Genomic DNA, 72,089 nt, shown 5'->3' with positions numbered 1-72,089 from the left:
GCCTACCTTGAAGGGGGAAACCAGATGGCGCTATGGTTCACCCGCTAGATGGCGCTGCCACAGGTCAAACGGATATCAACTGCGTTTTTTTTTAAATAAGAACCCCCATTTTTTATTACATATTCGTGTAGTACGTAAGGAAAAATGAATGTTTTAGTTGGACCACTTTTTTCTCTTTGTAATAGATGGCGCTGTAATGGTCACAAACGTATAAGTACGTCGTATCACGTAAAGTTCCGCCAGTGCGGACGGTATTTGCTTCGTGATACATTACCCGTGTTAAAATGGACCGTTTACCAATTGCGGAAAACTAGATATCGTGTTGATGTATGGCTATTGTGATCAAAATGCCCAACGGGCATGTATGCTGCTCGGTATCCTGGACGACATCATCCAAGTGTCCGGACCGTTCGCCGCATAGTTAGGTTATTTAAGGAAACAGGAAGTGTTCAGACACATATGAAATGTCAACCACGACCTGCAACAAATGATGATGCCCAGGTAGGTGTTTTAGCTGCTGTCGCGGCTAATCCGCACATCAGTAGCAGACAAAGTGCCAGAGAATCGGGAATCTCAGAAACGTCGGGTTTAGAATGCTACATAAACATCGATTGCACCCGTACCATATTTCTATGCATCAGGAATGGCATGGCGACGACTCTGAACGTTGTGTACAAAAAAATGTTCAAATGTGTGTGAAATCTTATGGGACTTAAGTGCTAAGGTCATCAGTCCCTAAGCTTACACACTACTTAACCTAAATTATCCTAAGGACAATTTCACACACCCATGCCCGAGGGAGGACTCGAACCTCCGCTGAGACCAGCCGCACAGTCCATGACTGCAGCGCCTGAGACCGCTCGGCTAATCGCGCGCGGCCGTCGTGTACACTTCTGCCACTGGACACAAGAGAAATTACGGCACGATGACAGATTTTTTGCACGCGTTCTATTTAGCGACGAGGCATCATTCACCAACAGCGGTAACGTAAACCGCCATAATATGCACTATTGGGCAACGGAAAATCCACGATGGCTGCGACAAGTGGGACAGCAGCGACCTTGGCGGGTGCGGCATTATGGGAGGAAGAATAATTGGCCCCCATTTTATGGATGGCAATCTAAATGATGCAATGTATGCTGATTTTCTACGTAACATTCTACCGATGTTACTACCAGATCTTTCACTGCATGACAGAATGGCGATGTACTTCCAACATGATGGATGTCCGGCACATAGCTCGCGTGCGGTTGAAGCGGTATTAAATAGCATATTTCATGACAGGTGGATTGATCGTCGAAGTACCATACCATGACCCGCACGTTCAGCGGATCTGACGTCCCCAGATTTCTTTCTATGGGGAAAATTGAAGGATATTTGCTATCGTGATCCACCGACAACGCCTGACAACAAGCGTCAGCGCATTGTCAATGCATGTGCGAGCTATACGGAAGGCGAACTACTCACTTTTGAGAGCAATGTCCTTACACGTATTGCCAAATGCATTGAGGTTGACGGACATCATTTTGAGCATTTATTGCATTTATGTTTTATGTGCAGACAATCACGCTGTAACAGCATGCGTTCTCAGAAATGATAAGTTCATAAAGGTACATGTATTACATTAGAAGAACCGAAATAAAATGTTCAAATGTACCTACGTTCTGTATTTTAATTTAAAAAACCTACCTATTACCAGCTGTTCGTCTAGAATTGTGAGCCATACGTTTATGGCTATTACAGCGAAAAAAGTGGTCTAACTAAAACATTCATATTTCTTTACGTACTACACTAATATGTAATAAAAAATGTGAGTTCATATTTTTAAAAAAAATACGCAGTTGATATTCGTTTGACCTATGGCAGCGCCATATAGCGGGCCAACCATAGCGCCATCTGGTTTTCCCCTTCAAGCTAGACAATTTTCATTCTTTGTAGTTTTTTTCGTTTGATGCTTATTTCGTGAGATATTTGGCCCGGTCACGATCAATGGACCATCCTGTATTCCATCCATGATATCCCTCTACAGTTTTTATGGTCCTCTCTTTCTTCCATTACCACATTAAGTATTCCTTGATGCGACGCGACGCGACGCGTTAAGCCATAAATCTCTTTACTCCCCAGTTCGATCGAAACCTTCTATGTTGTATGGTCTTCCCATCTGAGCATCAGAATCTCTTGTAACATATCACTGCAAAAGCCTTTATTCTCTTCTATTCCTATTGCTTATCGTCCACGTTTCACTTGCAGCAAGTGCGATATTACAGATGGACACTTTCATAAAAGACTTTCCAACCTTTAAATTTATAATGTTAAAAAATAACCTCTTTTCTCGCTGTTGCCACTTTGTCATTTTAGAGGCCAGGTTAAAATACTCACATACTACTCTTACTTATAATATCTCGTTGCCTGATCTAACTCCCTTAATGTCTTCTTCTTTAATTCGACTATACCTAATTTCACTTTTGTTGGTATTCATCTTGTAATCTCATCTCAAGACATGTTCAGTGCGCTCACCTGATCTTCCAAGTCGTACACTGTTTGTAATGACACTGAATGCTGTCAGATGCTGTTTCTTTCCCTTGACATTAACACCCTTTCCTCAATTCCTCTTTAGTTTTCTTTATTTAACCTAGGTGCCGTATCTATTAAACGGGAACAGGCACTGAAAAAGACGGGTAACAATCTGTTATTGTCATGCGTAGAACGCGCAAGCGCTATGAGGTCGTCGCTTCCAAACCATGTTTCAGATCCGTGCGACATGTGTAAGCAGCCACGATACGGCAAACATGTACGGAAAGCGAAACAGCGGTCGTTGTCACCTGTACTTGATTGGTAAGACGCACAGAAATAATGAAGTGAGGAAGGGCTCGAGAGCCGGACTTCCTGGGAGATGGACAAACGAGACCATGAGAAAAAATGAATGAAAGTGGAAGCATTCGTGACAAGGCGTCGACTAACTACATGATTGTATGCTAAACTAATGAACACGTACAATATAGAGGCATAGGATTCACGAAATAGGCCTATGTCTTAATGAACAAGCCTATTACGAATGTGGAAAAGTCGTTGGCACAATCTCTAATCCAAGGAGTTAATACCCAGTGTTGACCGTATGAACATCTCACGTGTTTCTCCAGTGTGATGGACGCAAAAGCAATCTCACGTTACCTGGGGACCAGAGAAATATGTATCTTTACACTGAAGTGTAGAAACAAACGGACCATTTTCTGTATCATCTACCAAGAAGTACATATGGCTATGAGCAGGCTGTCGTCATACACTGTAGAAAAGAATTGAAAGCATTTCAGACACATATAGTAAGTGTTACGTCTTCTGCACCACTTGTTAGCAGCAGACACAGTGGCTGCGCCAAAGACTGAGACGGCGTGGAGTTTTACAATTATTTATTGAACTTTCTTTACAATTTCTCCCTCGTCATCGCTACCCAGCCCTGCAGATCCCTCCGCCTGGCTGCTGCTGTGTTGATTCTCTGACAATGCGCACAACACACGCTGCTGATCGCTCTCGGAAGCCTCAGGCCACCAGTGCTCTGCTGAAGCCAGGATGCCCTGTGGTTGAGATGAACTCGTCGCCGCTCGGCGCCCCAGTACGGGCACGCCCATGGAGCCACGTCGCCATGAGGTCCTCTGCCGACGCCTGCTACACCGTCGGCTGGGAAGCCATCAGTTGCGGTCATGGACGCACCACGCGCCATGGAGCCGGGTTACCGTGAAGTCCAGGCGTCAGTCCCTGGCGGCGCCTGTGACCCAGACCGCGCTGCGGCCGGTCCTGCTGGAAGTTCTCGCTGTAGTTAGTCAGTCACGGTGCCGACCGAACTCGGCCGACCTCCAGAGCTAAAGTTGACATCTGGCGGCGAACGGATGACTCCTGCGAGTTGGAACAGACTTCCGGAATCGTCACCTACGAAGATTCAACATGCAGACACTGTCCCATAATTCCATCCCTGTGGTTGCTGCCCAATTCCCACTGTCATAACACTTGGCTGATATCCTCTCCGTAGCGAATACTGAATACAACCAATGCCTCCCAACTTGCTAAAAATGTGGTGTAGGCTTCACTGTTATTCTCCGACACTCCAAAGCTTCTGCTTCTGCCCTAAATAACTGGATCTAACATGACCCCTTGCCTGTGAAAACAACCCTTGATGGACAAATGGAAACTGACTCCGTTAGACATCTACTCAACTCTAAACTTGACATAGTAGCATGAGTATCCCCCTCCTTAGAAATTAATAAAACCTCCTGTATCCTGAACTGTACACCCTTCCCCATGTGCTCCCATCTGACTGGATAAGGATGCCCTGTGTAACAGTGATGTCTCCCCACACTAGTTACTTGAAATCTAATCTCTATATACATCTTAACTAGATCCGTTGTTGCCTTAATCCTAGACATATGATAAAAAAGTGACATACTCGCTTCAATTATCAGCACTATGTGCTCTACCCCCTCTGGAAACTCTTCCTCTGCCTGCTTCAGACTCCATCTGAAATTTTGTGTTGACATCAACATCACACTCACCTGCCCGTGCAATGCGTGATGTACTGCCTCTTGCAGTTCATCCGTCCTCACTCCTGCATCACCCGTGCTGTTAACCAGTTCCGCAGCAACTTAGCCATTTCCAGCTTCCTTTCCACTGTATCCTATCGCATTTGTACCTGTTCCAGATCCATATTCAATTATTTCTGTGTTCATTCTATATATGCTCGCACCCTGTAGCCATCCAACGCACCACGTGTGTCACATTCAACAACTCTATACCTAATTCCCACATCTCTGTTGTATGTATATCCACTAACCTCCCTATGCCTTCCCTATGCTTTCCTCCCTGTCGCGAATAACTGTTAAAGAATTGTACAAACCCCTCGCCGGCCGGTGTGGCCGTGCGGTTAAAGGCGCTTCAGTCTGGAACCGCGTGACCGCTACGGTCGCAGGTTCGAATCCTGCCTCGGGCATGGATGTGTGTGATGTCCTTAGGTTAGTTCGGTTTAATTAGTTCTAAGTTCTAGGCGACTGATGACCTCAGAAGTTGAGTCGCATAGTGCTCAGAGCCATTTTTTCAAACCCCTCAATATCGTCTCTATCCGCTGTTCTAAAAATTGTTTTCAGCAACTTCCCATCTGCATTCAACCAACCCTTCTTTACTCTCTTTCTCCTCCCTGGAATCATGCTCACGACGTGGCGCAGTTGTTCCCTTACTTCCTCACATGATCTATCCAAAGCCTCGTACTCTCCTTGCACGTCCCGTAATATTCCATTCTTAGATGCATCCGTTTCCACACTCGATACCTCCTGTAGCTGCCGCATCTCGTTCCTTACTTGCAAGATGTTAAGTGCCAGCCAAAACGTCCACTCGTGACTCCTGAGGACCACATCCGGTTGTATCCCGAACAACACCCTGTAACCTGTCTTGTACTAGGAACTGTGGTTGCTTTCTGAACAATTGGCAATCACTATCCACGGCTTGTGCCCTTTTCCACTCATCTTCAGTCACCCCTGTTACTTGTAATACTGCCACTTTCCTGCTCAATGCGTCAGCATTGGCAAGTTTCACAACTCATAATCGAACTCACTGAGTTTCAGCGCCCATCTCACTAGCCTACTCGCTGGGTCTTTCAGACCTAATAACCATTTGAGAGCTGAATGCTCCGTCACAACCTTAAACCTTCTATCATACAGATAACATCGAAAGTACGAAATCCCGTATATTACCGCTATCAATTCCTTCTACGTCGTGGAGTAATTTTGTTCTGCCTTGTTAAGTTGACGAGACGCGAACGCAATCGTATGTTCTTTGCCATCAATTTCTTGCCCAAGTACAACCCCAAGAGCGTGATTAGACGCGTTGCATTGTACTATAAACTCCTTCGAAAAGTCTGGAAACTTCAAAACTGGATCTGATGTCAGTATCTGTTTCAACTCTTAAAATGCTTTGTCGCACTCTGACGTCCACTGGAAGGTAACACCTTTTCTTAGCAACTTAGTAAGTGGCCTTGCTATTTCTGCGAACCCCTGTACGAATTTTCGATAATAGCTCGCAAGACCAATATACGATTGCAGTTGTTTAACCATTTGCGGAACTGGAAAATCTCGTACTGCAGAAGTGAGACGAGGATCTGTCCGTACCCCGTCCTGACTGATAACATGCCTGAGATAATTTACTTGTCCTTGCGCAAAATGGCATTTGTCCAAACTTAAGCCATGCTGCCTCTAATCTTTTAAACACCTCCTCTAACCATTCCACATGTTGCTCTTTCTCTCTTGAAAAAACTATAATGTCATCTAGATACACCATGCATTTTTTCGGTTTCACTCCGTGAAGGACTCCATCCAACAACCTCTGAAATGATACTGGAGCGTTTTTTAGTCCAAACGGCATTCTTTTATACTCTATGTGACCATAATGCGTCGTAAATGCTGCTTTTGGCCTGTCCTCCAGACATACTTCAATCTCCATAGTGGAGAAAAATTTACACTGTCCTAGGTTGTCTAACGTTTCTGTGATGTTCGGAATCGGATGTACGTCCGCCACTGTCCGTTCATTCAAATAACTGTAATCGCAACAAAAGCGAAGTTTTTTCGACCCGTCCAGTGTCTTCTTCGAAACTAGGACCACGCTACTAGACCAAGGACTATTACTGTGCTGGATTATCCCATCTTCCAGTTTTTGCTCTATTAATTGCTCTACTAGTGGTTGTAATTGTTTCCGTAGTCTGTATGGCTTACGATCCACCAGAGCGTGATTCCATGTTGGAATACGATGCTGTGTTATCGGTGTAGCAGGTAACGTACCCTGTGCTTCAAAAAATCCTTTATACTTTAGTAATAATGCTTCCATACCCAAACGATCATTTCCTCTTAAGTGATTTACCTTGTCACGAAGTGAAGACATGCTGACGGTTTGCTTTACATCATAGTCTAGCCTCGAACTATCGATGTCCTCTTCATCCATTAACTGTACTGTGGCTATTACTATTCCCTTCCGCAGATCGACATCATCCCGCCCAAAGTTATCTAAACTCACCGGAACCATAAACTACCCATTTATGTCCGTTACCCGTGATACACTCCTTCGAATAAAGCAATGCTTTTCGTCTAAAACCTCATCACTCGGTAGTGGCTCTACCAAGAATAACCCCTGCTGTGGCACATCGACATTCACCGGTACCCAGATGAACTTCCCTGTACCTGTTCGTACTTTGTCACACGAAATCACCTTTAATGCACTTGTACACAGGTTAGTTGGTATCACCTTAGCTATCGGTGCACCTTGCGACTCTGAAACATTTGCAACGGCTGTGGCCGAAGTGGCCGTGCGGTTAAAGGCGCTGCAGTCTGGAACCGCAAGACCGCTACGGTCGCAGGTTCGAATCCTGCCTCGGGCATGGATGTTTGTGATGTCCTTAGGTTAGTTAGGTTTAACTAGTTCTAAGTTCTAGGGGACTAATGACCTCAGCAGTTGAGTCCCATAGTGCTCAGAGCCATTTGAACCATTTTTTGCAACGGCTGTACCCATTGAGAACAAGTTCCCACCGAGTTCCAGCGTATGTTGCGAAAGGTCAATTTTGGCATGATGTTTAATCAGAAAGTCCAACCCAAGTATCGCTGAAAATCCCTGTCCCACAGTTGACAACACCTCCATTTGCTCCCGGAACCACACGTTCCCTATCTTAAACTTGAGCTGTGCTGTCCCTAGTGCATCTAATTCTTTATCACCTACTGTGCGTAATCTGTATCTCGGAGCTTCCAATCCGTTCTTGCCCATGAGGTCCACACTGACAACTCATACAGGGTGTTTCAAAAATGACCGGTGTATTTGAAACGGCAATAAAAACTAAACGAGCAGCGATAGAAACACACCGTTTGTTGCAATATGCTTGGGACAACAGTACATTTTCAGGCGGACAAACTTTCGAAATTACAGTAGTTACAATTTTCAACAACAGATGGCGCTGCAAGTGATGTGAAAGATATAGAAGACAACGCAGTCTGTGGGTGCGCCATTCTGTACGTCGTCTTTCTGCTGTAAGCGTGTGCTGTTCACAACGTGCAAGTGTGCTGTGGACGACATGGTTTATTCATTAGAACAGAGGATTTTTCTGGTGTTGGAATTCCACCGCCTAGAACACAGTGTTGTTGCAACAAGACGAAGTTTTCAACGGAGGTTTAATGTAACCAAAGGACCGAAAAGCGATACAATAAAGGATCTGTTTGAAAAATTTCAACGGACTGGGAACGTGACGGATGAACGTGCTGGAAAGGTAGGGCGACCGCGTACGGCAACCACAGAGGGCAACCCGCAGCTAGTGCAGCAGGTGATCCAACAGCGGCCTCGGGTTTCCGTTCGCCGTGTTGCAGCTGCGGTCCAAATGACGCCAACGTCCACGTATCGTCTCATGCGCCAGAGTTTACACCTCTATCCATACAAAATTCAAACGCGGCAACCCCTCAGCGCCGCTACCATTGCTGCACGAGAGACATTCGCTAACGATATAGTGCACAGGATTGATGACGGCGATATGCATGTGGGCAGCATTTGGTTTACTGACGAAGCTTATTTTTACCTGGACGGCTTCGTCAATAAACAGAACTGGCGCATATGGGGAACCGAAAAGCCCCATGTTGCAGTTCCATCGTCCCTGCATCCTCAAAAAGTACTGGTCTGGGCCGCCATTTCTTCCAAAGGAATCATTGGCCCATTTTTCAGATCCGAAACGATTACTGCATCACGCTATCTGGACATTCTTCGTGAATTTGTGCCGGTACAAACTACCTTAGACGACACTGCGAACACCTCGTGGTTTATGCAAGATGGTGCCCGGCCACATCGCACGGCCGACGTCTTTAATTTCCTGAATGAATATTTCGATGATCGTGTGATTGCTTTGGGCTATCCGAAACATACAGGAGGTTGCGTGGATTGGCCTCCCTATTCGCCAGACATGAATCCCTGTGACTTCTTTCTGTGGGGACACTTGAAAGACCAGGTGTACCGCCAGAATCCAGAAACAATTGAACAGCTGAAGCAGTACATCTCATCTGCATGTGAAGCCATTCCGCCAGACACGTTGTCAAAGGTTTCGGGTAATTTCATTCAGAGACTACGCCATATTATTGCTACGCATGGTGGATATGTGGAAAATATCGTACTATAGAGTTTCCCAGACCGCAGCGCCATCTGTTGTTGAAAATTGTAACTACTGTAATTTCGAAAGTTTGTCTGCCTGAAAATGTACTGTTGTCCCAAGCATATTGCAAGAAACGGTGTATTTCTATCGCTGCTCGTTTAGTTTTTATTGCCGTTTCAAATATACCGGTCATTTTTGAAACACCCTGTACATGCGCTCCAGTATCCACTAAAACTCTTCGCCACTTATCTTTTATCCAAACCATCAAACTACAATCCGCCTCTTCGTGCACTCTCTGAGTACTTCTTTTTACTGGGAATGCCTCCCGACGGCAGGAACACTCTCTTTTTCGTTTAACAGTTTTTTACCTGATGCATCATTAACCCGTATTTCGGCTTTACACTGCCGTGCCTTATGCCCTATTTTCTGACAATTGAAACACTGCCGTTCCCGACATTGTCCCTTAAAATGACCTTGCTTCCCACAACGGTAACACTCTTTGGAAGACGAAACAATTTTCTTGTCATTTCGACTTCTAGTGGTGCTATCCACTTCTTGCAAATGTATAGCTACGCGCAATGCTGCTGCTGCTAAGATTTTCCATCCGTATCTGGAGTGAAAAATCCGGCGAGACCCCTCGCAAAAACGAGTCTAAAGCTCTATCTCTGCTTCTTTCAATAGAACTTCATTTGCACTCGCATCTTGGGTTAACTCATACGTGTGCGTATTCGTTCTCATAATTCTGTCTGCAAATTCTTCTACCGTTTTACCCGTTTTTCGCGTCATCCTCCCCAATTTTTCTCTAAAAAATGTGGCACTGTTTTGTTTCCTAAACCTTTGCAATAATCCCTCAGCCAACTCTGTGAACATAGTAGCATCATTTAACCCTTCGTGGTATGCCACATAAGTCATTGCGTCACCTACTAACTGTAACCTCGCCATTTGAAAACACATTTCATCCTACCAGCACCACAGTCTAGCCGTACTACATACGTCACCAATGAAAAAATTCACATCCTCTGATGTTTTACCCGAGAAGGAAGGTATCAAATTAGCCGCTGAACAATCTGCCACACCGGAAGAGACAGTACCCTTGCATTCTACACTGTCGCTTCCCGAGCCTGACTGAGTACTTTGCAACAACTGTTGTTCCACCCCTGCATGTGCTGCTTTTGCAACTTATTTTCTTCAATCAGTTTCTTAACTTGCTCTGTCAATGCGACTATGGCGTCACTAGTCCTAGTGGCACGTTTCTCTGGCATTTTCCGTGTGGTACACCTCACCTCACAAATATAAACTTGTATTACCCAGAAGCAAGTTAATTCCTAGCACGTCTAATGGCAAGCCATCTAGACTTAACACATTGCCCCGTTACATGACCATAGAAGCCACACACATCACAAGTGCTTGGTACAAATTTATTGCAAGGAGCGACGTGACCTGTTAATCCATACGCTACACATTTAGATGGTACTAAGTTAACGTGACTATCTTTCCCACGAAACTGCGATAAGTCTACAGGACTGCTAGGCCTTTCAAATGACACTCTCACATCCCTTAACGTTACCCTCAACATGTTTAGCTACACAGAAAACATAGCGAGAAGGCAGTTTCTGGACTCACCCTATTCGGTGTTTCTCGGTTGCTCCGCACGGTGCTAGTCAAAGTCGTGGCGTGGGTGCGACTGACACCAATTGATACGCCTTCTGCACCACGTGTTAGCAGCAGACACAGTGGCTGCGCCAAAGACTGAGACGGCGTGGAGTTTTACAATTATTTATTGAACTTTCTTTACAATTTCTCCCTCGTCGTCGCTGCCCAGCTCTGCAGATCCCTCCCCCTGGCTGCTGCTGTGTAGATTCTCCAACAATGTTGGCAACGTGTGCCACTGATCGCCCTCAGGAGCCTCAGGCCACCAGTGCTCCGCTAAAGCCAGGATGCCCTGTGGTTGAGGTGAACTCGTCGCCGCTCAACGCCCCAGTACGGGCACGCCCACGGAGTCGGGTCGCCGTGAGGTCAGCTGCCGACGCCTGCTACACCGGCGGCTGGGAAGCCATCGGTCGCGATGTCCGCGAGGTCCCGTCATGGACGGCCCACGCGCCGTGGGGCCGGTCTTGCCGTGAAGTCCGAGTGTCAGTCCCCCGCGGCGCCTGTGACCAAGACGGCGCTGCGACCAGTCCTGCTGGAAGTTCTCGCTGTAGTTAGTCAGCCATGGTGCCGACCGAACTCGGGTCGCCCTCCAGAGCTGAAGCTGACATCTGGCGGCGAACGGATGACTCCTGCGAGCTGGAACGGACTTACAGAATCGTCACCTACGAAGATTCAACATGCAGACACGGACCACGTCTGTCCTCAGATCCGAACTGCTTCCTAAAGGGTTCTGTCTCTTGCTGCTTACGCTCCACTATTTATATTGTTATTACTCCCGCAGTATATTGCAGCGTAACTTAGCGTGCTGGCCTCACTTCCCATTACTCAGCACTCTCCAGGCTTCACTCGACCCTCAGTCTGTGTTAGTCCATGTGTCAGTCTGTTGGTAGACTGCTGCTGTCAGCAAGGCTATTTGTGCTTGCCTACTTCGCAACGCTTCGGTTGCCAGCGCGCCTCTGCTTTGCCGTGAAGCAACGCTTACTACATGTGGCCGCAACATAAGGTTCGCAGATAACATTGGTCTTGTAACATTCAGAATAAACAAAGCACACACACAAGTGTACGTGAGAAAGAGAATACCGTCAGGAATATCACAACTGCAGTATACATTACGAGAAGTGAAAGAATTTTCCTTTGTAGGAAGTGAGATAACAAAAGATATGGAAATGAGAAATATTTATGCAGTGAACCCACTTTAAATCCAGAAAGAGCGAAATAAAGAGATGCTGGCAAAAACAGGTAGGAATCAATGAAAAACGCTTAGAACACGGAATATATTAACGGAACATCAAATGTGGGATTAATAAACTCCATAATGAAATCAGCAGTTGAGTGGATGAATCTTAGAGGCAGGCATAGTCGATTCTTTTAAAAATTGGGGGACATGGAACTGAGTAGGTAGTTAGAGAAGAAAATAAAGCTGTATAGCAAGAAGGGCAGCTTCGAACCAAGGAAACTTAAAGTAAAACCTGTATATCAGTTAGTAGCCTGCGGCAGAAAATTAATGTAGCTTTTGGTAAGCATTGCAGTGTACATATTTGGAAATGAAGAACAGAGTAAAAGGGCTACGAAAACCTGGATACCGATCCATTAAATCGACTGCTTTCCTGTGTGTTCGATATGAGTATAAATAAGTGATTGTATGTAGAGTCGCATTATAATCTTTGAAGACCATTAGGGAAACAAGTGACAGCGCCAAAAACAGCATACAAGTGTGTCTCAGTTGTATATTTCATGGGTACAATATTTTTCAGTCGATGCAGGAAGAGAAAACCTACTGCGTAGTACATATGGTAGGGCCAGTGCCTCTTCACAACGAGTGTGACAGGAAGAACGACATTTCGGTTACATGTCGGTAGAACATGTTACATCCTAACCCGTAATGCAAGCCCGCCTGTAAAATAACACAAATTCCATTGTTTCTCAGTCCCATTTTGATTTAACTGTACAGAAACACGACATATTTATTGTACAGCATATCAGAATAGTTGTATGTCATTTGCACTGAGCCGCAACTAATGTGTGTGTGTGTGTGTGTGTGTGTGTGTGTGTGTGTTTGATTCAGGCTGAATTAAAAAATAATAAACTGCGAACAGCAACGAAAAGCATTAGGGTATTCAACTGATTTAACTGACATCAAATGCTTGAAGGAACTCAGTAATACATGAACTACTACACAAACCGTTATTGACAGGTGATCAACAATTTTATATATTTAATTCTTACAATAAAGCTCATATGTGTACAGCTATGTATAAAATATCAGCTACGAATATTATCCTGATACCGATTTCACACTGCAACAAATGTCCCTCACAAACTGCTAGATGAATTCTCCACCGTCAAAGGATTATGTAGAATAGTTTCTTTTGTTGTGAAGTGCATAACACTCAGACCATCTTTTGGTTGTACCGCGTCTGAGGACTCGTTAGTGCTTTTGAATGTCTCGGCGGACGTCGAATTGAACTGAGAAGAAAGAAAGCGTAGATTTACACTCTTGTCCACAGTGAAGTCATTAAACTAAAATTTGAGGAGGCATCGACCGAGTCCCTGAATGCAACTTTCCTTCGATTTGTGGAGATTATCGGTAGCATAGACTACCATTTGAACCCTGATCGTGGATGCAAGAGGCTCGTAAGTGCCGAGCCAAATCATTCAGTTTTAACTTAGAAATAACCGGTGAAAGAACCACATCTTCAGCAAAATTTAAGCTCGGCATGGTGTCGTCGTCGCAAGTGTAGAGACCATAACACAAAGAGCTGCCTATGAAATAGAACAGAGCGTATTACATATATTAATAGGGAACATAGTAATGGATAAGATTACACAGTTTTATAAATGAGTTTTATCCTTTTAACTACAGTGATGCTGAGCAGTAATTTACAATTTTGTTTTTACTGTTGGTAGGCTGGTGCAACAACTTGATGGTGTCTGGTGATGTTCGTTTCGATATAAAAGTCTTAGTGCTGCATAAAACTTACTATTCACTGCTTGCACGAAAAGGAGCCTCCAAAGTGCTCCGTGTTACTTCTGTACCATGGCACTCAACGCATAGCTCGTTTTATATCAGTGATGAATACAAAGGAAAGTCTTTGCTCAGCCGTCAACAAAATGAGTATCACGTTACTTAGAACTCTCCAAAGCGAACATATCTTCTGCTGACGTTGCCTCCTATGGATCCTACGGTCGCAGGTTCGAATCCTGCCTCGGGCATGGATGTTTGTGATGTCCTTAGGTTAGTTAGGTTTAACTAGTTCTAAGTTCTAGGGGACTAATGACCTCAGCAGTTGAGTCCCATAGTGCTCAGAGCCATTTTGAACCTCCTATGGATCACAGTGGAGACCAAGAAATACCACGCACTAACATAGTAATTGCAAATATTGGCGACAGTTGGTGTTAGTTACAATATTTTTTCATCGAACGATGAATCTCTGCGTTGGAAACTAAAAATGGTAGGTTGCGATTATTCTGACATTTTTAAATGACATTATACTCGGTATCGACGTACTCTTTATTACGATTTCCACGATTTGCGATTTAGAGCGTAGGTCATTTTCAAGTGGTCTAAGTTGCTGTAAACGTAGTAGATGTCATCATTAATACAATGGGTAGAAAGGAAGGAACCTCTATAAATCACGTCAGCATTCGTCACATATACCATCGATATGTAACGGATGGGATTAAACATCTTGAGACTAGATTCGTGCTTACTAATTATAGCAGTAACAAACACTGTACAGCGTTTCAAGTGTTTCAATCCAATCCGTTACATATCGATAGTGAATGTGACGAATGCTGATATGAGACAAAGAATAATACATCCTTTTTAGCTAACAGCCTTGTCACGTTGGATTCAGGAGCCCCCCCCCCCCTCTCATCACGATCACCAAGATTAAGCAACGTCGGGCCCAGGAACACGCAAGTCGTTGATGTGGCGTCCATCTGCAAGACATATTACTCATTTTATTCACGTTAACAAGTGCTGTGCTTTCAGCTCCTTTAACCACCTGAAGCTGATCAATGTTGGAAATTGCAGTCGTAGACATTGCAATAAAAATTACAGTCGATGACGAATTTGTTGTCATTTAAAAAGTTCCACGAGGCTGTGATACCACTACAAATATAATTGTGATTATAACGTTAGTTCCCACCATTTCTAGAGATTAATTGTGGGACCATACGTAAGAATATTGATTTGAAAATTGTGGAGATTATTTCTTTTTTCATCTTCCTCAAATCTAAGTTAACGCTCTTAACCAGAAATAAATCTATTCTATAATATTTTCACTAGTTTGTGCCCCACTGATTGCAGTTGTCTATATAAAATATCTAGTGCGGACGTCAGTGTTAGTCTCCACTCTGCTGTCCAATTCGGTTACGTAAGCTGAGATGGAGTGCGATGTACTCGTATGTATCCGCACATATTCTCGCTGCAAAACGTCTTGTGCGTAGTGGCTATTGACAATAGTCGGATATTGTAGTAATAATAAAGGTTTTCACTAAAGCATGGTGGAACAACGTGGATTTTAGTAAATATACTTTTCTTTTATCATAGTTCCTCCAAGAACTCTTTATGCTGCTTGCTCTTATGATTTTAACACGGGTGCAGGAAGGCGTCTTCATAAATCTGCATTTAGCATTATGCGAATATTACGCAGAATAACGAGTTTCACTATTGATTCTGGCACGACTGGGGCGTAGCTTTAGAGACAAAGAGGGGGTTTATGGAAGGCCATAGTAAATTCTTTTTCATTCGCAGTAAATGTCCGCTTCTAGCGTCCGCTCCAATGGGAATTTACAGGTTGCGTGCTTTCATAGCGGCGGAAACGCGGCAAAATATTTTCACTTTTATGGACCTAGATGGGCGAGGTCTGCGCCTCGCATTTTGCACTTAGCCGTATTACTAGGAATCCGAATCTCGCGTCGGGGTGAAGTACGGGCTATGCGGAAGCACTAAAAACGCTCCACCAACGGTTCCCGTGTCCTAACTTTCAGCGAACTGCACAAGCTACGTGGTTTATTCGTAAATGAGATACTGCCTCTTTCATCACGCTCATACCTGTGCATAGCAGCAGTCACAGTGTGGACGCCTAATAAAACCAAACAAAGTTATGTCGCAGTATTTGACAACGAAGTGTGCTAACAGGGCGTAAATGTCCGCTTCTAGCGTCCGCTCCAATGGGAATTTACAGGTTGCGTGCTTTCATAGCGGCGGAAACGCGGCAGGGCGTCCTCAGTGAGAATAATTTTCACGAAATAACTGACAATCATCATTTAATAATAAATGCTGTAACGACACGCAAATTTATGGTTCAAATAGCTCTGAGCACTATGGGACTTAACATCTATGGTCATTAGTCCCCTAGAACTTAGAACTACTTAAACCTAATTAACCTAAGGTTACCACACCCAGTCATCACGAGGCAGAGAAAATCCCTGATCACGCCGGAAATCGAACCCGGGAACCCGGGCGCGGGAAGCGAGAACGCTACCGCACGACCACGAGCTGCGGACACGCAAATTATTGAGTGTGCCGTTACTACCGTTTCATAAACATGTCCAAAAATATAAAGCCTTTTTTAAGCCTTTTAGGTGCTAGTAGCGTCCGTTTGGAACTTTTTTTTTTTTTGTTCAGTGATCTGTGGTGTACGAATATTTCATGAAGTCCATCGAGTTCTTATGGCTGCAATTTCCCTTATGTCGAGATTCTTCTACTGTAAGTTAAGTGCATGCGTGGTTACTGAAATACATTCTTAACATGTGTGCGAAAGGCCTTTCTTGCGATATTTCCTTGTGGCTATTTCCATATCTGTTCGAAATGATTCGCAGTATGGTTCAAAAAAGCCAATTGAAATAAAAAACCAATCACGGATACAGTAAATATGGCAGAAAAACAGTATACTGTTACTGAAATTTATATATGTTTTATAAAAATTCAGTTTCGGCTTATAAGGCAAACGCCTGGTTACAACTTCATCCGACGAAGATTTGATGGGCCACAAACAGATGATGTGACAAATATTATTTACAGAATTTCAGCTTACGTTCTTTCCACCACGAAATATACAGGGTGATTCAAAAAGAATACCACAACTTTAGGAATTTAAAACTCTGCAACGACAAAAGGCAGAGCTAAGCACTATCTGGCGGCGAATTAAGGGAGCTATAAAGTTTCATTTAGTTGTACATTTGTTCGCCATTTCAACCAATAAAGTTTTCGGGTCCCTTTTTCTTCGAAGGTGCTACTGTAACTGGACTACAGTATCTGGAGATGTTAGAGAATTGGCTGTTCCCTCAGCTCGAACAAGAAGTACAACAATTCATATTTCAGCAGGATGGAGCGCCACCACATTGGCACTTATCTGTCCGTAACTACCTGAACGTCAACTACCCGAGGCGATGGATCGGCCGCCAGGCAGCCCGTGACAGAGCATGTCATCACTGGCCTCCAAGAAGCCCTGATCTTACCCCCTGCGATTTTTTCTTATGGGGGTATGTTAAGGATATGATTTGAAACGAGAAATAACAGCAGCTATCCAAACTGTTACGCCTGATATGCTACAGACAGTGTGGAACGAGTTGGAGTATCGGGTTGATATTGCTCGTGTGTCTGGAGGGGGCCATATTGAACATCTCTGAACTTGTTTTTGAGTGAAAAAAAACCTTTTTAAATACTCTTTGTAATGATGTATAACAGAAGGTTATGTTATGTTTCTTTCATTAAATACACATTTTTAAAGTTGTGACATTCTTTTTGAATCACCCTGTGTATTAACCTTTTGAGAACAGCCAAAATTCACGAATGAGCCTGTTTTTTCCTTATTTTTCTTCCTGATCTTATATCTATTTCAGGGTCTATAAATGACTGTTTTCTGATTGTCACTCCACAACGGTTTCTTCAACTTATTACGCTACATCGTCACCGTGTTGTCTTAATATGAATGTCCTGGCCCTCATAGGTGCATGAATTGGGTCAGTGGCCGGTTTTAACAGTGAGCGCACCTGTGTGTGTGTGTGTGTGTGTGCGTGTGTGTGTGTGTGTGTGTGTGTGTGTGTGTGTGTGTGTGTGTGTGTGTGTGTTTTGGATAGCGATCACACTAGACCGTCTGTGGACAATACTTTCAACAAGATTACGTTTACTGTCGTCAGCTCACAAGTTCCTATGCGCTCTTTTGCAGCTGTAGGAAACGCAGTATGTTTCTGAAGAAGTACTGTACCATTCGCAGGCTTTGGTACTTCTTAGTGTTACATCTCATTGCTATTGACGACTGAGTCTGCTGGAACGCCGAATACAACCACTTCTTGGAAGTCTCAGAGGATGTTGTCAAACTCATCACATTCAACATACCCTTGGTGGTTCGTTGCGCCATCACTGACCAATCATCTCATTGGCCATAAATAGATTTTCAGAACAGCAAAACCACTAATGCGCCAAAAACTTCGTTGTCTGGACATGAGCAGTCGCGACCTTTGTTGAAGACGCAACTGGGGGTTTGAGGTGATGACACCGACCACGTTCTACGAGACCTTTGGGGGCCAAACTGATCCATGACTGCTCAACCGGGATAAAATCTCACAGTAGCGAGCGAGGTGACGCAGTGGACTCACCCTGGCGGACGGCCTGAGGAAATTTTGGGAAGGGTGTGGCCGATTTCCTTCCCAAGTCGACTCTTGTCCGACGTCTCTGATGACGGCACTTTAAATCCTAAACTTAATTTTTCACAACTGGATGAGACTGGTAGGAGACGAGTCGAAGTACCACACGTCTCGCTCGATGGTATCGCAATGTGCACAGTAGATTTGAGGTCAAATGTCTTTGGGAGCCACACACGCTCAAAACGTTGTCAGAATTCGATCAGTGGGATAATGCATCGCCTTATGAAGGTACGACTTGGAGTGATGTAACAAACGGATCCATGAAATCGGTCTTTTTTTCAGTAAACTGTTCACTAATGACAGCGTCAAGCTGTGTCCCCGAGTCAATCCACGTAACACCTGGCTGAATGACGCCCTCTTGGATGACACCCTCTTGGCAAGTTGGATACACAATATATTATGGTTTACGACTTACTCTTTTTCTGTCGTCCAACGTAAAATTTGACTTACAGTATAGGCGACTTATTTTCCATGTTCCTTGCCATCTGAAGTGAGGCACCAGATTGGAGTGACCTGTACTAACAGTCTGTATGCTACACCTGGTCAGTGGTTATAGTATATTGCTTGCTATATTTTGGCCAGCCTATAATTTGTTGACGTAGATAAAACGTGATAGTGAAAGGGATGGCAGCAGACCATCACGGGTCGTAAAAACTGGACGGCTGCAGTTTCCACGAAATCTAGGTACTGGCAGTGCATCCAAGATACGGTATCACGTGAGAAGCATAGTACCTGCACCGCTCGAGAGATGGGATATCGCACGCGATGGATGCCGTTTGTTCACGAATAAATGCACTGTTCGCAGTTACGACATTTGGTACTTGGGTTAGTAGGCGCGGCGGCTTCAGGTGTTCGGCACCGCGTGCTTGGCCGTAGATTATGCTACCTTTTGGGCCCTGGGCATCAATCAGACGGCCGGATCCGCCAAAGAAATAGACGTCCAATGTACAGGGGTTCGACAAAAACATGGGAGATCCGCGAGAAATGTACACTTGGACATAAATGCAAATGCCATTGAAAACTGCAGGTCCCGCTGCTGTACGAGGGCTGTTCGGAAAGAAAAGTCCCATCGGTTGCGAAATGGAAATCTCTGTCAAAATCAAAACTGTTTCATTTGTAACAGTTACCTGCACCTGCCAGCTACTTCTCTACATGTCCTTCCGACTTAGACAATTGTCGTAGCGTTGTACCAACTTTCCAGTCCCTCGTCATAGGCGACAGCCACCCGTGATTCCGCAAAGTTTTTATGCTGGTCTACAGCTTGTTGTCTGTGCCAAAATGTTGTCTTCGTAGCCAGAGGTACATGTGAGCAGAGGTGAACTCAGGGGGAGCCAGTGGCGGGCTGTATTTCGGGTGATCAAACACTTCCCATGTTCATTGCCCTGCAGACTGCGGCCGAGAATTGTCATGAATGCATGACAGTTGTGTTTTGTGGGCTGCATGACATCAGGCGAAATCTCTCACGTACGTAGTGGGAGACACTACTGTCCAGGCATCTTAATGTGTTCACTGTGGGCTCAGAGATGAAAAAGCGATGTGACGCCATCGACGGGCATACTGGGGACACTGCGGAACACATTTGTGCAAAGCTTCATCGGATTTTCACTGTGGATTCCATTTCGCACCCGATCGGACCTTACTTTCCGAATAGCCCTCGTTTTTAATTACGAACGGCACCTGTGCAGTGCCCTCAATAGTTTCAAGTATCAGTCGTAGTCAAAATCGTTTTCTATATAGCCGTGAGAGCATTATGACGTGCTAAGTGAACTCGGAAGTGGGTAAATCGTTGGTGCTCGTATACTGGATGCTTCTGCACACAAGGGAGCTCAACTGATATTTCAAGAGGCACCGTACATTTCTGGCACAGAATCAGAAAGCGGGAAAATATCATCCGCTAACTCACATCGCGGACGAAAGTGAGTGTTGAGAGATCGTGACAGAGGATTGTAACCGAAAATGGAGGAAGACGGCTGAAAAAGTTACTCCGAATTCCAAAACCACAAATCACGAATGCAGACGCCCGTAACAGCAAAACGTGGTGCAGAAAGCATAAAACCTGGGGAGAAATGGATTTGATCGGATAAGTCTTGTTCCACATAGTCTCCAACTTCTGGCCGAGTTTTAGTTCCAACAGAAAAACATGACGGTGGTTTGGTGATAGTTGAGCAGCCATATAGTGGCATTCCATGGGTCCCAAGGTCAATCTGAAAGGTCCCATTACTGCCAATGATTATGCGAGCACCCTGGCCGATCGGGTCCGTCCTGTGCTACAGTGTTTGTTCCCCAAAGGTGATGCTGTGTTCCAAGATGACGCAATCGCTCTTCACACAGCTCGCTTCGATCAGGGCTGATGCAGTGAGCGCAGGGATGCGTTGTGGCGTCTCCCCTGTCCACCATAGTCACCCGATATCGGTATTATTGAACCTTTGTGGTCTAACTCGGACAGAAGGGTGCGTCACAGCTATTCGTTGTAAGAATATTAAACATATTATTAGTATTAGTTAGTTAATAATTAAAAATATTCTTTATTTATTTGTTATTATAAATAAATATCCTCTACGTGTGCTTTTATTTTAATTATTGGTTTAGTTACCGGTACTAGTTGGTTTAGCTTAGTCCATTATTTCCTTTTATCTTTACTCTCCTGAAAAACCTCGAAAATATAAATATTTCGTTTTAAATACAACCGCAGCGGCGATCTCGCGGAAATTTCTCCTCGTTATCTGTTGCATTTGAAATCTATAAAACGTTTACTCGATGCACAGATCGTTCGGCACAACTGTGTGTTGTGTTGTTTGATGAGTCTGGATTATAGGTCCAAAAATTTAGCAAGTTAAAGTTTATTAATTCGGAGATAATCTCTCGACGAATTATGGCAGTGGAAAAAGCAGGTTCGCACTATCGTTCCAAACTTCAGCTCCGAGCGATATGGGCCTCATAATACGAGGGTTGGAAATTGGATAGTGGCAACTATTTATTTATGGCTCGTACGAAATAGATACGTGTTTCAAAGTTTAACTGACCTTCAAAGTAGCCACCAGCATTGTGTATAACCCGTTTCCAGCGATGTGGAAGTCGTAGGATACTCTTAGCAGTGCCAGTTGTGTTGACAGTTCGAGCGGCGCGGTCTATTGCCCGACGAATTTGTAGCAGTTCTGAAGCGAATGTCGTGAAGTGTTTCCTTCAGTTTAGAAATCGAACTCACGAGGGCTTAAGTCAGGGCACTGCAGCAGGTGGTACAGCACTTAGCAGCCCTATCAGTCAAACAAATCAGTAACAGCTTGCACTGCACGTGCTTGAGCATTGTCCTGCAAAATGATGGTCAGGGCCTCCAGAAAGTGTCATCACTTGTGTCTTTACGCTGTTCATTTTTTGAACACAACCTACGACGAGCTTAGAAGTGATGACACTTTGTGCAGGACCTAACCACCATTTTTCAGGACAATGCTCAAGCAAGTACAGTGCAAGCTGTTACCATCAGCATTTTGTCGCTACACAGCCACTGCGTGACTAGGCGTTCCTTTGGACTTTTGTGCACCAGGAAGACAGACAGAGACATAGTTCGGGAAGAGTAACTACATTCAGAGAACAAGAGCCCTGTTCTGACTGAAGTTGTGAGAGCACGACAAAGGTGTGTCTCTACAAAAGATAAGAGGCCTCCACAAAAGGTAACAAGCTTCGCGATAAAATACTGCACCGGCGTGGTGCGCCGCTAAGCTGCCCAAACACCCCTCTACCTTGTGCTTCTACAACGGGGAGATAAACGAGTATGCGTATTTCACGACGGTGTCCTGCGACCCAACGACACGAACTAGGGCCACCGGTCTCAGCGAGGCGGTCATTTTCTCAGGACGGAGGACTTGCACCCTATTGTGAACAGACTGCAGAACGGACATCTTGAATGTGTCTATCTGGCTGCGTTTCTTTGATCGGGTGTTCGTCACGAAGAAAACTTATTTAGGTAAAACTGTGTGACCATTGCCTCACATCCACGGTGGAAGCATGCACGAGGTATTATTGACTGATTGTATATATCCATTTACGATAAACATTCTCGTCCTTTCTCTGTCAGGGTGGCGTAAGTAGCAAAATACGAAACCAGTCGGTCAGTTAAATGACATCCTCTAATTGACTGACTCGTTTAACTATGAACAGATGACGTCCACGCTTCACCGCAGAACGTGGAGGTCGGAGACTAGCCCAGCGATCTGGAGCAGATCTGACGACACACCACAGTGTCGCTGCAGGCGCAGGTGTCTCAGAGCACACCGTCCAGCGCACACTGTTGACCACGGGGCTCCGCAGCAGACAGTGCCTACGTGTTCCCGTGCTGAGCCAACAACACCGTCACTTGCGATTGCAGTTGGCTTGAGACTGCCAGGACTGGACACTGTGCGAACGGAAACATGTCGCTGGTAGGATGAATCACGTCTGTTGTTGTACAACGTCGATGGTTGTATGGATAAATCGTCTTCCAGGAGAACGGGGTAGCAAGAAACACGGGGCCGCACCAAAGAAGAAGACCGGTGGGGGCAGTATTATGCTGTGGGGAATATTTATTTGGGCTTCCATGGGACCTTGGTAGTTAATCGAAGGCTGAAAATCATTGCTCACGGCCTGTATCCCTTCATGCTTGGCCGGCCGATGTGGCCGAGCGGTTCTGGGCGCTTCAGCCCGGAACCACGCTGCTGCTACGGTCGCAGGTTCGAATCCTGCCTCGGGCATGGATGTGTGTGATGTCCTTAGGTTAGTTAGGTTTAAGTAATTCTAAGTCTAGGGGACTCATGACCTCAGGTGTTCAGTCCGATAGTGCTTCGAGCCATTTGAACCTTCATGCTTGATGCCTTCCTCCACGACGGTGGTGGAACTCTCTTTGATGACTCTGCCACTAAATTCGCCCGATCTGTATCCGAAGCAACAGATTTGGTACGTTACTGGGCGCCATCTCTGAGAACACAAACCACTGGTCCGTAATTGATCCGTGGACAGTCATCTGCTGCCACAAATCTGCTAAAACCTACCAAGCTCTTTTTGAATCCATGCCACGCAGAACCTCTGCAATAACCCGTTCCAAAAGTGGACCAAAACGCTGTTAATCAATTGGTCATAACACGCTGTGGATTTAATCTTGATTGTTTGAAACATTAATCACTTCCATCTGAATTCGTTGTACGTGCATCACTATACACTGACGGAAAATACCGCAACATCAAAGAATAATTCATGCAGAGTAAAAAAGTTTCGAGAATACATTTGCCTAGGTACATATTAAACTTATTAATAATAATGAATTAAGGATGAGTTCACCTTTTTGAAAGTACACAAGTTATTGCTTTGTTTTATCATTGAAAAAATGCTTCACCACAGATGTGGCATTCTCCGTCATTTTTTATTATTTTCCTGAGAGACATACATACAAGTTATTCTTAGGTTAAGGAATATGATACATCTGATTTTGTGTTATTTATATAACATGTGTACTGTACCTTGTATTTTACAGTGTGTGTATCCTGTGGCTACCAACTAAAATCTGTCAAAAGACTAAATTAGTACACCATGTCATGTGCAAATATGAAGGATGTTAGTCTCTGGATTGAAGTTTTTGTTTATCATCCAATTTTCAAAATGAATGTTATGATAAAATTTGTAGTATATGCCCGTTTTTGGACATACAAATTTAGTATTTTACTGCAACGGTAAGGTCAGAAATGGGCATTGTAGTATTTTACTATTGCAGTATTTTGCTACTGTGGTAATGCCACGAACGTTACCAGAAAATGCAATTTAAAAACTGGATAATAAACAAAAAACTCAATGCGATCGATTTTCTAACATCCTTCATGTTTGCAGATGGCATGGTGTACTAATTTAGATATGTGACTGATTTTGGTTGGCAGCCACAGGACACACACAATCTAAAATAGAAGGTAACCTGCACATACAATTTAAACGGCAACAAAATCTGATGTTTCATATTCCTTAAATTAAAAACAACCTTTACGTTTGTATTTCAGGAAAATGATGAAAAATATGGAGACTGCCATAACTGTGGTGAAATATGTATAGGTGATAAAACAAAACAAGAAACTGCGTACTTGCAAAAAGGTGGAACCGTCCTTAATTCATTATTATTTTCCTGCAGAACTTAGATCAAAACACGAATATAATACTTAGGTGGCTAACATTTCAAGATCACAATTTAATGTAACCGCAAATGAATAAGATTGTGGGATGTAGTTACATCCCTGTTGCAGTTGGTCGTTCAATACAGGAACAGTTAATGCCATTTGGAACGACGCTGAAGCTGTCTTCCGATGATGTCCCACATGTGCTCGATTGTAGACAGATCTGATGATCGAGCAGACCAAGGAAACATGTCAACACCCTGTAGAGCATGTTGGGCTACAACAGCGGTATGTGGGCGAGCGTTATCCTGTTGGAAAACACCCTCTGGAATGCCTTTCACGAATTGCAGTACAAGAGGACGAATAACCGGATTGGTGTACAAATTTGCATAACGGTGCGTGGGATCACTGTGAGTGGACTCCTGCTTTTATAAGAAACTGCACCTCTTAAGTGTAAGTCCAGTGGGTCTAGCACGGAGACTGTTTGGTTACGGGCCCTCAACTGGTCTCCTGCCGACCAACGTATGGCCACCACTGTCACCTAAACAAAACCAGCTTTCTTCAGAAAACACAACAGATCTTCACCCTGCCCTCCCATGAGCTCCCCCTTGATACCATTGAAGTCACAAGTGGCGTTACCGTGCTCTGGCTCGGAGATTTCCTTGAAGTAACCGATTTGTAACAGTTCGTTGAGCCACTGTGGTGCCACCTGCTGCTCAAATTGCTGCGTCAAATGCTGTACTGGGCGCCAGATCCATACGCCAAGCACAATGGTGTTCCCTCTCGGTAGTGTCACGTGCTGTCCGTAGCCCGGTATCTTGTAACCGTACATTCTTGTGACCACCACTGCCAAGTCTTTCTGCCGGATCGCGGAACGAGCATCCAGCTTCTCTTTGCCGTATTACAAGACCTAGTTCCAAGTCAGTAAGGTGTTAATAATAGCAGCTTTGTCGTCTTAATGGCATTCTTGACGAACACCGACTGACGACGTCCAATCCAAAAGATAACTAACGTTCACAACTGTTCACTGTGTATTTAGAGCAAACCCGATTTGCATCCTTATAGTAATACTGCTAGCGCCACTCTTGTGCGACTGGCGCTAAATTTGAATAGACGTTATCTTTCAACTTTCGTTTATGTCGCACAACTCCTCCTTGCGAATTTGTTTTCTCCGTCAGTGTATTTCTCGTTGTTTTTATCTCCACTAAGCTGTTATGTCTTCTTTTAATAATAAATTCTGCAATAACTGACACTTTTAAAGACACTAATAATTAATGAATCAATTGTAGCCGAAATTAAAATGGCTCTGAGCACTATGGGACTCAACTGCCGTGGTCATCAGTCCCCTTAGAACTACTTAAACCTAACTAACCTAAGGACATCACATACATCCATGCCCGAGGCAGGATTCGAACCTGCGACCGTAGCAGTCGCACGGTTCCGGACTGCGCTCCTAGAACCGCGAGACCACCGCGGCCGGCTAGCCGAAATTAACAAAACCGTTATTTCTCCAGAAGCCAGTAAATAATATTATTAAGACAGCAAGTTTTTCCTTACTAAAATAACTAATGGAAATACTTTTTGAGTAACTGATTCTGATTTTATATCATCCTGTGTTATTATCGGTACCACTGTCGATGGTTTGTACAGTTTGAGATATACATCTACTTTGCATGACTGTTTATTAAATGCAAACAGCTGAATAATTCCCTTTGTAAAGTAGCAACATGAACTGTTTCACAGCCATTTAGAGACGCTACTGCAATTCCGCTGCAGAAATGGTTATTTTTGGCGAAGGTACGTTAGTGGTCTTCATTCAATTCTATAAAAAAATTAAAGATCCGATGAAATATGACCCTTACTTAATATTTAACGCGCTATAGGACAGTCTGTTGAGATAACAGTCATCGCCATGAAAACTCACCAAGTTATATTATCCAACATAATCGATAGGAAAATTTAGGTCTTTTGGGGCAGATTCGTAATATTTGTAATATTATTTTATGCTGTGACTCACTAAATACGTGAGACAACCACAGTTCATGTGTGCTTTGCTATAATTACTAAATCTTTATATCCCCACAAATCCAGTTTCTACTTTCAGGAACTACAAGTACTGTCACTTGTTTTTTTGACCTTCTGAAACCCGTGTTATGCTTTTTGTGGATTTATATATAGTGTCAAAGTCGTATTCTACGATACTGTTGTGATTAGTACGTAATAAAAATTCCTTGTTATAAAATTTCGTTATTCGATACAGTCAGATAACAAACAAAGGGAATGTACAGTCTTTCTTTCTTTAATGTCCCAATTTTCGCTTGTGTAATACGGAGGGCACTGAAGATTGATAGCCCTGAAAGATTTTCTTGTGTTTTAATTCACGAATGTTGAAGCCTCAGTGTGCCACAGAAACCTTCAAGTTGTACTTTGCAGGATAAGAGAACTTGGCCTTCATAAAAATGAAATAATGAACTTGTAGTCTGTCAGAATACTTAAAAGTATTTTATGGAGCTTTCCTTCTGAAAGTTAAACATGGGCGACGAACAATTCACACGAGAAGAGAATAGAAGCTTCTGAAATGTGAAATGCTTTGCGGCAAAATGAAAATTAAACGTTACGTGGGTGGAACCGATAAGTAACGCTAGCTATCTGTATCCGTTCGAGAAAAAGGAGGAGGTGTGGGAACGGAATTAGGTCATACAGGATCCGCATGGGAGGTGAGGTGGATGCGATAGGCGAGGCAGAGCCCATGGCGTTCCAGGATTTGAAGGGATTTTTTCGTGGTTGTCTTCACTGACGGGTTTGATGCAGCCCGCAACGACTTCCACTCCTGTACTAACCTTATCATCGTAGAGAAGCACTCACACCCAGTGTTCTCATTTATTTGTCTGATATGCAGGGTGATTATAATTAAAAGTTAAACTTTCAAATCGCTGTATAAGTAACACCACTAGTCAGAATGATGTCAAATTGCAACGGAATGTCATCGGAGGAGGAGGAAAACGTATGGCAGATGAAAAATAAATAGCTACAAAATGTAGCAATAGATAGCGCTGTAAGCATCGTAATTTAATAGTGGTCCTCACCATTTCAGACGGTCGTCACCTCCGTCCTGATCATCGCATCGACCCTCCCTCAAAATATGTCCATGATTATTCCCGTGTCGACTAGAATGCCTGCCGGGATACCCTCACTACCCAGGTCGATAGCCACCCCCTCGCCTACCACCACCCTGATGACGTTACCCATGCCGCCTCCTTTCTCGAGCAGACCTTGTCTGAGGCCGTGGAGGCCCACATCCCTATTGTCACTATCCACCCACACTGCCCCTCCTTACCCCCACAGGCCGTCCTCCTCCTCCTCCGTGAATCCCGCCATCTCTATAGTGCCTACCTTCACACGCATGACCAGGACACCCTACGACGCCACCGGCAACTCCAACGACACGTCCGAAACTTGCTCGCAGCTAATAAATGCCGGGACTGGCGACAGACATGAACCCGTCTTAATGCTACCCTACCTATCAACTCTTCTAAGTATTGGTCAGCCTTCCGCCACCTTACCGGATCTAACCTCCCACCCCCCCCTCCCTACTACCCTCTCGTTCATGATGACCACCCCTTTCCTGATGACCTCAGTAAGGCCAATCATTTTGCTTCGTACCTCTCTGATGTCTTTACCCTCCCTGACGATCCCCATTTCAATTACTCACTCTTTCTGATGTCTGCAATCGCACACACAGAATTGAATGCCCCGATCTCTACTCAGGATATCATATCTACACTCCGTACAAGACGCAACATCGCTCCCGGTCACAACCTTGTTACCTATCATCAACTCCGTGAAGCTCCCGCCTCCTTCCTCTCCACCCTGGCCAGGCTCTATAATGTGGTCTTCTCCACCCGCTTCTACCCGACCTGTGAAAAACCTCCTGGATCCTGATGTTCCTCAAACCCGACAAACTGCCATCCACTGTCTCCTCCTACCATCTCATCAGCCTTACCTTGGTCTTCAGCAAGGTCCTAGAATCCATCCTCACCTGATGCATTCACCAGCATCTCCGCCAGCACCACTTCCTTCCCACTACCCAATGTGGCTTTCGATCATCCTTCTCTGCCTATGAGCTTCTCCTTCACCTTACCCACCTCCTCTCTCAACAACTCAACTCCCATCGCCCCACCATCTTCCTCTCCCTCGACCTTGAACGTGCTTACGACCGTGTACGGCATTCTGATCTCCTCTTCAAGCTCCAAACCTTCACCTTTCCTATTAACTACGTCTGTCTGATCAGATCCTTTCTTTCCCAATGACCTTCCTATGTCACCATTCATAACACAGATACCTACACCTTCTACCCCTCCGCCAGTATGCCCTAATGTTCCATCCTCTCCCCTCTTCTCTACCTTCTATATACGGCGGACATGCCGCCGCCTTCCCCCCCCCCCCCCCCATCCACCTTCTCCAGTATACGGATAACATCGCCTTCCTTGCCCTCACCCCACCCTGAAACGCTCCTAACACTTTCTCCAATCCCATCTTGACCAGTTCACCACTTGGTGCTTGCTCAAGGTCAATCTTTCAAAGACCCAGGCGATCATTGTAGACAAAACCAGCCCGTCCTTCTGTCTCCTTGATTTCTATCTCACCATCTACGGCCATCCTATCAACCTCACTCCCACCTTCAAGTACCTTGGCGTCACCCTTCACCGTCGCCTCTCCTGGACCTCCCCATCTCCAGACAATCGAAGCCAAGGCACGCTCCCAACTCCGCCTCCTCAAGCTCCTTTCCGGCCGCCCACGGGGTCTGGACCCCTCCACCATCCTCCACACCTATAAAACCGTCATCCACCCTATCCTCTGCTAAGCCCATCCTACCTGGATTTCTGTCCCTCCTACCTTCTACAAATCCCTTCAAATCCTGGAACACCATGGGCTCTGCCTCGCCTATCGCATCCACCTCACCTCCCCCCATGCGGATCCTGTATGACCTAATTCCGTTCCCACACCTCCTCCTTTTTCTCGAACGGATACAGATCCTCTATACCTCCAGCAAAATTCATCCCCCTCACCCGCTTGTCTCTCCCATCCTTTCCCACCCCTGTCCATTGCCGCACCTGTATTCCCACATCCCACCCGCTCTCCATGTCTCCACCCTCCATATCCTTGCCAAGGTGGCTTCCGCCAACTCCCCCTCCCTGATGATGCCCTCATCCCCTCCATCTACCCCTTCTACCAACTTTGATCCTCCCCTTCCTCTCCCTGTGTTTTTCCCCAGGGCACCCTCTCTCCCTTCTCTCTTCCTCCCTCCCTCCTCTCCCTCCAGGCTTCTCCTATCCCCCTACCTTCTTTCCTCCCCCTCCCCTCGCCTCTCCCACTGGCATCTACACCCTCTCCTTCCACCCCCACCTTTTCCCCTTTGGCGGGTCCCCGGATTTGTATGTGATCAGTGACTATTCATGCGCCGAAGATCGTCGCCAGTGTTTGTGTGTGCCTTCGTGTTAGTGCTTCAGTGTTTCACCGTTTGTGCTCCATCGTTCACGTGTGTCATTTCTGTCGTCTCTGTTTGTGTACAAGTGCTGAACGTTTTTTATTCAGACAATGCGCCTGTGAACGGTTCCATGTATTTTAATTTGTCTGTCTACTGTTTTTTATTCACCGTGTTTGTTTTGTTTTTCTGTTGCCTCTTTATGTACTGTTTGTATTATCTGTGGCCGAAGAGCAGCGTAGTTTTGCCGCTGCCGGCGTACCTTTCCTGTAAAGGTTTGAAAATGACAATAAAGAAAAAAACACACACAAATTGCCTCTGCCATTCTATATGGAATTTAAATAAAATAACGCGTAAATGACGAGACAGTCGAGTTTCTACGAGCACTATCACGATCGGTGCACACCAGTTCTATGTACACTCATCTTTGAGACAGCTACGAATTGCCAACAGATGTTAGCTCACGATTAACCTCCATTGTATGATCTTAATAACTGCCACAAGGACCCCGCAGCAGGCGCACCTCAGCAATATACTCTCGTTTCGGCATTCTGCATGGAAATTCTCCAACCCAGCAATGAAAAACCCTCGAAGGAACCGACGACTTTATATGTGGCCATCGATCACGCAGCTATTTCCAAACATGAAAACCCACAGTCTCCCCAAGTTAGCGCTCGCTGCTTCACGTTTTTGCGGCTGCTAGCAGACACTGTGTTTCCAATGTATTCTTTACGCCCCCCTCCATCGTACCGCGCTTGCGCATGGCCTCCAAGGGAGCCACATGTGATATGGACGAATAATTGTTTTTTATTTTGTCAATGCTTCTTGGATGTACAAAATGGGCAATAGGGGAGAATTTCTTCTTCTTGTTTTTCCATTCTTATTCTTCCCTTTCGATTCTTGTACGTGATTTTCTTACAATTTCAATCATCTTGCACCGTTAAAATTGTCGAACGCTTTTTGCGATCAGTCAGAGCTGTGAAACTGTCTTGATTTTTTAGCTCTAGCTTCCATTGACGAGCACAGTGTCAGAACTGCCACTCATCCTTTAATTCTCCTGGAGCTAAACTGATTGTACTCTTCCAGATCCTCGATTTTCTTTCCAATTCTTTCTTTCATTACTCTTGACAGCAGCTTGGTTAGGCTTTCCTTGGATAGATTTTCTTTTAAGGCGATTGTGCGATATTTCCGACGCTTACTGCCGTCGGAATTGTGTGGATCGTATGCCTGCACTATCTGAACAACACCGAACACTTTTAGAAATTCCGCTGTAATGTAATCTATCTTTGTGCTTGTTTGTTCTCAGGTCTTCCAAAGTTCTGTCAGACACAGACTTTAATAATGGATCTCTTATGTCTTCTGGCTCCGACCTGTATAACGTCAGCAGACAGTTCTTGTCCCTCGTCTTGGGTGTACTCTTTTCACTCCTAATGTTGAACGCTTTGCTTATAATTGCTTATATGCTGGATCATTCCTTGCGAAGAAGAAGTGCTTCCCTGACTTTCTTTTTATTGCAATGCTATTTGACTAATTACTATTTCTTCTGCTACCCAAGGTTTTTTCTCACTTACGTCCCTTGCACCAGTTCGTCTGTCGAACTTTTGGTACCGCTTTTTTTTAGAGACTCCAACTAAACTGCCTCTTCTGGTACTAATTATCGGATTATCTAGACCCTTAGGGAATTTAGGAAGCTCGTAGTCATTCCTTAATACTTCAATATCCCACATCTCTCCGCATTTGTTATGGCGATTCGCCTAAACTTTAACCTACTCCTCATGCTAACTGAACTGTGATCCTAGTCTGTATCAGCTGCTGAATACCTCTTACAATCCAACATCTGATTTTGGAATCTGTCTGACTACGAAGTAATCCAGCTGGTATCTTCCTATGTCACCAGGCCTTATGCAAGTACGTCATCTCGTCTTGTGATTTTTGAACAGAGCATCCGCTATTACCAGCTGACCGTTATTACAGAACTCTATCAAGCTTTCTGTTCTCCCATTCCTACTACTGAGCCAATGTACTGCCGTAACTCTTTCTTCTTTTCTTTCCACCTGTAAAGCGTCCAAGTCACCTATTATTATTGTGTTCCCATCTCTCTTTACGTGTTCAGTTGCCCTTTCAGTGTCCTCATGTACTCTCTGAGGAAGTACTAACTCGAATTGAGAAGAAAAGAAATGTAAGGCACAAATGGACTAAAAGAAGGTATAGGTTGATAGGACAGATCCCAAGGCATCAAGAAATCGTAAATTTGGTAACACAAATTGTTTCTTGGTATGTGTGTGCGGGGGGTGAGGGGGGGAGTTGGCCAGGGGGGGGGGGGGGAAGATCCAATACAGTGAGACTAAGGTTTGACTAAAGTAAGCAGATTTAGACGTATGTACGTTGCAGTAGCCATTCTGCCCGGTTACTGTGCTACTTTCAGGTTAGTCACCAAACTGAGAACACGATATGGTTGGAGAAACAAAAATGTCCTAATCGTATTGTGAATACTGTTTAGTACATAAACATATTTTTCTTTTACACTTATTAGATGCTTTGACGGAAACGATAGATTGACACTCGAATTACATCCAGATTTCAATGTCCTGAACATCACGATGCTGTTCAAAATTCCAAAAAGTCTCTTGTGGTAATTTTTCTAAGTGTTCGATCATAAGCAAAGATTTTTCAAGCACACTAAAGAACTAAACTCTGAACAGGCCTTGAAGGCTCAACGACACCAACCGATCGCCATGTCGTCCTCAGCCCATAGCTGATGGAAAGGTTTGTGATCAGCGCACCGCCCCTCTCGGCCATTGTCAGTCTGCAGATGGCGGATCCATCCTGCTGTTACTGTTTGTCCACCTACAACAGAATGATCCCCACCTCCTTTTATATCAGCGGGTCTGAGTCTCGTCACGTCTCCATCACACAGCGCACTTGTTAAGAATCAACGTTTAGCAGCTCAACTGTGAAAAATTTTTCTAATCCACGAACTCGAGCAGAATTTTTATAAATTCTGGTCGTGACAGTCACACAAGACATCCGCGTTGGTCTTGCCTCGACAAGCTTTTTCAGCCTACTACCTTGGACTGTAAACTGACATGGGTTTTTCCTCGGGTATTTTGGGAGTTACTTACATCCAGTTGCGATGAAGGGATCAGAATTTCCATTACTCGCCATTAACTATATAAACTGACTGCCGCGTTATCCATAGCTCTTTCATATTACTGACTGAATAGTCAGCGCATGTCGCTGCCATAGAGCATTACCGGGTTCGATTCCAGGCCGGGTCGAAGATTTTCTACGCGAGGGGAATGGGTGTTGTGTACTCTTTATCATCATTTCATCATCGTCTACACGCAAGTCGCCAAAAGTGGTGTCAGCTGAAAGGACTCGCAACTCGGCAGCCGAAGTTCCCCAGGTGGGGCTCCAGGCCATCAGTGCCACAGAATAATTTCATTTCATATGTAAATAAGTTTTTTAGTCATCAGATTCAACTTTAAGGCATGAGCAATGCTTGAATGAAACAAACCTGAGCCTTAGTTTCGATAGTGCTGTTCACTTGCTGTCAGTGGACACTTAGTTTGTTGTGAACGCTTACGCCTTTTTGAAGCTATTAACTTTTAGATACAAAAAGCACATCTATTTCTGACAGTGTCTGTACCTACCGCACCTTTTCAGCCACACGGCGAATTGTTAAACTTGCATCCTTGCCTCATTTCTCGGTCATGTTGCCAGATTGCATACTATGTAGCTTCATTAGTGCTGGTTTTACTCATGCGGCACCCGTGAAATGATTTGCAATCTTCGCGTTTCCACCATATTGGCTCCCACACTCACGCACAGTCTTACAACGACCACTCGCCAGAGGAAAACCTTTCGTAGTAGTTGACCTCTTGCTCTTCTGACTGCGTGATCAGAACACCCTTCCGGCAGTAGAAGCACAGGTGTCGTATGCTGTAATCTGACGGCAACACTCTATCTTCACCCTTCCGACAGTAGAAGCACAGGTGTCGTCTGATGTAATGTGACGGCAACAGTCTATCTTCTCGCAATGCCCGCCGCTGTCTGGATTCCACAATGAGTTATCTTTCAGATATACGCCTGCCTTCTTCCCATAAGCTCTGTAGATGTACTGCTAAATTAAAGCACCACCTGTTGCTTTACGCTCTCATTTGCATTTCAGTCGGAACGTTTCACGAGCTCTGAAAAGTTATTCACAAATTTCCGTTTCTTCCTGCAGCTAATTTAGTCCCTTCGCTGAGGCCGCGCGTCCGCCTCTTTCAGAGGCGACGTCTGCTCGTTATGGACCCTCACAGGACACGCTACAGTCAGCCTCAACTGCCGTCGGCAGCAGCGAGGCCAGGTTACGTGGAGTAATAAACAACAATTCTGTACGCCATTTTCAAACAAACACTTTTCTTGTATTTGCCAAACGGTCGTTATTTCCTGGACTGAACCCGTATTTAATTTTGAGCCTGGATGGCCTCCCTCTTGCTACATTTGTCAGCTACATCCACACAAATTATAGAATTGGATGTGTGTATGCATGTTTGTACGTATGTGTGTTCCACATCTCCTCATAAACCGCTGGACCGATTTTAACCAAACTTGGTCCTCATACCATTTACTGTCAATATGAGTAACTTATAAATAGATATCCTCAGAGTAGAGGAGCGACTTAAATCACTTAATAAAAGCAAGTCTTCCGGTGGAGACTGTATACCAATCACGCTACTTTCAGAATACGCTGATGCAATAGCTCCATACTTAATAATCCTATACAACCTCTCGCAGGACAAAAGATCAGTACCCAAACACTGGAAAGTTGCACAGCTCACACCGATACTCAGGAAAGGTAGTAGGATTAATCCACTAAATTACAGGCCCTTATCATTAACGTCGGTGTGCAGCAGGGTGTTGGAACATATATTCTGTTCGAACATTATGAATTACATCGAAGAGAACCATTTATTGACACATAGTCCACATGAATTTAGAAAACATCGTTTTTGTGAAACATAACTAGCTCTTAACTCACACGAAGTGTTGATTGCTGTTGACAAGGGATTTCAAACTGATTCCGTATTTCCAGATTTTCAGAAGGCTTTTGTCACCCTACGACAAAAGCTGTTTGTAGCGAATTTGCGTGCTTATGGAATACCGTCTGAGTTATGCGGCTGGATTCGTGATTTTTTGTCAGAGAGGTCACTGTTCGTAGTAACTGACGGAAAGTCATCGAGTAAAACAGAAGTGATTTCTGGCGTTCCTCAAGGTAGTGTTATAGGCCCTCTGTTGTTCGTTATCTACATAAACGATTTAGGAGACAATCTGAACAGCCGTCTTAGGTTTTTTGCAGGTGATGCTGTCGTTTATTATCTAGTAAATTCATCAGAAGATCAAAAAAAATTGCAAAATGATTTAGGAAAGATATCTGTATGGTGCAAATATTGGCAGTTGACTCTAAATGATGAAAATGTGATTTCATCCACATGAGTGCTAAAAGGAGTCCGTTAAACTTCCGTTACACTTCAAATCAGTCAAATCTAAAAGCCACAAATTTAACTAAATACCTAGGAATTATAATTACGAATAACTTAAATTGGAAAGAACACATACACAATGTTGTGGGGAAGGCAAATCAGAGACTGCATTTTATTGGCAGGACACTTAGGAAGTGTAACAGATTTACTAAAGAGACTGACTACACAACACTTGGAGTACTGCTGCACGGTCTGCGATCCTTCCCAAACAGGATTGACGGAGCACATCGAGATAATTCAGTGAAGAGCAGCACGTTTCGTGTTATAGCGAAACAGGGGAGAGGGTGTCACTGACGTGATACAGGATTTGGGGTGGACATCATTGAAACAAAGGCGTTTTTCGTTGTGGTAGAATCTTCTCACAAAATTTCAATCACCGTACGGAAAAATACTTTTTTGACGTCGACCAACAGAGGGAGAAACGATCATCGTAGTGAAATAAGGAAAATCATAGCTCGCACAGAAAGATACAGATGTTGGTTTTTTCATCGCGCTGTTCGAGTTTGGGATAATATAGATTCATTATGAAGGTGGTTGGATGAACCCTCTGCCATTCACTTAAGTGTAGAAAGGATCAGTGAGGGGATCGGAACTACCCACATGTCCAAGGGTTGAGGTTGGGGCTGAAAAAGCAGTGTAGACCATGACGCGAGTATAGCCGTACTTCAGTCATACAGTATTTGAGAAAGAGCGCACGTAAAGATTTGCAACAAACTTTACAAATAATTTCAAACATTTGTAAAAATCTATTCGCTGACTACTCCCACAAAATGATGAAAGAGGAGGAGTTTATCACTTACTGCATTTTCGCTGTTCATGCAGTTAAACTGCCATACTAAACATGACACTTTAATTTATCACTTCTTTAGTACGAACTGTATTCGTAACAGATTTTCCATACAGTATTCATATGTACCACTTTATGTAGATGAAAAATTGCTTCATTGTAGGATACTTAGTTCAGTAGACATGACGTCATACATGAAAAGCTACCGCACCATGCTGGACGTTTAAATTTATTACTTTGTTGCTACTAATTCTATTCGCAACAAGATTCGCAGATAGTATCCACTTAGGTCACAGACTGTACCTCTGACAATATATCATTGCGCGAAACATACTTTAGGGGAGATGACGTCATAAACACTGAGTTGCGTGTAAATGAAAATACAGGGCGAAATTCGCTAAACAGAAATATTAAATATGTGCACTAATACGCGTAAAGTATGTTATATATGTGTAAAATACATTTGATATGTGCGTATTGGGGCAAAACCACGGACAAAAAGCTCATACTAAACCCCTGGAGATATTTCAATCAAGTTTGGTACACTATTACTTTCTTTCTGGAAAGAAATACTGTAGGGGTAAGAACCACCAATCTCCTGTTGGGCCGAGTGTGATAACGTGAGAAACAAGGGAGGATTAGGAGATGGAGAGAGAGCGAGGGGAAAGGAGATAGGCAAAGGTAGGAGGGCGAGGAGGTGGACTGGGATAGGAAGGGGAAGGGGGGGGGGCGGAAAGAGAAGGACGAGGAGAAGATGGATAGAGAAAGAAAAGATGAGATGGACAGAGGTAGGAGGAGGAAGACAAAGAGAGAGGAGGAGGGAGAGATGAAAAGACAGTGGGGAAGGAGGAACTGGATAGGGAAAAGGAAGTGGACTAGATGGGCAGCGAGAAGAAAGTTGACACTGAAAGGAGATAAATGGGGAAATGTGGAGGAGGAGGTGGACAGAGATAGGGGGAGGAGGAGATGGATAGTGGGAGGGGGGAGAGGATGTTGACAGGGGGAGGAGGTAATAGAGGATAGAAAGAGCAGCATGGGGAAGCAGCAATGCACAGATGAACGGAAAGGGGACGAGGAAGTCTGCAGAAGGGGAGGAGAGATCAACACAGGGAAGGGCAGGAAGAGATGGACAGATGTGGGGTGGGGGAGGTGAAGAGAGGGATGGGATGGTGAAGACGGATAGAGAGAGGAGGCAGAAGGGCGTGGACTAAGAAAAGTTTGGAATAAATAATAAATACATACCCTGCCAACGACGGATACTCAGGAAGTCAGTTGATAAACGTGTTGTGCACCACTCTTCTGTGAATCACACACACTTTGTTGTCTGCGTATTACTAATTCAACTTTTCGCTCTTTGTGTTTCTGAGGCAGACATCGGGAACTAACCCGATGCTTACTTAAACGGCTGCGGAAAATTGTCTAAAAACGGTTGCCAGGCAGGTGGACCAAAGCGCACAATCATGGTAAGCTCTTATGTTATGCTATTCGAACAAGTCAAGAGGAAAGGTCGTAATTCGTAGGGAAGGAATTACTTCCACAAGATACCAAAGAGAATACAATATAATGTCCCATTAGCGACGAAAATGAACGACGAAGAAATAAACTCCTTCGGGATTCTTAGGGCGAATGAAGGGGTTGTTTCTCATCCTTGAAACCCATCTAAGCTTGTGATCTGTCACTAAGGACACGTTCTCATTCAAATGAGCAAAAAATAGGCAGAATTTAGATTTTTTTTCTGTTTTGAGACGATGCAAATACATAGAAAAGATCTGTTTGGGGATTACGATAGATCAAATTTTGAACTTTATTTTAGATTTTCATTACAAAAACAGTAAATGGCACTAGTCATTATGGTCCGATCAAGAACCAGTGAGTTTGAAGTAGGTAGATTGCTCGCGTTATAGCCCCTCAGAAGGTATCTGAAATGAAAAGAGGAAAACAGCAGTCGATACTACATTGTCTGAATCCCCTTCCCATTCCCACACTGTTTGTTCCTCCGCAGTTCAGTCGCATCATCACTCTTTGGTCCGTACAAATTCAGAATTAGACTTCGATCCTTCTAGTTAATTCCTGTTAATCGATTTTGTCAATCGTCTCCTCTGTCTCTATTTCGATATCTTACGGACAATGGCTCCTTATCGTAAGATTCCTTCCCGCATTCTTACCACATTTTCAGCACCTCCGCTTGTTCAGTAACCATTCTGTTCCGAACGTCCTTACTCCTTTGTTATCTCTATCTGCCAGTTCCTTCGTTTTTTTGGTACATTCCACTTCTTTGTAGTTCTTCTGTTTTGTCGTACATTTCTTCTATGTACTTTTCCTTCTCTTTGTCTCTCCTGAGAGCGTTCTTAAGTCTTCTGTATTCTTCTTCGTTAACGTTGTTACACTTCTTCGTTTCCTCCGTGCTCTCCAGCATCTCAATCGTGATCCAGGGCTCCCTCGCTCTCTTTGCTTTCCTCTCAACTTCACTCTTCAAAGATCATCATTCTGCCACTGCACTTCCACACTTGCATTTCCACTTCCAAAATCACTAAATTGTTGCTCCAAGTATCCTCTTACTGCCTCATTGGTCTCTCTTAGCTTTTCCAGATCCCATCTCAACTTCCTCTTCCCAAGTTGTCGGATCCTCTTCAACCTTCTACTGAACCGAGCCACTATAGGCATCCAGCAAAGTCTTGACGTCTTTCGCGCTGACCCTAAACCTCTGACTAGTATACGTCGTCTATCTGATATCTATTAAGGTCTCCTGGGCTCTTCTATAGTGTACAGTTTACTCATTCTTTTTTTGAACCAAATGTTAATCCCCACCAGGTTGTTTTCTTGATGGAATCCGACTGTCATTCCTCCTCTGTTGTTCCTTCTTCCTAATCCATATTGTTCCACAATGTTTGCTTCTCTATCTTGTCGAATTACACTGTACCAGATGCACATGATCGTGGTGTTTATTCTTCCTCTGCCCTCGTACTGGATGATGTCCTCTACTTCATTTTCTCCATTTCTTCGTCGTCATGATGTGATGTTGGCCTGTGCCCTTGAACTATCAGAATGCCACTAGTTCTGCACTTATTTTCACAAGCATTAAACGATCATTAAACTGAGGGGTGCAAGTATTCGACCTTCGCCACAGCCATAAACGTGTAGCTTTAAGTGATCTTGAAGGCCGATGCAGCATCTACCCTCGTTCTTCGTCCGACTAGGGCCTGCCCATTTAAGACGACAGGAGGTAACTTGCTGGACGGCTTGAAAGCCCTCGTGCAATACCGCGATGCCTATGTGGACGAATGTCTCCTTCATTTAAAGAAAAGTTCAGTTGGATATCTCCCGTGGGAACCTCAATACACGCCATCCGAGTGGCTGCTCCGGAACGTGGCTAGAAAGATGGTTAGTTTGGCCTCTGCTCCCGACCACAAAATAAACAAAAGGTCTTGCTGACACTGTGTTGAAATCTTGAAATTTCATTGACATCTCGGTAAATCTTGGACGACGCTCGGTATCATTATCGTCATAGGGGTTTGACTTGGGCACACTCTGCCTTCTGCCTCCGCAAATGATGGGCTTGCTGGCATTCTCACAGGTTGCACAAGCGAAGATGCAGCTAGTACGCTATTAACTGCCAGTCACAGTCTGCGCCCACTCAGGCGAGTACAAGTAGTTTATTTGACGAGGCTCGGAAAGCAATGCTTTTTCGTAGAAAAGCTCATGGGGCGCAGTATTTGTTAGCTTTGTGGATTTAGCCGTTTCGATAACTGATGGCTTAATTGATGACCATCGAGCTTAGTTTTTTTATTTGTAAGACACATATTGCTTGTGTGTAGGTGTTTTTTCTTCCAAGTTCACTTTTCATTAGCACTTTCTGATAGGCTCTTCACTTGACCATTGGCAATTTTCATTCGCAATCCTAAAATTTGCTCTTGGAGCAAAATTAGACATAAATGGTCTCTTTACATTCATTGCTATCTTGCTGAATGTTTTCCATACGTAAAAGCTCATCAAGGTATGTAAACAGCATCTTTTACAATAGTACAATTTTCATTCAGCAGTTAGATGCCTCCTTTAACTGAAATGTGCTGGCGTGTGGTAGTTGACCTGTGTATTTAATGCATGACATCAACTTTTGAAGGTAGCCCTACCCTGTTAAATTCAGACTCGTAACCAGTTGCGTGACCGTTTTATTACCTTTTAAAAGTAAATTCACATGATTACCTATGGACTTCAAATTTTGTATCTGAGGGGTGTACACTGTTACAACCACAACCACCTCATCTCACACTCTGTTACTGATCTACAATCCGATTTGTCAACTCGTCAGTGTGGGTTTATTTTAGAATCGCTCGTTGGACATTTTCAAATGGTTCAAATGGCTCTAAGCACTATAGGACTTAACATCTGAGGTCATCAGTCCCCTAGACTTAGAACTACACTACTGGCCATTAGAATTGCCACACCAAGATGAAATACAGATGATAAATGGGATTCATTGGATGAATATATTATACTATAACTGACTTGTGATTACATTTCCAAGCAATTAGGGTTCATAGATCCTGAGAAATCAGTACGCATAACAACCACCTCTGGCCGTAATAACGGCCTTGATACACCTGGACATTGAATCAAACAGAGCTTGGATGGCGTGTACATGTACAGCTGCCCATGCAGGTTCCACACGATACCACAGTTCATCAACAGTAGTGACTGGCGTATTGTGACGAGCCAGTTGCTCGCCCACCATTGACCAGACGTTTTCAATTGGTGAGAGATCTGGAGAATGTGCTGGCGAGGGCAGCAGTCGAATATTTTCTGTATCGAGGAAGGCACGTACAGGACCTGCAACATGCGGTCGTGCATTATCCTGCTGAAATGTAGGGTTTCGCAGGGATCGAATGAAGGGTAGAGTCACGGGTCGTAACACATCTGAAATGTAACGTCCATTGTTCAAAGTGCCGTCAATGCGAACAAGAGGTGACAGAGACGTGTAGCCAATGACACCCCATACCATCACACCGGGTGATACGCCAGTATGCCGATGACGAATACACGCTTCCAATGTGCGTTCACCGCGATGTCATCAAACACGGATGCGACCATCAAGATGCTGTAAACAGAACTTGAACTCATCCGAAAAATTGACGTTGTGCCATTCGTGCACCTAGGTTCGTCGTTGAGTACACCATCGCAGGCGCTCCTGTCTGTGATGCAGCGTCAAGGGTACCCGCAGCCATGATCTCCGGGCTAATAGTCCATGCTGCTGCAAACGTCGTCGAACTGTTCGTGTAGACGGTTGTTGTCTTGCAAACGTCCCCATCTGTTGACTCAGGGATCGAGACGTGGCTGCACAATCCATTACAGCCATACGGATAAGATGCCTGCCATCTCGACTGCTAGTGATACGAGACCGTTGGAATCCAGCACGGCGTTCCGTAGTACTCTCCTGAACCCACCAATTCCATATTCTGCTAACAGTCATTGGATCTCGACCAACGCGAGCAGCAATGTCGCGATACGATAAACCGCAATCGTGGTAGGCTACAATCCGACCTTTATCAAAGTCGGAAACGTGATGGTAGGCATTTCTCCTCCTTACACGAGGCATCACAACAACGTTTCGCCGGGCAACGCCGGTCAACTGCTGTTTGTGTATGAGAAATCGGTTGGAAACGTTCCTCATGTCAGCACGTTGTAGGTGTCGCCACCGGCGCCAACCTTGTGTGAATGCTCTGTAAAGCTAATCATTTGCATATCACAGCATCTTATTCCTTTCGGTAAAATTTCGCGTCTGTAGTACCCATCTTCGTGGTGTAGCAGTTTTAATGGCCAGTAGTACTTAAACCTAACTAACCTAAGGATATCACACACATCCATGCTCGAGGCAGGATTCGAACCTGCGACCGTAGCAGCAGCGCGGTTCCGGACTGAAGCGCCTACAACCGCTCGGCCACAGACGCCATACAGGCATAGAGGAACAACAGCAACAGCAGAACACACGGCGCCCCGCCGGCGAGCAGCTTCAGCGACAATGGCCCCACTGAGGACGCGAGGCAAAGCGTCGGCTTTGGCGGTGCCTTTGATGTGAAGCGACCGGGCGCCCACGCCCCTGCAGTCGCTCCTCTGCCGACGGAAAGCTCCAATCACCACACAGCGGCCTATCAGCCTGTGATACCATCGCCGCCCTCCGCAGGGGCCAGTTTCTCTCAGACGGCTATTGGCCAATTCTATCCCTGCTGGAATTCTTCACTCGTAACTCGCTGTTCGTGTGGCAAACGGTTACATCACTGCAGTGAGCGGACAACCAATTTTGATTATGTCAACAGAGAAATGAGATTCGAGTGAAGCGCCGCGGTCACAGTGGCACATAGTCACTCTCTGCCCTACAGGTCCAGATATACTCTTTATTTTGGAGAATGTTAGGCTATCGCCATTAGCAGTGCATGAACACAGTTCATGTCAGAGTTTGGCCATATATTACGGTACTGTTGTTACGTCTTCGTAATTAAAGTCAGCTACCTCCACCATTCAGCGAGGCAGATCATATGCTCAGGTTGGGGTAGAGTTGATAAACATGCTATGAGGCTTAACACCTAATAAAGCATACGAGGAGACGAAGAGCGATAAAACTGCGTCGATAATAAACGGAGAGACCAACACATATATCAAGGGTAATACCCGCAGGAGGATCATATTCATTCAAGGGTTACATTAAGACGTCTTTTCTGGTGCCTATCATGTCCTTGGAATTTGCAGGTTTCTTCTTTAACTAGACCACAGTTTTACTAGGGCAAAATGAACGCTCCAGCACTTCTGTACTAACTCATACACTACACTGTATTTCAGTTTCTCCGTATGCTTTTCTTCCTTATCCCGCATAACATTCCTGAACGATTTAAAACTACGACTTTCCAGTTAACAGAGAAATACCTGGCACATCAAACGTCGGCCGAAGAAATGAGATTTGTGTGGGAAGCTGGTAGACACTTGATAATGGTGTTGATGCGTGGTGCTAAAACTAGGCTATGGGAAGAAACATGTTCAGTTGCAATCCATCCCAAAAATTTCACTCCAGTAGCTAGTTCTCAAAGAAATAATTTCTTCATATGCAGAGAATGAAGTTTCACAAATGTGTCAATGACGGCATATAGTTTTAATAACTACGCCTGGTTTCTGGCTAATCAAAGCGATTTTCGAGTTGCCTTAAGAACATATTAAATCAAGTGAAAAAACTTCATCTCGATGACTACGTCATTGCACTTGAAAATGAACTACAAGATGGAAATCAGGTGTGGATTTGAAGAAAAAGTCTGTCTTCGGCACCTCTCGTTACTGCCACCAGTTGTACAGTTTAAGGTGACAACTTTCGAGAAACATGACACGAAATCTGAGTTCCAGTGTCCGCCTGACACAAACTCTCATGAATCACAAACTACTCAATACTCTGGGACTTCAGCCTTTTTGCAAGTCACTTCTTTCATATTTTTTCATGTCATTGAATGTGCGTTTTTATGTCAGTGAACTCGATATTCATATTCGGTACTCGGTATTTGTAGTTCGTCCTTGTCGTTCGTTATTAATTTACTTTCACTTTCAAAAAGCATTTCTCTTACTGTTGCAGACAGATATGTGCTGCTGATAGTCCTAGTACCGATAAAACAACCTCACTCTTTCCCAACAAATTCCAGACTACTATCATTTAAAAGAAGCTTTTTAAGTGTGACTTTTCCAATAAATATATATAACTTTGAAAAATGTTTTTTACATAGTTTGCACTGCCAAGTTTCTGTCTGATATGTCACTGTACAAGACTTCTTCAAGACATTTTGAATTACCTGAAATTATCATTAGATTCTAGATATTATAGAACTGAATCGTTATATTTATAACTACTTTTACTTTTCATATTCCCTCTCGTCCTCCGTACCTGTTTAAATACTATACAGTACAGGTATACGTGTTTAGTTATTGAGTTTTGCCCGGTTTCCGTTGGCCCTCCTTAATGATCTCCAAAGCAAATTTTTGTATACACATCAGTACGGGAGCTATTCCTGTGGGTGAAAGAGGGCAGAGGCGACGGGCCTGCCACTCCCCTGCTCTAAGTGCTGCGTCTCCAAGTTCAGCACAGTGCTCGTTCCACAGGACAAAAAGGACATTCAGTCCCGGGAAGTAGAGATAAGTTACGCAAGTGAGATCCAGGGTTGATGCTCCATGGCTGTTATTGTGAGCGAATATATTAGTTGTCTTCGTCACACCTGTGTTCGTTTCAGTAACATTTTATTTTGAGTGATACAGGCTTGCAACACAGATGAGGTGAGGATAAGAAACAAGAACTAATACTAATAGCATCCAGAAGACATAAAGGAAGTGCTTTGTGTTTTCCATCACGAAATAAATGTTTGAAATAATAGATGAAGCAAGAGACGTGTAATACAAATATACCACCAAAGATAACTAACTCAAAACATGCGAAACTATTTGACTTGAAAAGCTTCATAAATTTGTTTATGAAACACGTAAAAAAATCATTTCCATGCTCCAAATCACAGTTATCAAAATAACTTCGCGGGTGAAGAAACCAAGCAGTTCATTTTACTTCGTGACCTTTCTTAGTTCCAGCAAAAATTACATGCGCTGTGGGCCTTCATTTGCCGTGCAGGCACAGGTGGCAGCCAGCATTTTCGGATTTCGACAGCGCTGGCCGCGGCACAAGAGGACGCCTCCTTTATGTGCAGAGAATCGAGATTTGAAATTCAATTTCCTCTGCATCCATTCGGGGCTCTCTTCAAGCCACGTACCACAGTGAAGCATGCGACGTTGCTTTTCTTGCCTGTAGATGAAATTTTCAGGAACAAAAGCGGGAAGATTGCATTAAAATAGGCAGCAGCGGATCCAATAACAACCCCTTCCGCTGGGGATGTTTTGAATACGTCCCCAACACCACCTTTTGAATCAAGGCTTTTGTGAGCAGCTCGTATCTCTAAGTTCACCACAGTTGCACAAGACAAAAAGGACAATCAATGCCTGGGAGTAGAGATAAGGTACGCAAGTGAGATGCACTGTTGACGCTCCATGGCTAATATTGTGAGCAAATAAATTAGTTGTCTTTACCACCCGTGCTCGTTTCAGTAACATTTTCCTTTTAAATTGTATGTGTACCTTACAATTTTGCAGCTTTGCCTCCACACACACACACACACACACACACACACACACACACACACACACACACACACAAACACACACACACGCATGATCAAAACCATTCATTTACCTGTTACCTCTTCCTCCCACACTTTGTCCTCCTACGTCTCTTTCTTACCAGTAGTTCGGATTTATACTTGTTACTTTAGCCAGTGTTACTTTCGCATTCGCTTGTACATGACGTTCACATTTAGATAATCTGCTGCTATTTGGTTACATACTGACTGCACGGTTCGTTGTTTCTTTCTGTCGTTATTTGATCTAGGAGGTAATATATATATATATATATATATATATATATATATATATATATATATTTGATTGTTTCGTTGAAATCTAATCTCTCTTACTTGGAATTATGTTCAAATCAGCTTCGTGTAATGTATAATGTTAACGATACAACTGTGTTTGAAGTTTTATGATTATAAAACTTACAGTTTTGTTTTATTGCAAAGTTACTTTTTCATAATTGTGATCAGTCCTCTACCCTTTTGTAGCTTTTTTGATTATCCAACCGTTTCATAAGTGAATCTTTTTCAGTTGGCTTATTATTTTTAACTGTTTATTACCCGGTATTTTTCTCAGAATACCAGCATGATGGATTACTCGACAGAAGACTGTAGTTCGTGATTGGCTAATGTCTCCTGAAATTCATGTTAGTGTTTCTGTTTCCTTGAGAATTACTTTTGTCGTGAATAAATAGCATATTGATTAGTGTAGCGAATAAATGACTCAATAAGATTAGTTCCTTTATTTTTTTTATCTAAATATAGAGAACGAGACAGAGTAGAAGTTTTCCTACGTTTGCATTGTCTTTAATAGTTTTTTACTGTCCAATAGCCGATCACTGTTACTTCAAAGATTTAAGATCAGATTTTTGTGGGCCTTTTCTCACACAAGAATTCTGACAGTAACATCTAAGTTATGCCATAGGCAGTGAATACGAATAATACCTATAAAGTAAATAGAACTCTTTGTCAGTTATCTTCTGTGGAATGAACACATTGTCAGTGGTGAACATGCCAGCTCTAAACATAGTATTCGGAATTCTTTATTAAGATCTAGAGCTATTGGTGAATCCAACATATTTCCTAGTAAATTCTGCATACGTACCGGATATTTGCACTTCTGTTTATTGATAAGAATAGGAACTTTACTAATTAGACGAAACTTTCTCCAAACTCGTAAGGTAAGATAGTATAATATTATATACACTTTACACGAAAGTAATTTCACGATTCGCGTGTTTGCTGGTATACTATGTCGAAAATTTTTTGCCATGCGCGAGACCCGGGTTCGATTCCCGGTATTCCTAGGGATCTTTCCTTGATGGCGGGCTTGGGACGGGGTGCACTCTGTCTCGTGAGACTAAATGCGGAACTGTTCAACCGGTTAGTAGCGGTCCCGCGTCAAGGAACCCGAAAACACCGCGAGAGTGGTGTGCTGACCACATGCCCCTCCCTACAGCATCCGTGACGTCATTGGTAGAGGCTGATACCGCCATCATTCGTTGCCGACTGCGCCGTCAGTACCAGAACACAGAACTATAACTCCATTTTTAGCGATTTGAAATAAAATCATATCTAAACAGTTTTAGTTTCCTATTTTCTTGAACGCAGTACCTTATGAAATACACCCATTAAAAAAAGTTTTGCATTACTCCGGTTCCCAGAACAACTGAACATAGACGATCACTGTTGATATTGCATCAGAGACACAGACCCTTTGACTGTTCAGAAATGTCACTAAACCCGCCCGAAGATATAAACAAACATTCATGGGCAGCGCCTATTAGATGGAGGGAATCCGGCAGCCGATCAGTTCCATTCATTCCACCAAAAGTAGGTAAACGACTCATGTTGTGTGTAGTTCAACAATGCCTAGACGGTCAGTACCGCGATTCGATCGCGTCTGCATTGTTACTTTGTGCCAGGACGGGCTCTCAACAAGGCAAGTGTCCACGCCTTTCGAAGTGAACCAAAGCCATGTTGTTCGGGCATGGAGGAGATACAGAGAGACAGGAACTATTGATGACACGCCTCGCTCAGGGCTCCCAAGGGCCGCTAGTGCAGTGGATGACCGCTACCTACGGATTATAGCTCGGAGGGACCCTGACAGCAACGCCACCATGTTGAATAATGCTATTCGTGCAGCCACAGGACGTCGTGTCACGACTCAAACTGAGCGCAATGTGGTGCATGAAGCGCAACTTCACTCCCGACGTCCATGACGAGGTCCATCTTTGCACCCACGACACCATGCAGCGCGGTACAGATTCGGCCAACAACAAGCCGAATTGACCGCCTAGGATTGGCATCACGTTCCCTTCACCGATGAGTGTCGCATATGCCTTCAACCAGACAATGGTCGGAGACGTGTTTGGAGGCAACCCGGTCAGGCTGGACGCCTTAGACACACTATCCAGCGAGTGCAGCAAAGTGGAGGTTCCCTGCTGTTTTGGTGTGGCATCCGACGTACGCCGCTAGTGGTCATGTAAGGCGTCGTAACGGCTGTACGATATGTGAACGCCATCCTTCGACTGATAGTGTAACCATATCGGCAGCATATTGGCGAGGCATTCGTCTTCATGGACGACAATTCGCACCGCCATTGTACACATCTTGTGAATGACTTCCTTCAGGATAACGACGCCGCTCGACCAGAGTGGCCAGCATGTTCTCCAGACGTGAACCCTATCAAACATCCCTGGGATAGTTTGAAAAGGGCTGTTTATAGATGACATGTCCCACCAACCACACTGAGGGATCTACGCCGAATCGCCCTTGAGGAGTGGGACAATCTGGACGACAGTATCTTGATGAACTTGTGGTTAGTATGCCACGACGAATACAGGCAGGCATCAGTACAAGAGGACGTGCTACTGGGTATTAGACGTAGCGATGTGTACAGCAATCTGGACCACCACCTCTGACGTTCTCGCTGTATGGTGTTACAACACGTAATGTGTGGTTTGCATGAGCAATAAAAGGGGCGGAAATGATGTTTATTTTGATCGTTGTTCCAATTTTCTGTACAGGTTGCGGAACTCTCGGAATCGAGGTGATTCAAAACTTTTTTTATTAGTGTTTATGAAATTGAAAAAGTTTGGTGTAGGACTTGCTGGTATTTGCCTGAAATTTTTGCGTATGCATTGACAACAACGAATTTGAAGTAACCCCCATTATCAAGTGAATAAAGTAATAAAATATTATTGACATAGGCAATCAGGAAGAAATTAATTACTATCACTACATATGGAACGATTCTTATGAACCTGTATGGATATGTCCGAAAGAACAGACACCATCGATGACCTGCAGCCGTCTAGAACTAAATTAGAATTATATTTAATACCTTCAGATGCTGCCGGGCGTTGATATACAGGGTGAGTCACCTACAAGTTTCATATCGACATCCACAGGGCACCGGTACAGAACAAAGGTAGCAATAAAAAGTATTGGGGGCGCGAGAATTTCTTAAAATTTCTGTACTGATAGTCAATCTGCCACCATCGAGATTAGAACCGAAAACAAACCAGACCTCCCTTTCAGTAGCAAACACCTTTCACTACGCTAGCAGAAAACCCAGGCAAACAGCCCTCTATTATTACCCCAGACGTGAATAAGCCGGCAATTTCGCAATGAAAATGGCGAAATGATCTGCAGTTTCTGTTGCACAGAGCTTTCTGGACTCAAAAACTTGAATTGTCTACCTTTATGTCACCGCTTATGTGACAACCATTCGGCATGTTTATCGAAATAACAAAAAACTGTTATTAGCGAGTAAATTTAGTAGGATAATTCTGCACCACCCCAGGAAATAAACGGCGACGTAGCTACCAAACGTATTCTACAATGCTTCGAATTCTCCATTAGACGTGCCACAGCCAGAAAACGTTCATTAGCCGAACTGTTCCTTAAGGTAGGTAGCAATGGGAATGCTTGCACATCCAAAACGCGGTGGCATTAACAGTGGGTTCTGAATTACCACGTGTATAGGCAAATGGATTTTATTTGCATTCCTGTAAGTGTGATTTGGATGGAAAGCGTAGCTACGATTAATATGCTGATATATCGACTGCAACTGGAACATTTCGAATAAAGAGTAGGGGAAATTACTATGCGGCCCTCATCTTCAGTAACAACTATTTTCGTTGTTAGGATTTCGCCACGCAAATCGGTAAAACTGGAACCCTACTAGTCTCACTTTCTTGACCGTCTATCTGTCTACCCAGCCCTTAAAACCCGTTTACCTCGAGTACGGGTGGACATAATAAGCGGAAATGCATCGCACTACCTGCGGTATACGATCCCTTGGTGTTGTAAAAAAGTGAGCTATGTCATTGCAATCTAAAGATACGGCCGTTTATGTAAAGAAAATTTACGCGAAAGATTATAAATTGGCTCTAAGAAGTATGCCACCAAACTGCTTAGGTCATCAGTCCCCTAGATCTAGAAGTACTTCAACCTACCGAACCTAACACACATCCATGCCCGGGGAAGGATTCGAACTGACGGCGCAAGCAGCCGCGCGGTACGCGACATGACGCCGTTGAACGCACGGCTAAACTGCGCCGGCAAGCTGTGAATATCATCTGGTGCTGCTAAAAAGTTCTTCACTTCTGGTAAATGATTTTCTGCGCAGTTCATTTCAGAAAGAATAACTAAAATATATTTGATGTTACGGAAGTGGGAGGACGCCTAATTCATTTTCCCTTGTCTTTATTCATGATGCTAGATTAGCAATCTGAGCGTACGCACTATCATCCATAACCACACTTTAGATCCAGTTCATAGTCACAGATATGCGAATACAACACATTGGCGTATACTTGAGGTATTTCGTTTCCCACGAAATGGTGGCAGACGATGCTGTGGCGTCTTCGAAGCGCGAGTTTCACCAGTGCTAGCTATCTCAGCACATCAGCTGAGCGAATTTGCATAGTATGTTGGTAGCACTTCGTCGCCTTGCCTGTTATGCTGTGTAGTAGACTTTAAAGCTGTGCGGATGAGCATAACGAAAACTCGAGGGGTCTCACTCGTTTTGTCCACGACTGTACATTACCATGAGGGGTGAGGTACACGTACACACGTGGTTTCCGTTTTCAATTACGGAGTGGAATAGAGTGTGTCCCGACATGTCAGGCCAATAGATGTTCAATGTGGTGGCCATCATTTGCTGCACACAATTGCAATCTTTGGCGTAATGAATGTCGTACACGCCGCAGTACATCTGGTGTAATGTCGCCGCAGGCTGCCACAATACGTTGTTTCATATCCTCTGGGGTTGTAGGCACATCACGGTACACATTCTCCTTTAACGTACCCCACAGAAAGAAGTCCAGAGGTGTAAGATCAGGAGAACGGGCTGGCCAATTTATGCGTCCTCCACGTCCTATGAAACGCCCGTCGAACATCCTGTCAAGGGTCAGCCTAGTGTTAATTGAGGAATGTGCAGGTGCACCATCATGCTGATACCACATACGTCGACGCGTTTCCAGTGCGACATTTTCGAGCAACGTTGGCAGATCATTCTGTAGAAACGCGATGTATGTTGCAGCTGTTTGGGCCCCTGCAATAAAGTGAGGACCAATGAGGTGGTCGCCAATGATTCCGCACCATGCATTTACAGTCCACGGTCGCTGTCGCTCTACCTGTCTGAGCCAGCGAGGATTGTCCACGGACCAGTAATGCATGTTCCGTAGATTCACTGCCCCGTGGTTTGTGAAACCCGCTTCATCGGTAAACAGGTAGAACTGCAACGCATTCTCTGTTAGTGCCCATTGACAGAATTGCACTCGATGATTAAAGTCTTCACCATGTAATTGCTGATGTAGCTACACATGAAACGGGTGAAAGCGGTGACGATGCAGTATGCGTATGACACTACTTTGACTCAGTCCACCGGCTCTCGCAATGTCCCGTGTACTCATGTGTGGGTTCATGGCAACAACAGCTAACACACCAACTGCACCAGCTTCTCCGGTGACGGGCCTGTTACGGACCCGTTTGCGTGCTACGACCATACCTGTTGCATACAGTTGGCGGTAGATGTTTTGCAATGTGCGGCACGTTGGATGCTCTCTGTCCGGGTACCGTTCTGCATACACCCTGCAGGCTTCAGCTGCATTTCGTCGACACTCGCCATAGATAAGTATCATCTCCACCTTTTCAGAGTTCGAATACACCATGGTCACAGTTCCTACAACACTACACTATCACAGACGTCTGGTAACACGGTGTACTACAGTTGGTCTGCGTGCGGAGACGAATGCAGAATAACAATAGCAGCATGCGCTACATGCGGACACTGCGACAGCTAGACCAAACCACAACAGTGCACTACAGCCAGACTCGTAAACACGGTCGTCATCGTAAACATGTCCCTGCAGATGACGCTCGCCGACCGTGGCCCGTGTTTGTTACAACACGCAACTGAACGTCGGAGGTTTCAAGCGTCAACTTTAGGTTACAATATCTCCGGGTCCCCCCATGAACCATGGACCTTGCCGTTGGTGGGAAGGCTTGCGTGCCTCAGCGATACATATAGCCGTACCGTAGGTCCAACCACAACGGAAGGGTATCTATTGAGAGGCCAGACAAACGTGTGGTTCCTGAAGAGGGGCAGCAGCCTTTTCAGTAGTTGCAAGGCAACAGTCTGGATGATTGGCTGATCTGGCCTTGTAACACTAACCAAAACGGCCTTGCTGTGCTGGTACTGCGAACGGCTCAAAGCAAGGGGAAACTACGGCCGTAATTTTTCCCGAGGGCATGCAGCTTTACTGTATGGTTAAATGATGATGGCGTCCTCTTGTGTAAAATATTCCGGAGGTAAAATAGTCCCCCATCCGGATCTCCGGGCGGGGACTACTGGAGAGGATGTCTTTATCAGGAGAAAGAAAACTGGCGTTCTACGGATCGGAGCGTGGAATGTCAGATCCCTTAATCGGGCAGGTGGGTTAGAAAATTTAAAGAGGGAAATGGATAGGTTAAAGTTAGAAATAGTGGGAATTAGTGAAGTTCGGTGGCAGGAGGAACAAGACTTCTGGTCAGGTGACTACAGGGTCAAATAGGGGTAATGCAGGAGTAGGTTTAATAATGAATAGGAAAATAGGAGTGTGGTGGGTAAGCTACTAAAAACAGCATAGTGAACGCATTGTTGTGGCCAAGATAGATACGAAGCCCACGTCTACTACAGTAGTACAAGTTTATATGCCAACTAGCTCTGCAGATGACGAAGAAATTGAAGAAATGTATGACGAAATAAAAGAAATTATTCAGATAGTGAAGGGTGATAAAAATTTAATAGTCATGGGTGACGGGAATTCGGTAGTAGAAAAAGGGAGAGAAGGAAACGTAGTAGGTGAATATGGATTGGGGCTAAGAAATGAAAGAGGGAGCAGCCTGGTAGAATTTTGCACAGAGCACAACTTAATCATAGCTAACACTTGGTTCAAGAATCATAAAAGAAGGCTGTATACATGTAAGAAGCCTGGAGATACTGACAGGGTTCAGATAGATTATCTAATGGTAAGACAGAGATTTAGGAACCAGGTTTTAAATTGTAAGACATTTCCAGGGGCAGATGTGGACTCTGACCACAATCTATTGGTTATGACCTGTAGATTAAAACTGAAGAAACTGCAAAAAGGTGGGAATTTAAGGAGATGGGACCTGGATAAACTGAAAGAACCAGAGGTTGTACAGAGTTTCAGGGAGAGCATAAGGGAACAATTGACAGGAATGGTGGAAAGAAATACAGTAGAAGAAGAATGGGTAGCTTTGAGGGATGAAGTAGTGAAGGCAGCAGAGGATCAAGTAGATAAAAAGACGAGGGCTAGTAGAAATCCTTGGGTAACAGAAGATATATTAGGATTGGGGAGAAGAGGAGTTAGTGGCACAACTTGACTAGAAGAAGGGATCGGTTGGTAGGACATGTTCTGAGGCATCAAGGGATCACCAATTTAGTATTGGAGGGCAGTGTGGAGGGTAAAAATCGTAGAGGGAGACCAAGAGATGAATACATTAAGCAGATTCAGAAGGATGTAGGTTGCGGTAGGTACTGGGAGATGAAGAGTCTTGCACAGGATAGAGTAGCATGGAGAGCTGCATCAAACCAGTCTCAGGACTGAAGACCACAACAGCAACAACAACATCATCTCCGGATGTAATTAACATTTTACAATGCAACAAACGGCACTGATTACGTATTTGTTTATATGTTCAGATGTGCTAACAAAACTAACGTGGTTCCATTTAAAAAAATGTAGGTTTGTGTTAAAAAACATACTTCCGTGCAGTTTTGTATGGTTTGTATTAAACAATTACACTAGCCCCTCTCCTCACGTTCGGTCTGTGGAATCGGTTCGTCAGTATTTGATGTGGTTTACGAAATATATCCAGCGGTAACGTTAGGTGACTCACCCTGTATAGCAATGAGGACAGGTAAAAATGTGTGCCCTGCCCGCGACTCGAACTCGGGATCTCCTGCTTACATGGCAGACGCTCAGTCCGTCTGAGCCACCGAGGGATAAATCCCTTCAGTCGCAATATCCTGTGTGCCCTCGCTGGCTCAGAAGGCTAGAGCGTCTGCCATGTAAGCAGGCGATCCCGGGTTTGAGTCCCAGTTGGGGCACACATTTTCACCTGTCCACGTTGATATATATCAACGCCCGTCAGCAGCTGAAGGTATTAATATATGATTCTAATTTCATTTTTAGGAACGTTTCGGTTCCCTTTTGTTTACAGAACTTAAATTGCATGCTAAGTTCGTTCAGATTGGTTGGTATCGTTGTCCACTGCTCACTTGATCAATACATTCAGTGATAAACGACTAGAACTGAACATTTCAAGGAGCATCATGCAGTGAATATTAACAAATGGTTTTCATTTACGCCATCATAAGATTCAAGTGACGCAACAACTTCTGCCAACCGACCATTTTCAATAGCATCAATTCGCCAATTGGCGAAAGCTACTAAACCTGCCCAAGTCGACTGTTGGTGATGTGACTGGGGAATGGAAACGGGAAAGAGCAAGCACGGCTAAACCGGGACCGGGCATACCACATATACTGACGGGGGTGACAGCCGAGCATTGAAGAGATGGTAAGGAAACAATCTGGTGTTACAGAGTGCTACCAGCAGTCCATCACTTAATCAGCCACACATTTCTGTTGTCAATGTTAAACGATGCAAAGAGCGACGCCACTTGACGAATGAAGTGATGTATCATACTATAACCTGTGGCAGTCCGAGTCCGATGGGAGGGTTTACATTTGGTGACTACCTGCCGTATGTGTGTATTATCTACTAAGTATGATTTACAGTAGTGAAATGCGGACCTATAATGCGAAACGTTTGCAAAATTTGAGGGTTGATAACGAGCAATGGAATGATGTGTGTTAGAAATAAATGAGAAAAAAAAACAAATGGATCGGAAAACAGACTGTAGTGCGAGAGGTAATTATGACTAATGAAAAGGAAATAGAGATATGAGGGACATTAGTTCAACGGATTATATATGGACAAAGGAACATCGTTGCTGCATTTCGGAAGATACGGAAAGATCGATATGACAGTTAATGGCGTTTTAAATCACACAACGGCAGCATGAACTGTGCGTAGCTGTACACATTTACGTATGGATTAGCCTGGAGGATGCCTTTATACGTAATGGCTCTCAATTGGCTATGGTGATGAACTGCTAATGTTGTATATTTTCCGCTAATCAATTTTCCTTATAATTCTAAAAACATTGCTGGTAGACTAAATATAATTTACATTCTATTATCGGTAAAAATATACAAAAGTAAAATAACAAAAAAAATCAGAGAACCATGACCACTTGTAATTTTAGTGAAGGAAAACACCATTTGGATCACTCGGTATGTTTTATTATGACAATATTTCTCAACACTTATACAGGTCATCGTCAAACGTAGACACCCAAGTACTGCGAAGCACAATATAAAAAGTCGGAACTGATTATCGTGGTAAAACGGTTTCAGATTGTGTCTTCCTTCATTAAGGGGAGTTGGAACGCCCTATACCGACAATGTTAAATTTAATGACTTGGCTTCCCTGTATTTCAGGAACCACTGTAGCCATTGACAAGAAATTTTTATAGGACATTAAACAGTATGTTCTGAGTCTACTGAACTACAATAATTGCATTTCAGCCACTGCTTTCAGGAATACGATTTTTTAATTACACGGTTAAAATTTTGTGTACTTTTCTGTACGTTATCCTAAATACTTCCAATTATACATGACATTATGTTCTTCTTTTAGTTCAGGAGACTCAGGATATTATGTTATTACTCCCTGAAAATTTGAATACTCTACTCGAAGTGGTTTCTGGCATTTAGGGAAAAATGCAACAGAAAATATAAATATTCGAGAACGGCTTCTAAAGTTTCAAAAGACTGTAACTAACTTAATATGCAAGGTTCGCAGGAAAGCTTCTGTGAAGTTTGGAAGGTAGGAGACGAGGTACTGGCGGAATTAAAGCTGTGAGGACGGGGTGTCAGTCGTGCTTGGGTAGCTCAGTCGGTAGAGCGCTTGCCCGCGAAAGGCAAAGGTCCCGAGTTCGAGTCTCGGTCCGGCACACAGTTTTAATCTGCCAGGAAGCTTCAATGCGAAACTTGTCCATCCGTTCAAGTTCTCCGATGCAGTTTGCTCCAGGATTAATTCCCATAGGCTGTAGCACTTTCACCCTTCCAGTGCTGCCACAATTAAAAGCAATAACAGCATCACTGACCCCCACTTTAGTGTCTTCATTCCAAAAAAACATTTTTTGGTAAAAAAACGAGTCCATATGAGATTATTGAACGACTCATTGGGAGCTTGAGTCTGACAATGTAGACACTTCTTCAGTAATTCAAGATTTTACAGGTCTCTGTAAATAGGTTTAATGATATCAATGACTGCTGCTGGGATGGAATGTTATAGCTGTATGAACTGTCTGAGTACTGGGCATTGCGGCAACTGCACAATAAATCAGGTCTAGGAGGGCAAAGGTGGTGTACTGGTTTTTCATCAGTTGACAGTCTGTGGAACAAGGTAGCCCATACTGCCTGCTTCATTTTCAACAAATCCTCAGTATTATTTCTAATTGCCATCCCATGATACTGCTGTAGTTCATCAATCATTTTGTCTGTCAGCCTGCCTCTTACGATTTTACCATCCGAAAGTTTTGAAACTTTGTTTCAACTTCCTCAACCTGCTGCACATCCTCTTCTGGACATGACCAACACACTCCAGTTTTGTGATAATCTTCTCACCATAAGGCTGACCGGCTACTACATTGTTTAATGCTTTTGAGTCTGCATCACCTAAGAACTTAGTGTAACACATTCCTCTTTCGTTCACAGATCGACTAGAAATTTCAATAGCTGCAGAGGCCTCCATACCACCACTTGTTCCTTCATAATTTCTGTCACAGATATAACCTTCTTCATTCACTGATTTACACTTATAACAATGTGTGGTTAAAATCTGGAAATCTACCACCTTTCCATTATCCACACTGGTCACCGTAGCAACAGAATTATTAAAACTGTAGCCGCACTTCTGCCAAGAGCCATCAAAAGCTATTGGTACTTCAGTCATACTATCATTTATTTCAATAGCTTCGTTTGCAGCACCCTTCATTGACTCACATGCAACAGATTCCACAGCAGCCCCAATAAATTCTGTATACTTGTCGATTTTAAAAGGTGGGCGTGGCATATTCATCACGGCACATCTTGTTTCTGCTGCAGTGTGTCCTTTGTCAGTAGCTCTCAATCCGTAAAACCACCTAACATTTACTTTAAAATAAGAATCTTTACACTTATCAGAATTCCAAAATGAATGAGTATATTTATAACTGGCACAATTAATGATAAGTTTCCTGCCTAATCCATTTCATACGTCACTGTCTTCATGTAAACTAACTGGCCGTCCACATATTTCAACACACACATTCACCTGACACCCCTGTTAGGATGTGTAAATCTATCAGAATATAATCTAACCTACCATTTACATCACTTTCTTGTCGAGAAAACTGTGTATCTCAACGTTTTATTTTACTCTTAGAAGCATTAACGGGGGTCTTTCTCTAGATACTGGCGAGTTTGCCTGTATTACAATCTCTGTAACACTCCACATGTTGATCTCAATGTTTCCCTTTATTCGAAAATATATTACCATGAAACCCACGTTTATTAAAGTCACTTCGTTTTTGTGTCATACTTTACTTTTTGAGAGATTTACCGACCTATTTGTCACTTTTCCTCGGAAAAACGTTAGCACTTCGACATACAATGCGTGTTTATGCTATGAAACGTTACGATAACTGTTTTTGACAATGCTACCAGTACAAACATGTAATTTAACATTTACAACACAGTAATCCACAGCCTTATACATAAAAAAGTTACCGATTTTATTTGATCTTGAAGTAATGCACGTAAAAATTTTAACATTTTCAACGAGTGTAGATTATATTTAAAAAAATAAAATAAAATACTTCCCATGTGAATTTAAAAGTGATATATATGTCATTTTATTCGGAAAATTGCAAATTTTATGCTAAGATAAAAATTCGAGAATGTGAAAAAAATTTTTGTTCCATTCTAACTCCCCTTAAAATTCATAAATAAAGAATTAGTGAAAATATTATCAATATGAGACAGTACGTTACAACCCACTTCGTAGCCAACCAAGACCCTCGCAAATTGTTGAGTACTGTGTTGTACACAACGACCCACTTCAACATCGTCCATAGTATATTAAAAAAAAAAACAAAGTTTTCTAGTGAAATTTGCGATTTCCACTACCTCCAGCACGTCCAGCACGGAAAAGGTAAAGTGATACCTTTCATTACCTTTCCTGAATCACCAAATGGCCTGCGTTACGTGAACCGCATTGCGACTCCAGTCCACAGCTTCTGCCAGCCGGGTGTGTGCCCCTTGCTGGAGAAGTTGGACATGTTTCTCGGCACGTGGCGAGGCTTATTATGCAAGAGACAGGGCGGAGCGCCTAATCACAGCCGTAGCGAGCAGCGAGGGGTCTGGCGAGGTCCAGGCCGGCCCCTGCGTGTATGCAGCCGGGTGCGGCACGGCAAAAACCTCCGACTCGTGGGCAATTACGGCTGCCAGTCAGTCAAGCAGCACCTCAGATAGCAGGAGATGATAGCTACTTCTGCTCCACTGCAGAAAGCTGCTCCATGTCGACATTTGGTTTTAACATGTAGGACATCCCACTTAAATTACTCACACACGTCAACTACTGCACGATCGCTAATGAAGAAAATGAGATGCGCTACAAATGAAATCACTTTATGTAAGAAAGAAAAAGTTCGTCGCTCCATCACCAACTACGTCATTAGAAAATGTACAATAATGGGAAAGGGAATGAAGCATTATTTACTTCTGAAACGGTCAAACGCTTCTATTGATACAGAACAACATCAGGAAACGCGTCTACACGACTAGTCAGATATGTGATACCTTTCCGAGTGACTCTTATCAAAATGAGAATACCACAAACTCGGATGTAAAAAGTCGGGAAAACGAAAGGCCTTCTTCGATTTAGGTGTATATCGGAAAATCTGATTCTTCAATTTGAACCTTGCTCCCTCCGTATGCGAAAACGTGTCTGCTGTGCTCATTAGTATCAACATAGATTTTTTGAGTAGTCAGTTTCTGACTGGTTTGATGTGGCCCGCCACCAATTACTCTCCTGCGCCAATCTCTTCAGCTGAGAATAGCACTTGCAACCTACGTCCTCAATTATTTGCTGGGTGTATTCCAAGCTCTGTCTTCTCCTACGGTTTTAGCCCTCTACAGTTCCCTCTAGTACCATAGAAGCCATTCCCTTATGTCTTAACAGATGTCCTATCGTCCTGTCCTCCTTAGTAGCGTTTTCCACATTTTCCTTTCCTCTCCGAGTCTAGGCAGAATCTCCTCATTCCTTACCTTATCAGCCCGCCTAATTTTCAACGTCCGTCTGTACCATTACACCTTAAATGCTTCGCATCTCTTCTGTTCCTGTTTTCTCACAGTCCATGTTTCACTACGGTACAATGCTGTCCTTCAAACGTATATTCTCAGAAATTTCTTACTCAAATGAAGGCCTATGTGTGATCCTAGATTCCTCTTGGCCAGGAATGTCTTTTTTGCCAGTGCTAGTCTGCTTTTTCCATTTTTATATACACACATCAAAAAAGTTTTGCATCGCCTCGGTTCCGAGAGTTCGAGAACCGGAATAGTTATCAACATAAACGTCTTTTCCGCCCTTTTTATTGATCATGAAAACCACACATTGCATGTTGTACCAACGTACAGCCAGACCTTCAGAGGTGGTGGTCCAGATTGCTGTACACATCGCTACGTCTAATACCCAGTAGCACGTCCTCTTGCATTGATGCATGTCTGTGTTCGTCGTGGCATACTGTCCACAAGTTCATCAAGGCACTGTTGTCTAGATAGTCCGACTCCTCAACTGCGATTAGGCATAATCCCTCAGAGTGGTTGGCGGGGCACGTTGTTCATAAATAGCCCTTTTCAATCTATCCCAGGCGTGTTCAATGTGATTCATGTCTGGAGGACATGCTAGCCACTCTAGACGAGCGACATCGTTATCCTGAAGGAAGTCATTCACAAGATGTGCACGATGGCGGTGCGAATTGTCGTACATGAAGACGAAAGCCTCGCCAATATGTTGCCGATATGGTTGCGCTATCGGTCGGAGGATGGCATTCACGTATCGTACAGCCGTTACGGCGTCCTCCATGAGAACCAGCGGCAAACGTCGGCACCACATAATGCCAGCCCAAAACAGCAGGGAACCTCCACTTTGCTGCACACGCTGGACACTGTGCCTGAGGCATTCAGCCTGATGGGGTTGCCTCCAAAGTCGTCTCCGACCATTGTCTGGTTGAAGGCATATGCGACACTTATCGGTGAAGAGAACGTGATGCCAATCCTGAGCGGCGCATTCGGCATGTTGCTGGCCTCATATATTTCCCGCTGCATGGTGTCGTGGTTGCAAGGATGGACCTCGCCACGGACATCTGGAGTGAAGTTGCGCATTATGCAGCCTATTGCGCACAGTTTAAGTCGTAACACGGCGTCCTTTAGCTGGACGAAAAACATTATTCAACATGGTGGCGTTTCTGTCAGGATTCCTCCGCGCCATAATCCATAGGTAGCGGTCATCAACTGCAGTAGCAGCCCTTGCGCTGCCTGAGCCAGACATATCATCGACAGTTCCTCTGTATCTCCTCAATGTCCGAACAACATGGCTTTGGTTCACTCCGAGACGACTTCTCTTGTTGAGAGCCTTCCTGGCACAAAGTAACAATGCGGACGCTATCGAACCGCGGTATTGACCATCTAGGCATGGTTGAACTACAGCCAACACGAGCCATGAACCTCCTTTCTGGTGGAATGACTGGAACTGATCGGTTTTCGGACCCCCTCCGTCTGATTGGCGCTGCTCATGCATGGTTGTTTACGTCTTTGGGCGGGTTTAGTGACATCTCTGAACAGTCAAAGGGACTGTGCCTGTGATACAATATCCACAGTCAACCTCTATCTTCAGTTCTGGGAACCGGGGTGATGCGAAACTTTTTCTGATGTGTGTCTGTTGCCCATCTCTCCCTATAGCTTATCCCTACTTTACTTAGAATTTCGAAGATCTTGCACCATTTCACAACCAAACGCTTTTTGCAGGTCGACAAATCCTATAAACGTGTCTTGATTTTTCTTTAGTCTTGGTTCCATTATCAATCGCAAGGTCAGAATTGCCTCTCTGGTGCCTTTACGTTCCCAGAAGCCAAGTTGACCGTCATCTAACACATCCTCTACTTTCTTTTCCGTTCTTCTGTACGTTATTCTTCTTGTCAGCAACTTGGATACATTAGCTGTTAAGCTGATTGTGCAATAATTCTCTCTATTGTCAGCTCTTTCAGTCTTCGGATTTTTGTGGACGATATTTTTGCGAAATACTGATATGCGACAATAACGACCATCCATTCAGATTTACTTTTTGGTTACGCCACCGTATTTCGGAACTCGGGGCAGAACTTGATAGTGGAGCAGAACAGGATTGTGATGTTTTCTAGACTGGAAAACACGGAAACCTATTATAATGATATGCGCCTATGTTGCTGAATGGAAGCAAAGGTACGACAGTCATTTTGACTTGGTTTGGAGTGGGATTCATAAGTGATGGGTTGTTTTCCGCATTTCCATTTATGTTTTTCAACTTTTGGGGAATTTAAACGAAAGATAATCGTTAATTACTAATTGTACGCCCTGAAATGACATATAATCTCAAAGTGCATGAGATTCGGTATAAGTCAGTTACTTAATACGTCTAAATCTCTCAGTCATTAGGCTCTGTAACAGTTGTTAACATGAATGGGTGCTTGAAGCGGAATTCGACGGGGGCTGAATGGCATATTGTCCCCGTTCTGCCCCTTCATTCTATGATGCAAGTAAATTTCAAACTACGTTTTTTGTCCTTGCTTTTCCAGATGGTGTGAACTTTTATTGGAAAGACTGATAAAAAGCAGTTGAATGTTAAACCACTGCACATGGCAGTTTCAGCCATTGTATCTTCTGAAACGGGAATTTCTGAGCGTCTCAAGAGTTTAACGTAACCAAATTATCTTTGGAAAGAAACATTCTAAAGCTGAGAATAATCCCAGCTACAGAGTTGACAAATCAGATTGAAAATTTAAAAATATGTTTACTGTAGAACAAAAGACGAGCTGGTATCATACTTGATGTCAGTTGAGATAGTTTGGTCCTACTATGAAACCTATCATTGTCAGATCCTTAACCTATCAGCTAGCAGAAAAAAATGCTTTAACATACACATTTGGTGAAGAAAGTTGTCTAGGTGGGTAGGGCTGGGCTATAGAATCTGTTACTAGGCATTCTGTGTTTTCCACTCGCAAGCCACAAAATACGTAAGGTGCATGAGTGATGTGAGGACCAAGGCATAATTGCACATTTTTCAAAATGACATTAAAATATTTTCTTATTGTTAACGATTTTCTTGAAGATTCCATATTCCTTCGTCTAAACATTTTATTAAACAACTTTATTTCTTTGTTTTAAGACGATATTACTAATAACTTCAACATATATGCAATAATTTCACAAAAATTTGCCTTCTTCCATTCTGACCCGTGGATGGGGCAAGTAGGAGATATGCAAGCGTTTCTTTGCAAAAATTTTAAAAGTACGTAACAGACATATTAAATGATTTTCAAGTAAGGGACGTTAGATTATACCACAAGGTGAGTTTCTAAATCTTTAAGAAGTGCTTTCTTGATCTTCTTTACTTTAAAAATATTGTTGAACAGTAAGTATCCAGTTACTTCTCGAATTCCCGTTTGTCACTTGCGGGTGCCAACTTGTGCATTAATTTCTATCGGTTTATGAACTTCTGTGAAATTTGTTACAATAGAATCACCGTGATATATTAAAAGGGTGCGTGCCATATTTTACGGATGGAAATTATGATTCTGGGATTATTTGAGGCGAACATCTTACAGGAACCATTTAACATATCGCAGTTCCGTTTTAACCTATATGAGCTGTGAGAAAGTCCTCATTAAACAATGTATGTGCTATTTCTATAGCTGTATTAATTGCAGAGATATCGATATCAACATTCATTTTTCAGATTTAACTATAGTAATTTTTACTGCTAGTAGCGTACTTTTAAAAGAAATTAATTTCGGTTTAAATTAACTTCGTGGTAATCAAAATATTTTAAATTTAGGTTTTCAGATTAAGAGCAGCCGACCAGTTGCAAAGGATAAAGTAATCTTTACCTAGGTTTCAATAGATATAAATCTATCTTCTTCAGAAGACGACAGTATTATAATAACATGAAGCGATATGTCCTTATCGTTTAGACAAACATCTGCATAGTTACATTAGTCATATAAAATATAGCCCTGAAAACAGGGTTTGTCAGACAAATAAAATAGATACATGGAAGTTGGAGGGCGCATAAGCGCTTATGCGCCCTCCAACTTCCATGTATCTATTTTATTTGTCTGACAAACCCTGTTTTCAGGGCTATATTTTATATGACTAATGTAACTATGCAGATGTTTGTCTAAACGATAAGGACATATCGCTTCATGTTATTATAATACTGTCGTCTTCTGAAGAAGATAGATTTATATCTATTGAAACCTAGGTAAAGATTACTTTGTCCTTTGCAACTGGTCGGCTGCTCTTAATCTGATTACGTGGAACCGTTGCTGTAGCGCAGCTATGTTTAAAGTACTGAAATTTAGGTTTTCTACGATTTTAGCACGAAACTGATTTCTGTATTTCATACTCAAATAGAATACGTCACGTTGGACAAAACAAAGCTGGAAAGCCTCAATACTGGTAGAAAAGTGTCCCAGAAGAAATGTAGCTCATATTCCTTTTGTGTCGTTTATGTGTATCGAATGCTACTTAGTTCGAAAAAATAGTTGAAATGTATTTCACAAACCAAGAGAAACTAGGTTCGCTACTCGGTTACGGAGAATGCACAAGGAACGCGAAGATAACACTTGAGATGCACGCACAAAGGCTTCTCGACAAACTGCGTCCAGTGACTATTCAGTGAATGTACAAAACAATTGTTGTAGGAAGAGCATTGGAATACCATTCAGAGGGTAAGAAGCAAGCTTGCAGTGGGTGATGTTAATGATGTATATGTTCTGGTAGCTGTTCCTCTTAATCTACATGTGAGGTCCACAGAAACTGCGAATGCCTCTAGAATATATCGACCCAGCGCTGTTCGTGTTTCGCACGTAAACAACTTTCATCCCTACAGCGTCACTTCACCAGCAGGTTAACCAGGTCCAGTGAAATCCCTCGTATGGGATGTGGCTTCAGGGCAATAGGCTCTTCCTTCAAAGAATTCTCTTTACCGATGAAGCTACCTTTACGAATCATGTTACTGACCCGCTGAGAATCTGGCCAAGCTGATGTAGGTCGAACGTCAGAGGCAGTGAAATGTGAACGTTTGGTGCGGTATTATTGATCTCTACATGAATAGCCCTTGGTTCATTGAAGAAACGTAACCGGGTAAAAGAAACACACGAGTTTTTCTCTAAAGACTACCGGCACCAGTGGTGGCCAGTTCGTTACTCGCTTGCGGCTGCATTAGGGGTCACTCAGTTCTTATCCCCAGGTCGCTGGAAAAGACGTGAAGGCGGTATCAGTTGGCCAGCAGGTTCACCTGTTTGAGGTCAATGGACTTTTTTCTCTGGAGTAAACACGAAGTTGAAGTCTATGTACAGGGTGTTTCAGAAACACTTTTACAAACTTTTGGAACAGTTCCATTACACCAAAACAAGTTCGTACAAATAAAAGTCCGATAATCTTATGTTTTCGAGTTAATGATGTAAGTTGACATTCAGAGACATTCCTGATACAGCCCAACAATGTCACTTACCTATGCATCCGTTTGACTCATTGTTTCCTAGATGGTGTTGTGTTGACGGGGAGACATGTTTACATACGTCATTCGTTTGTTTTCAACGTGTCCATTGTGTATTTAAAAAACACATGCGCTACAGGCAGTGAGTTAACTGAAAGTGCTCCGCTCAAACATGACAGGATATTCATTTCATGAGCAGACAGATTTTGTTATTATATACGGTCACGCAAATGGTAAAGGAGAAGATGGTGCACGGCTGTATCAGGCGGCGTTTCCAAACCGAAGACGGCAGAGTAATCCAATATTTGGTGTTGTGTATCGTCATGATGCAGAGACGGGATCCATAGCACCACAGACTATTGACCGAAGAAGATAACGAGTTGCTCTTACGCCTGACTAGGAAGAGCACATTCTGCGGGCTGTCGAAGAATAGCCAGGTATCAGCGAAATATACGTATTCAGTTGTGAGTTGACAAATCTAAAGCAATAATTATCAACATAACATAAAACACAACTGATGACTACAGAACTAGAAATAGTTACATTCAGTTTTTGGCGTGCACCTATCTGACAAGGCTCTGGTAAATACAAGAGCAGAACTATTACGGTCAGTAACTGATCGATTATCCTTTGAAACCCCCGTCCTTTGCCCTCCAGTTGCTGTGTCGGTCCAGCTATATGTAGCCAATTGTGATTAGTATCAGTTTAATTTAAGAACTTTCTCCACTATTTCGCTTTTGTAAGGAGACTGTTATCTGCGCCCCATCACCCTGATGTGACAGTTGCATATATCATCTTCCACAAAAGACAGCAATTGGCTTCACCCTCAAAAAAATAAATCCTGAATGCTAACTATCGTAATTTCTCCGAAATTACTCAGTTGATTTTAACGAGTGAAGTGTCATTAAATTCATCTCTTTTAGAATTTCGATACTAGTAATAGGAATTACTATACTTCCATTTGTTCAAGAAAAGTTGATACCGGTGTATCTGTAATTAAAATAGCCATGAAAGGAGACTGTACGTCATATTGTGAAAGCTTTCTGACAATTTATTTCGGGTGAAATAAAATTACGGTATCTTCAAAGATTCAGGAAATATCTGTGATGAATGGCTTCGCTGAATTCCCCTGTGCATATGGTAGGGAGTAAGTTGAAAATTTTCTATAAATAACCCTTGTTTTTAAGGGATAAATATATATTACACGGTAGATTTTGCATTAGAAATAGAATCTGCATAATATGTCTTTTTCTCTTCTAACAGAGAATAAACCACCACAATGGCTGTCCTTTAATTTTGTATTCACTAGTGGGCATATTCATTGTATGACGTGTTCGGTATGGTCCGTCAAACGGATCAATTTGGATTACAGTCGATATTTACATTGATCATAAATTTTTGAAATGTAGTGGGCTGACCTGATTTTGAAATAAATAACAGAACATGATGAAAGTGGCTTTACCTTCACAAAGTTCCATTGTTGTAATACTTGCCCTGGAATGAAACATTAGTAGTATCTGTATGGACACCCCCTTGCTCCTCCAACATTTGCACGAAGATTTGTACATGTATGCAGATATTTGATTTTTCCACTATCGATCTTTTCGAGGTAGTAATGTCTCTGAGCTTAGGCCAAGAGAGTATTTCCTATGTCTGACGCGTACATTACGTTCCGCTGTGCTTAAGAGAGTGGTAAAATTAGCAGAGGTCCAGTCAGAGTAACGCATGTATAAAGATTTGTGCAAGTCACACTTTCCGCTGCGTCTTGCAAAGAGGAAGAATGCGTGGCGCGTCTGGTAATCAGCGATCGAAAAGTGCCTACCCTACAGCGTGGCCTGAAACATGGTGCAATTCCGTACCGTTATGCAGGTGACTGAACGACGTTAACCTTGTTTCTCGTTTGTGTGTACGAGAATATAAATACCGGAATATATTCATACTGTCTTGCACGCAGGGATTCTCAGTTCGTGACGCTTCTTGGTAGGCACATCTGATATGTTATTCCTTATTTTGTGATGCCACTACTAATTTTATGTATACTGCTCCATTTGCTAATTTTAATGTGTATGAGTAGATTGGTCTGTGGTTTAATACCAACCATGTGCCATGCACTCGTAATGAAAATCACGAAACAATCGACCTGCAGTATAATTTTTATGAATCCCCCCGCTGAAATTAAATCTTCTATCTTACTAATCGTGTTTTATGTTGTTTCATGTCAGGCATCGCATATTTGCGGTAGACTGTTAGTCATATGTAAGTGACTCTTGGCTACGAATTTGGTCGTGAGTATTCAGCTACCGATTACATATGCTACAAGTAATCACGTACATTGGATATTACTCGCTTTCGCTCTGCCGCTTCACAATTCCATCAACTCTCACTTATGATGAATTTCTTTGAAACACTTACTTTAAGTGCATTAGGAATATTTTTCAGAGTATTGGTAATATAGCAGAAATTTCTAGACGGTAAAAGGGCACTCGTATTCAATTTGTGTTCGTTTGTTGATACTTTCGAGTCGTCCATTGCATGATCTAACAATCGCTTCACTCTTTAGTGAAAATGTGTATATCTTCAGTGACATGATTTTATTCAAGCGTCAACAGTTGTTACTGCAGTATCAGCATTTTTAATTGAGTACACATATGAACGTTGCATTATAATGGGGCGACCAGATTTAATGCAGATATGCTGATTATACAGAGATAATAAATCTCACACTCAAACTCATGCAAAAAAAAATCCTTACACGTAAGTGTTTCTTGAATCGCTGTGGCATGACACATACACTATACAATCTCACAGTTGCATATGGTATGTTGCAACAGACCGAGTACTATGTGTCGTGTTACTTGTATGTCACTCTGGCCATGCCACTGAATTTTGACATTGTGAGAACAACCAAAATTTTGACTACAATCCACACACGTTCGTTTGACACGTTACGCTTTAAACTTGAAAGTGACTTTACAGGCGAAGCTGTGCCATAATATGGAATGAAAAGAAATATTTTAATCCAAGTAACGATTGCTAGAATGGTAGATTATCGTTTATAACAAGTGTTGAGGATCACGTTTAGCGCCACGTCGGTAACTAGGACTTCAGAGACGGATATTGTGGGGGGGGGGGGGGGGGGGAGAATGGGAAAGGAAATAGGCTGTACCCTTATAGAGGAAGCACCCTAGCACATGTCTTAAGTGATCTGGGGAAGGAACCGCAAACCTAAATTTGTAAGTTGCGAGTTGCAGGTATGAACCAGTGTCTTCCAGAACGCAAGCCTTGTGTCTTCCATTTTATCACCTTTCTCGGTGGTTCAACTAAGCCACAAGGAGAGTGAGGATGAAGCCAAAATAATGCAGAGCCAGAGGTGGAAGATGGGAAGGGGAGTGTCTAGTTCTAAGGAGCAATGTCCCCTATCTCTCACGGAATTCCCATGTAATACAGCAGGAAGAAGCTGAGGTTCTTTGGAGCAGTCTCCTTGGGCAGCGGCCGAGACCCCCTATTGGGGTAACGCTGAATTAAAGGCACGGGCCGGGCGTAAAGCAGCGACGTGAGTGGGTTACAGCGTGGAGCTGCACCGCGGACAGCCTGCAAAAAGGGGCGGGCTCTGCCGATAACTAAAAATACAAACAGCGCAAGACTTCGTCTGTTTTTAACGACCCAGCTGAAGTCAGTAATACCCATAACGAGGAATTTAATCATTTACTTCATTTCCTCAAATAATCGGCACGGAATAGAGTAAACACTTTTCAGGCTAGGCCAACGAAGCACGCATATTTTAGCTATTAAACTCGTATAGCTTCTGAATAAAAACATTTCAATGCTATTTACTTTCTAGTACTTTTTATTCAGCCCACACATACAACTGTATTGTACATATAGTGTGTGATGTTCTTCAAGGCTACGCAGCAGTAATATTTTTGCATTAAGGGGCAAATGGTAAAAGCCATCATGGAGAGAAGCACTTCTGGTTTCTGCTTAATAGTTAAAGAAAGAATAAATAATAACGTAGAGAAGGAATTTGACAATGTGAAGGGGTGTAAGATGTCAAACCGAAGAATACATCTGAGTGACACATGAGTAAAAAAAAACTTATAGAAAAACCAAGTTTGAACAATAACAGTGAAGGGCTACATAGGAGTATGTTTGTAAAAAATGAGAGATTTGTTTGTTAATAAATAATATTAGCTAACAAAATATTAGGTTCTAGAGGTTGAGTTCCGAGAAACGGTTACACACAATTCATCGTTCCAGGAGTTGGGCATGCACTAAACAGCTACTCCAGTCCTTCTTGCGTTGAAACAAAGGGACAAAACTTAATTTCTCTTACATGTCATGTGAAATTCTCTCAGCTCCACAATAATTATGCGCGAGCATCATACTACCACCTTTACCAGAAACAAAATGAATAATTTAAATTAAGATCATCTCAGCACTTGCCAAACACACATAATAACATAACATATTACTATTAAGGGAAAACACACGGTGAGTAAAGGACTACTGTAAAACGGGTATCCTTTTGTACAAAAATATAAATGTGCATTTGTTCCGAAGATATGTTATCTGAAAGTAGACACATATTTATTTAAATCTGTCCCAGATATGTGGTCACTGGTCAGGAAATAGTTATTTCGTGTACTTAAGCATTGTACTAGATTATTAAATTATTGTTCATGTCCTCCAGAGAACAGATGAATTGACGAATGGACCCAAAAAGAAATCTTCTCCTAGTTTATATCGCCAACCCTAAAACTCGCTACGGACTTCTTCAGGAAACATTTAAACTATTCCATTCGACACTCCTGCTTTAATGTCTAGCATTGGTTGTCATGCAAACCAGTATTAAGAAGTGGCACAACATCGTCAACTGCGCTGAACACTACCACACGCAACGACCGTGTACATGTAAACCAAAAACAATTACAATTCAAATAAACCTATGCTGTACCCATGTAGATGAACATCAGTAACAATGTTTGTCAGTAGAAAACCAGGACTGAATGAACAGATCCTGTTTAACGAATTGCCATGCCAGACACCTCCCCCCTTTGTATCTAAAAACTTAAACTGTACTGTTAGACTGAGCACTGACTTATATTTCAAATTCTTACTAGTTAGTAGAATTGATGATTATATGACCCAGACTGCCGTAACTATGAATCCACTACTGTCCATTGCATACTACGAGTATCACCACAACTAGTAGCATGAGAATTAATTGTAAGTGCCTACTAAATGGTATACAATTTCGTGAAACGATCGGAAGCCTCTGCGTCAATAAATTATAAACTTTATAATTAACAATCGCAACCTGAAATCTGTCATGAACACTGCTTTCGAATCAAGTTCTCAAATTGATCTTGGCGCCATACATCACAGAAATAGAAGAATTCTCGTTATACCTTGAACATTAATATTTGTTACGATCTCAGTGCTTCAGTACACAGAATAATTTTAGTACAATTTCTCTTTTGTACTACTCTTATTGCAAAGTTTCTTTCTCATTGAAAGATTTTGCCTATCACTATCAATAAATTTTGGTATTCGGTGGAATTCATTGTGTAACTAAGTACATTGCGATCTTTAATAAATTACATTCAGTTGCTAATATTGTATATTTTCCTCCTCCACGTCTCTCTCAAAATATGTAAATATAGTGCACTGAACTTAAAATTACTCTTAGAATTTAGAAAACATTCTCTCTTTGTAAAAATATAATCACAGCACTGTTTTTGTAGCTATTAAAATTTTCTTACTGCATTTTATCAGTTTATTGTTGCTGTTACTTCGACAGCCAGTTTTAAGTAGGCTCTTAATTAATGTTAAACACGTTCCTTGTTTTCTACAGATTGCAGAAACAGTATGGATCTCGTTTAACGCATTTCTTTAACACATGTGTCTTTCAGCACTCTTCCCTCGACTCTTATTCTATGGAAGTTAATTACCGCTACCTGCAACCTGTTGTGCAGACGTTTATATTCAAACATTCCTTAACTAGTAGTTCTCCATTTATTGATTATTCTGTGGTATGAATGGCTTTTAATATATCGTAAAACGCCCCTTAAGTTCTTGATTAATTAACCCATAATCAAAAATATGCCGGTAAAAATGTCTAATTTGTTTCTTACTATCGTAACAGTGCCATCGGGCACACACTACCACCACCTCCTCCGTCAAGAACGTAGTTTTTCCAAACAGTTCCATACAAAACAATCATGACTAAGCAAGGATTAATGTAGTGCTAAATGTATTTGGTGCAAATAGCGCTGCACAGCTTCAATGTATTTAGAGAACGGTACAGAGAAACCATGAAAAGCTACTACGTAAAGTGTATTTGTTTACCGACCATCACAGATTAACAAGTGAAAGGCATGAAAGACATGTTCATGGTACGCCTTTGGTGAGGCAGTATTCTGAAAAGAAAAATGGACTGTCAGTTTGCGCATTTAGTCTCTAACAGAAAAATTTGCAAGATAATGGATGGATGTGCAAGTGACAAATGCTGAAACTCATAATTATGCACTTGATGCTACGTAAAACACTACATTCTATTTTATACCGACCTAATTTTCAGTTGCAATGATCTCGCTATCCCTATTTTCAGCATTACACATCTAATTATAAGGAACATTATATAAGTGATTCTTCAGTTTCTACCGGTGTGTTTCTTGCTCGAACAGTCCACTTCACCAGCCACAGCCTTGAGAACAGCTCCCAGGAACTACTTAAACTACCTCTACAACTAGCCAATCAGTTTAATTCCGGGACCTGGGACTGGATTGATGGTGTTACCAGAGTGACCATCGGTTCTGCACATAAGAAGGCCCCGGGACGTCAGATATCTAAGTTCTCTCCTCTCTCCGACAAACCATCGCTGGAGGCCCCATGCAAGACGGCCATCAACCTCACCGACATTGAGCTGACTGGGAATGCAGTTTCTGTTCTTCAGAAGGGACTTCATTTTGTTCCCACACCTGGGGTCATGCCGGTAGCGGACATTGTCAGTGGAGTTGAACAGGTTGCTGCGCGACTACCACCTGAAGCAGCTGAAGAAGTACG

This window comes from Schistocerca serialis, chromosome 1 (assembly GCF_023864345.2).
Source record: "Schistocerca serialis cubense isolate TAMUIC-IGC-003099 chromosome 1, iqSchSeri2.2, whole genome shotgun sequence".
In the NCBI taxonomy this organism is placed as follows: Eukaryota; Metazoa; Arthropoda; class Insecta; order Orthoptera; family Acrididae; genus Schistocerca; species Schistocerca serialis.
Note: the sequence above shows the minus strand (reverse complement) of the source record.